This window comes from Ascidia mentula, chromosome 1 (genome assembly GCF_947561715.1).
Source record: "Ascidia mentula chromosome 1, kaAscMent1.1, whole genome shotgun sequence".
Classification (NCBI taxonomy): domain Eukaryota; kingdom Metazoa; phylum Chordata; class Ascidiacea; order Phlebobranchia; family Ascidiidae; genus Ascidia; species Ascidia mentula.
In genome coordinates this window covers 14009361-14081449 of record NC_138566.1, presented here as the reverse complement: position 1 = coordinate 14081449, position 72089 = coordinate 14009361, and positions in this window count along the sequence as shown.

The window sequence follows — 72089 nt, the reverse complement described above, 5'->3', positions numbered from 1 at the left end:
TGTTTCACAATGACCAATAAGCAGGGTTGTCGGTGGCATGCAACCTCAAATATGAACGACTCAAGAATGAGCATGACTTGCTACATTGAGATTTTTTGTGAAGTTGTAACGAACACAACATTATGTATTCACAGAAATTTGAAGGCCTTTGCGGGGTTAAAATCCACAGTCATTAAGTATATGAGACTTACTTTTCCAAGTACAGGCAACGACACGGTTTTCCAAGCCCTGCAAAAGACAATACTTATTCGAGCACGTAACTGCTTGAAATTAAAGGGGCCAACAATTTGCGTATCAACTCAATATGTCATACAAATAAATGTCCCCTATAATATTACAAGCACAGCAATTAAAACATCGGTATGCAAATCTCTCACCTTTTTACTGACAGGCAGAAACCTGTACCGAAGCAAAATAAAGCCATTTCCAGTGATAAAATACTCCGTAAAATTCAAACTTCTTTAGCGATCAACAACAAAAAAGTAGCAAAAATTGCTTGCTAGACTGCCAGCTGCCATGGGATTAATGAGAGCAATGTGACGTCATAGACTTGTCTTTGTTTCTTCTTTCCCTCAGTTTGCATTTATGATTTTTGTGCGTGCACACAGGCAAAGTGTTTGTTTATATCTCGTAATCAAGTTTGCTGCTTGGTTTGACCACTTTCTATTTGGTATCCCAACATGTGGCGCGTAAGCAAGAGAAACATGGAAAAAAATGGCAAAGCTCGACAGTTCTTACTGTGGCAGAGTATAATTAAATGAAAAGAAATATCCAGGGGATTTAATTGATTCAAAAATGAAATCAGTCAGTAATCCCAACTGCTGATAAAAGAAGGCAAATTGACGCAGAATGTGATGCACCCGTTATAGTTTCTTAAAGCGTGTGTTAAAAAAAACGCACAAAGTTACGCTTGATTGCACATGCCAATAAGAGCCTGGAGTCTGCAGTAGCCTACTGCTGTACTGCTGGACGCAAGTACAGTCCCACAACTGTGATTTGAATAGTTCGTAAAGTCATACTCTGTGCCTTAATGGTAAACTTTTGAAAGGAAATTAGATTGAAAATGTTTTAACTCGATGAAATGCAGCCATATTTTGTGTTCAAGTGGTTTTATGGTGTGCCGCAGTGACAATGAAATACTGAGACAACGGTAAGGTAATATCTTTGACAACAGAATGTTTTTGGCAGTAATTGCATTTATCTATACGACGTGTAAGATCTACTAAAAAAAGTGCACTCAATTATAAAAACAGATTGGCTCTAACACTGCGGATTTGAGATTTCAATCTGGAGAAAAACTGATCATCAGCATAAGTCATATAATTTTCAAAATCATGCTGCATTGTTGGTGAATTTCTAGGAAAGATCTTTCTCATCTTATGAAAGGACATTTGCTGCATGATTACCTTCCATGCATTGAATGCTTCGAAACTGTATGTTTTCGATAAACATAGTGCCGATAGTATGTTTGTCCGAAAATTGCTGGCAATGAGATTTATATTAAAAGTAAATGTTTAACTATCACTCTCGTAACAATACAATCAATAAAAAGCCCTACTAAAATGTTTGCAAATGCGGAAGATGACTGCAAACATACAGAATAAATGAGAACACTAGATACAAAACATCCTGTAGGAAATTTTTATAAACATCTATATGTAGAGAAACTATGCAAAGTTTAACAAAAATGGCAAAACATTTTCATTTTCACGGTTTTAGGTGTTTTTTAAAGCAGCAAAGCCATAACGCATATTATGAGACATTGTAATCTGTTTTGGGTGAGTACACAGCCACACATGCCAAATTTCAGTCCAATGTGAAAAGTAGTTTGGGAGTTATCAAACTTTCTCTCAAACTTTCCTTTTTGGTCGAAATTGGGATTTTTAAACCCCTGTATTTTGAAAACTACTGGGTTAATTTTGATAACATTGGTGTTGGTTGAAAAGGAATTGAACACAGATCCTATATCTGTAATTAGTTTTTAACTTTTTGTTTCCTTATTGCAATGACCTATTGATCTTTTTTATGACCCCGAAATACACCTTGTCGGGCGTGGTGCGGGGGTTATCAGATGTTCAATTTTTAGGTCCATCTCATAACTGAAACTTATCAAACAGTTGGAAGGGGTATATTTAATTTCCTTGCAATATCACCTTTAAAAACAAAATTTGGCATGTGTGACTGTGCCACTGTACTTTTTAAGTGTAAGGGTATAGAAGGTCATTTTTTGGTGATTCAACATGGAATGATCCGACTGCTGTGTGCATTGATTATTCCAGTTGTACTAATGTCAATGCTTTGTTGTTGTTTTTCAGGAAACCCAAACTGGCAGGCCTTTTTCATGACAGTGGATGACCATGTAAAGATTGTTTTGGGCCTTTTTGGAAGGTTTTTAGACCTTTCACGTCAAAGTATAGAAGACCCATCACAAAAGTTCCCTGAAAGCTACTTAGTTATCTACGATTTTGAATGACTTTTTCATACACATGTGTTATTTGCTTTGTCATGCATTATTGAAATGGTGTTGCAATAAATGGCGCCGGTCTGTGACCCGAAGGTTGCTTTTTCTGCAAAGTCAAATTTTATGCTTTTTGGTGTCAAAACTTGGACAATCAAACTGGTCCCAACGTCGAAAAATTCAAACATATTCTTGGATGGCCTCGCGTTAGCGTCAGAGTTGTACAGAAACCGAAGTCCACGAGTGAATGGAGTCGGAGTTTAGCAATGTTTGACTGTTTGGATTTGATGCAAAAAAATTCGTCCGAAATACTGGATTCTTTATATCTTTAACTGCAAGAGAAACTTTTAATATTCTTCAGTTGAAGTCGGGTTTTGCAATTATCACCAGGAGGAGTGCAGATTTTAGACATTTACAATAATCTCTAAAATAAAAGTGCACCTATTTCAACATTAAAGTAACCACCTTTCACGCGTGACTCCTAAAACCTTGTTTTTTTTGCGGGGTCGTCCAATACATGTCTATTACACACCTCTCTCCAATTGATTCAACTCCTTTCTACAGTGTATCCCAGCCGGAGAGAGGTAGGATTGAATTTGGATATCGCAATTGCCCTTATAGGTCAGCGGAGATTGACTGTTATAGTGCATCGATTCAAACGACTTTGCAAAATACACACTAATTTATTCACATTGCAAAATCGAGCGAAATTTTTTTTGAACAATTGAATCGACATATAGCTGCTACTGCCTTGGCACTATTAGAAAGGTAAAGCGGAAACGTTCAGTTTCTATTTTCCCGTTTTGAATTCCTAATAGAAGCTTTTCCTTGCAGAAGGTTTTGGAAGAAAACTCTTCTTGCGTTTTGACCAAACCACATTCCCCATCGTGTTAATGCCAAACTGGACATGATAGCCTTGAAGGGAATTAGACTTGCAAGGGCTTACAATTTGTCCTGAAGGCAGCTTGAAACGGACACTTCTTTCAGTGCGACTCTGCGCATCTCCATTACCTTCTAACATCGACTTATTTTCCGGCAACTCCACGATTCTGTTGTTTGAGGAGTGCAGACCTTTTTCTGCCTTGTAATATTCCAACCAATCCTCTTCGGTTGGACCTTGGCCTGGTACGTAATCTTCGTCCGCCTCATTGAGTGACTCGTTTCCGACTCTGTCGATGATTTCAATCAAACTGCGTGGACTGAGGTGTTTAGACGCCATGGTCTTCACGCCATATGTGTAACTGGTTGTAATCGGGGAGCGGCCGAGTTTTCGATTTGGAGACGAAACAACTTGTCCTGTAAAGTATCAAACAGTGGTTAAAACTTTAGGACCTACATGTGTATTAAATTGCAGAAATCCTGTTTACAAGGCCCTGTGCCCTAATGCACCTGACGACTCTTCCGCTTGTTTCCCACCACCAAGTACTACCTGATTAAAATAGCCCAAAACCCCACTAAAACTACCCCAAACACCCTAAAGTTCGCTATGACACAGCACACGCATATGCGCTCATTCAACCGTCAAATTGACCCCCATGCATTGCTGGTTTGCTCTGTGACGTACTCATTCCATTGTGACAGAGGTCTACACGGTTGGGCATTTCCCACCACCGAAACTGATTTTCATAGAAATAGCGATATGCGTCCGTTAGCGAAATTTTTGAGCAAGTGTACATTCCACTTTTATTCCTTATCTCTAATTTCGAACTTACCGTAGGTCGCCGGTGACGTTATATTTTGTTCTTTGCCAACACGGCAGCTAATGGGTCAATTTTATTACCATCGCAAAAACACAAACAATTATCCTCCATGCTTATGGCTTACCGAACGTGACGGAGATATTTGGAGTCTTTCCATTCTCAAGTGTTTTGCCGGTTACGTCGCCATGCTGTTTACGTTTCCCCAATCGAGGTACCTGATAAAATGAACGACTGTTTTGTGACTGTGCATCAACCGATCAGGAAATTCCTTTACTTTTCGACGAAGATTTTGCATGGAGTGAGAACGTTGCGCAGCTTTTTCTGCCTTGTAATACTCCAGCCAATCCGCTTCTGTTGGACCTCCACATGGCACGTAATCTTCGTCCACGCCATTATTCGAGTCGTTTCCAACCCTATTGATGATTTCCATCAAACCACGTGGACTGAGTTGTTTGTACCCTGAAGACTTGGTAGCCTTTACGCTAGATGGGTAACAGGTTGTTGTAATAGGGGAGCGGCCGAGTTTGCTTGGTGATAATTTTGTATGTCGCCCCGAGTCAATGATGTTGTTGTCTTGAAGAGAAACAGCGACTGGTGGGCCGTCACCGGGTTTTAGTGCCCAACAATCAGCTTTTTCAACATCACCACATCGGCCCAGCGACCTAATGATCAACGACAAGATCCCAAAAATTGTCTCGCCGAAAACCTCTGGTGTAATAAACTTGGCCGGGTTTCGGGATACACGTCCGGTCTGCAAGAAAACCACCATCGAGATCTTCAATGGTAAAGGTTGCTTCCAAACCGCCGGGATGTGGAGTGTATTTTCGCATCGTTGCGATACAACCTGGCCTGTAAAACAAAACTCGGTATAAGCACCTGCATGGCAATCAAATCCAAAAATCCTCTGTTTAAACAGTTCCTAGGGCTGGTGACTCATTAATGGGCCTCTAATTTGGTACATTGCAGAGCACACAGCAACAAACAATTATGAAAAACTTTCCTTTGTGACGTCCTCTTTATATTGTGCCGCCAGAGGACTACAAAGTGGGCATTTCCCGCCGGCGAAACGTATTTTAATAGAAACACAGGTATGCGGCCTTCAATTCAGTCAATTTGATTTAACCGATATTTGCTACGTTCCGAGCTTACCACGTGCATTTGAAGTCTTCCGCTTGCATCTGGCTTCCCGATTTCCAAAACTTTTCGTGTTCTCCAACTTAAAATCTATACAACGACGTCATAGTGATTTTACAATGTTCATGCGATATGTTGCACCCGACGCTTACCGATAACACGACATTTGGGAAGACCACTACCAGTCGCGATAGTCGCACCTCCAAACCTGGTTTTCTAAAGATAAACCATTCGAATTAAAAAAATAAAACAGAAACTGATGTTTCACAATGACCAATAAGCAGGGTTGTCGGTGGCATGCAACCTCAAATATGAACGACTCAAGAATGAGCATGACTTGCTACATTGAGATTTTTTGTGAAGTTGTAACGAACACAACATTATGTATTCACAGAAATTTGAAGGCCTTTGCGGGGTTAAAATCCACAGTCATTAAGTATATGAGACTTACTTTTCCAAGTACAGGCAACGACACGGTTTTCCAAGCCCTGCAAAAGACAATACTTATTCGAGCACGTAACTGCTTGAAATTAAAGGGGCCAACAATTTGCGTATCAACTCAATATGTCATACAAATAAATGTCCCCTATAATATTACAAGCACAGCAATTAAAACATCGGTATGCAAATCTCTCACCTTTTTACTGACAGGCAGAAACCTGTACCGAAGCAAAATAAAGCCATTTCCAGTGATAAAATACTCCGTAAAATTCAAACTTCTTTAGCGATCAACAACAAAAAAGTAGCAAAAATTGCTTGCTAGACTGCCAGCTGCCATGGGATTAATGAGAGCAATGTGACGTCATAGACTTGTCTTTGTTTCTTCTTTCCCTCAGTTTGCATTTATGATTTTTGTGCGTGCACACAGGCAAAGTGTTTGTTTATATCTCGTAATCAAGTTTGCTGCTTGGTTTGACCACTTTCTATTTGGTATCCCAACATGTGGCGCGTAAGCAAGAGAAACATGGAAAAAAATGGCAAAGCTCGACAGTTCTTACTGTGGCAGAGTATAATTAAATGAAAAGAAATATCCAGGGGATTTAATTGATTCAAAAATGAAATCAGTCAGTAATCCCAACTGCTGATAAAAGAAGGCAAATTGACGCAGAATGTGATGCACCCGTTATAGTTTCTTAAAGCGTGTGTTAAAAAAAACGCACAAAGTTACGCTTGATTGCACATGCCAATAAGAGCCTGGAGTCTGCAGTAGCCTACTGCTGTACTGCTGGACGCAAGTACAGTCCCACAACTGTGATTTGAATAGTTCGTAAAGTCATACTCTGTGCCTTAATGGTAAACTTTTGAAAGGAAATTAGATTGAAAATGTTTTAACTCGATGAAATGCAGCCATATTTTGTGTTCAAGTGGTTTTATGGTGTGCCGCAGTGACAATGAAATACTGAGACAACGGTAAGGTAATATCTTTGACAACAGAATGTTTTTGGCAGTAATTGCATTTATCTATACGACGTGTAAGATCTACTAAAAAAAGTGCACTCAATTATAAAAACAGATTGGCTCTAACACTGCGGATTTGAGATTTCAATCTGGAGAAAAACTGATCATCAGCATAAGTCATATAATTTTCAAAATCATGCTGCATTGTTGGTGAATTTCTAGGAAAGATCTTTCTCATCTTATGAAAGGACATTTGCTGCATGATTACCTTCCATGCATTGAATGCTTCGAAACTGTATGTTTTCGATAAACATAGTGCCGATAGTATGTTTGTCCGAAAATTGCTGGCAATGAGATTTATATTAAAAGTAAATGTTTAACTATCACTCTCGTAACAATACAATCAATAAAAAGCCCTACTAAAATGTTTGCAAATGCGGAAGATGACTGCAAACATACAGAATAAATGAGAACACTAGATACAAAACATCCTGTAGGAAATTTTTATAAACATCTATATGTAGAGAAACTATGCAAAGTTTAACAAAAATGGCAAAACATTTTCATTTTCACGGTTTTAGGTGTTTTTTAAAGCAGCAAAGCCATAACGCATATTATGAGACATTGTAATCTGTTTTGGGTGAGTACACAGCCACACATGCCAAATTTCAGTCCAATGTGAAAAGTAGTTTGGGAGTTATCAAACTTTCTCTCAAACTTTCCTTTTTGGTCGAAATTGGGATTTTTAAACCCCTGTATTTTGAAAACTACTGGGTTAATTTTGATAACATTGGTGTTGGTTGAAAAGGAATTGAACACAGATCCTATATCTGTAATTAGTTTTTAACTTTTTGTTTCCTTATTGCAATGACCTATTGATCTTTTTTATGACCCCGAAATACACCTTGTCGGGCGTGGTGCGGGGGTTATCAGATGTTCAATTTTTAGGTCCATCTCATAACTGAAACTTATCAAACAGTTGGAAGGGGTATATTTAATTTCCTTGCAATATCACCTTTAAAAACAAAATTTGGCATGTGTGACTGTGCCACTGTACTTTTTAAGTGTAAGGGTATAGAAGGTCATTTTTTGGTGATTCAACATGGAATGATCCGACTGCTGTGTGCATTGATTATTCCAGTTGTACTAATGTCAATGCTTTGTTGTTGTTTTTCAGGAAACCCAAACTGGCAGGCCTTTTTCATGACAGTGGATGACCATGTAAAGATTGTTTTGGGCCTTTTTGGAAGGTTTTTAGACCTTTCACGTCAAAGTATAGAAGACCCATCACAAAAGTTCCCTGAAAGCTACTTAGTTATCTACGATTTTGAATGACTTTTTCATACACATGTGTTATTTGCTTTGTCATGCATTATTGAAATGGTGTTGCAATAAATGGCGCCGGTCTGTGACCCGAAGGTTGCTTTTTCTGCAAAGTCAAATTTTATGCTTTTTGGTGTCAAAACTTGGACAATCAAACTGGTCCCAACGTCGAAAAATTCAAACATATTCTTGGATGGCCTCGCGTTAGCGTCAGAGTTGTACAGAAACCGAAGTCCACGAGTGAATGGAGTCGGAGTTTAGCAATGTTTGACTGTTTGGATTTGATGCAAAAAAATTCGTCCGAAATACTGGATTCTTTATATCTTTAACTGCAAGAGAAACTTTTAATATTCTTCAGTTGAAGTCGGGTTTTGCAATTATCACCAGGAGGAGTGCAGATTTTAGACATTTACAATAATCTCTAAAATAAAAGTGCACCTATTTCAACATTAAAGTAACCACCTTTCACGCGTGACTCCTAAAACCTTGTTTTTTTTGCGGGGTCGTCCAATACATGTCTATTACACACCTCTCTCCAATTGATTCAACTCCTTTCTACAGTGTATCCCAGCCGGAGAGAGGTAGGATTGAATTTGGATATCGCAATTGCCCTTATAGGTCAGCGGAGATTGACTGTTATAGTGCATCGATTCAAACGACTTTGCAAAATACACACTAATTTATTCACATTGCAAAATCGAGCGAAATTTTTTTTGAACAATTGAATCGACATATAGCTGCTACTGCCTTGGCACTATTAGAAAGGTAAAGCGGAAACGTTCAGTTTCTATTTTCCCGTTTTGAATTCCTAATAGAAGCTTTTCCTTGCAGAAGGTTTTGGAAGAAAACTCTTCTTGCGTTTTGACCAAACCACATTCCCCATCGTGTTAATGCCAAACTGGACATGATAGCCTTGAAGGGAATTAGACTTGCAAGGGCTTACAATTTGTCCTGAAGGCAGCTTGAAACGGACACTTCTTTCAGTGCGACTCTGCGCATCTCCATTACCTTCTAACATCGACTTATTTTCCGGCAACTCCACGATTCTGTTGTTTGAGGAGTGCAGACCTTTTTCTGCCTTGTAATATTCCAACCAATCCTCTTCGGTTGGACCTTGGCCTGGTACGTAATCTTCGTCCGCCTCATTGAGTGACTCGTTTCCGACTCTGTCGATGATTTCAATCAAACTGCGTGGACTGAGGTGTTTAGACGCCATGGTCTTCACGCCATATGTGTAACTGGTTGTAATCGGGGAGCGGCCGAGTTTTCGATTTGGAGACGAAACAACTTGTCATGTAAAGTATCAAACAGTGGTTAAAACTTTAGGACCTACATGTGTATTAAATTGCAGAAATCCTGTTTACAAGGCCCTGTGCCCTAATGCACCTGACGACTCTTCCGCTTGTTTCCCACCACCAAGTACTACCTGATTAAAATAGCCCAAAACCCCACTAAAACTACCCCAAACACCCTAAAGTTCGCTATGACACAGCACACGCATATGCGCTCATTCAACCGTCAAATTGACCCCCATGCATTGCTGGTTTGCTCTGTGACGTACTCATTCCATTGTGACAGAGGTCTACACGGTTGGGCATTTCCCACCACCGAAACTGATTTTCATAGAAATAGCGATATGCGTCCGTTAGCGAAATTTTTGAGCAAGTGTACATTCCACTTTTATTCCTTATCTCTAATTTCGAACTTACCGTAGGTCGCCGGTGACGTTATATTTTGTTCTTTGCCAACACGGCAGCTAATGGGTCAATTTTATTACCATCGCAAAAACACAAACAATTATCCTCCATGCTTATGGCTTACCGAACGTGACGGAGATATTTGGAGTCTTTCCATTCTCAAGTGTTTTGCCGGTTACGTCGCCATGCTGTTTACGTTTCCCCAATCGAGGTACCTGATAAAATGAACGACTGTTTTGTGACTGTGTATCAACCGATCAGGAAATTCCTTTACTTTTCGACGAAGATTTTGCATGGAGTGAGAACGTTGCGCAGCTTTTTCTGCCTTGTAATACTCCAGCCAATCCGCTTCTGTTGGACCTCCACATGGCACGTAATCTTCGTCCACGCCATTATTCGAGTCGTTTCCAACCCTATTGATGATTTCCATCAAACCACGTGGACTGAGTTGTTTGTACCCTGAAGACTTGGTAGCCTTTACGCTAGATGGGTAACAGGTTGTTGTAATAGGGGAGCGGCCGAGTTTGCTTGGTGATAATTTTGTATGTCGCCCCGAGTCAATGATGTTGTTGTCTTGAAGAGAAACAGCGACTGGTGGGCCGTCACCGGGTTTTAGTGCCCAACAATCAGCTTTTTCAACATCACCACATCGGCCCAGCGACCTAATGATCAACGACAAGATCCCAAAAATTGTCTCGCCGAAAACCTCTGGTGTAATAAACTTGGCCGGGTTTCGGGATACACGTCCGGTCTGCAAGAAAACCACCATCGAGATCTTCAATGGTAAAGGTTGCTTCCAAACCGCCGGGATGTGGAGTGTATTTTCGCATCGTTGCGATACAACCTGGCCTGTAAAACAAAACTCGGTATAAGCACCTGCATGGCAATCAAATCCAAAAATCCTCTGTTTAAACAGTTCCTAGGGCTGGTGACTCATTAATGGGCCTCTAATTTGGTACATTGCAGAGCACACAGCAACAAACAATTATGAAAAACTTTCCTTTGTGACGTCCTCTTTATATTGTGCCGCCAGAGGACTACAAAGTGGGCATTTCCCGCCGACGAAACGTATTTTAATAGAAACACAGGTATGCGGCCTTCAATTCAGTCAATTTGATTTAACCGATATTTGCTACGTTCCGAGCTTACCACGTGCATTTGAAGTCTTCCGCTTGCATCTGGCTTCCCGATTTCCAAAACTTTTCGTGTTCTCCAACTTAAAATCTATACAACGACGTCATAGTGATTTTACAATGTTCATGCGATATGTTGCACCCGACGCTTACCGATAACACGACATTTGGGAAGACCACTACCAGTCGCGATAGTCGCACCTCCAAACCTGGTTTTCTAAAGATAAACCATTCGAATTAAAAAAATAAAACAGAAACTGATGTTTCACAATGACCAATAAGCAGGGTTGTCGGTGGCATGCAACCTCAAATATGAACGACTCAAGAATGAGCATGACTTGCTACATTGAGATTTTTTGTGAAGTTGTAACGAACACAACATTATGTATTCACAGAAATTTGAAGGCCTTTGCGGGGTTAAAATCCACAGTCATTAAGTATATGAGACTTACTTTTCCAAGTACAGGCAACGACACGGTTTTCCAAGCCCTGCAAAAGACAATACTTATTCGAGCACGTAACTGCTTGAAATTAAAGGGGCCAACAATTTGCGTATCAACTCAATATGTCATACAAATAAATGTCCCCTATAATATTACAAGCACAGCAATTAAAACATCGGTATGCAAATCTCTCACCTTTTTACTGACAGGCAGAAACCTGTACCGAAGCAAAATAAAGCCATTTCCAGTGATAAAATACTCCGTAAAATTCAAACTTCTTTAGCGATCAACAACAAAAAAGTAGCAAAAATTGCTTGCTAGACTGCCAGCTGCCATGGGATTAATGAGAGCAATGTGACGTCATAGACTTGTCTTTGTTTCTTCTTTCCCTCAGTTTGCATTTATGATTTTTGTGCGTGCACACAGGCAAAGTGTTTGTTTATATCTCGTAATCAAGTTTGCTGCTTGGTTTGACCACTTTCTATTTGGTATCCCAACATGTGGCGCGTAAGCAAGAGAAACATGGAAAAAAATGGCAAAGCTCGACAGTTCTTACTGTGGCAGAGTATAATTAAATGAAAAGAAATATCCAGGGGATTTAATTGATTCAAAAATGAAATCAGTCAGTAATCCCAACTGCTGATAAAAGAAGGCAAATTGACGCAGAATGTGATGCACCCGTTATAGTTTCTTAAAGCGTGTGTTAAAAAAAACGCACAAAGTTACGCTTGATTGCACATGCCAATAAGAGCCTGGAGTCTGCAGTAGCCTACTGCTGTACTGCTGGACGCAAGTACAGTCCCACAACTGTGATTTGAATAGTTCGTAAAGTCATACTCTGTGCCTTAATGGTAAACTTTTGAAAGGAAATTAGATTGAAAATGTTTTAACTCGATGAAATGCAGCCATATTTTGTGTTCAAGTGGTTTTATGGTGTGCCGCAGTGACAATGAAATACTGAGACAACGGTAAGGTAATATCTTTGACAACAGAATGTTTTTGGCAGTAATTGCATTTATCTATACGACGTGTAAGATCTACTAAAAAAAGTGCACTCAATTATAAAAACAGATTGGCTCTAACACTGCGGATTTGAGATTTCAATCTGGAGAAAAACTGATCATCAGCATAAGTCATATAATTTTCAAAATCATGCTGCATTGTTGGTGAATTTCTAGGAAAGATCTTTCTCATCTTATGAAAGGACATTTGCTGCATGATTACCTTCCATGCATTGAATGCTTCGAAACTGTATGTTTTCGATAAACATAGTGCCGATAGTATGTTTGTCCGAAAATTGCTGGCAATGAGATTTATATTAAAAGTAAATGTTTAACTATCACTCTCGTAACAATACAATCAATAAAAAGCCCTACTAAAATGTTTGCAAATGCGGAAGATGACTGCAAACATACAGAATAAATGAGAACACTAGATACAAAACATCCTGTAGGAAATTTTTATAAACATCTATATGTAGAGAAACTATGCAAAGTTTAACAAAAATGGCAAAACATTTTCATTTTCACGGTTTTAGGTGTTTTTTAAAGCAGCAAAGCCATAACGCATATTATGAGACATTGTAATCTGTTTTGGGTGAGTACACAGCCACACATGCCAAATTTCAGTCCAATGTGAAAAGTAGTTTGGGAGTTATCAAACTTTCTCTCAAACTTTCCTTTTTGGTCGAAATTGGGATTTTTAAACCCCTGTATTTTGAAAACTACTGGGTTAATTTTGATAACATTGGTGTTGGTTGAAAAGGAATTGAACACAGATCCTATATCTGTAATTAGTTTTTAACTTTTTGTTTCCTTATTGCAATGACCTATTGATCTTTTTTATGACCCCGAAATACACCTTGTCGGGCGTGGTGCGGGGGTTATCAGATGTTCAATTTTTAGGTCCATCTCATAACTGAAACTTATCAAACAGTTGGAAGGGGTATATTTAATTTCCTTGCAATATCACCTTTAAAAACAAAATTTGGCATGTGTGACTGTGCCACTGTACTTTTTAAGTGTAAGGGTATAGAAGGTCATTTTTTGGTGATTCAACATGGAATGATCCGACTGCTGTGTGCATTGATTATTCCAGTTGTACTAATGTCAATGCTTTGTTGTTGTTTTTCAGGAAACCCAAACTGGCAGGCCTTTTTCATGACAGTGGATGACCATGTAAAGATTGTTTTGGGCCTTTTTGGAAGGTTTTTAGACCTTTCACGTCAAAGTATAGAAGACCCATCACAAAAGTTCCCTGAAAGCTACTTAGTTATCTACGATTTTGAATGACTTTTTCATACACATGTGTTATTTGCTTTGTCATGCATTATTGAAATGGTGTTGCAATAAATGGCGCCGGTCTGTGACCCGAAGGTTGCTTTTTCTGCAAAGTCAAATTTTATGCTTTTTGGTGTCAAAACTTGGACAATCAAACTGGTCCCAACGTCGAAAAATTCAAACATATTCTTGGATGGCCTCGCGTTAGCGTCAGAGTTGTACAGAAACCGAAGTCCACGAGTGAATGGAGTCGGAGTTTAGCAATGTTTGACTGTTTGGATTTGATGCAAAAAAATTCGTCCGAAATACTGGATTCTTTATATCTTTAACTGCAAGAGAAACTTTTAATATTCTTCAGTTGAAGTCGGGTTTTGCAATTATCACCAGGAGGAGTGCAGATTTTAGACATTTACAATAATCTCTAAAATAAAAGTGCACCTATTTCAACATTAAAGTAACCACCTTTCACGCGTGACTCCTAAAACCTTGTTTTTTTTGCGGGGTCGTCCAATACATGTCTATTACACACCTCTCTCCAATTGATTCAACTCCTTTCTACAGTGTATCCCAGCCGGAGAGAGGTAGGATTGAATTTGGATATCGCAATTGCCCTTATAGGTCAGCGGAGATTGACTGTTATAGTGCATCGATTCAAACGACTTTGCAAAATACACACTAATTTATTCACATTGCAAAATCGAGCGAAATTTTTTTTGAACAATTGAATCGACATATAGCTGCTACTGCCTTGGCACTATTAGAAAGGTAAAGCGGAAACGTTCAGTTTCTATTTTCCCGTTTTGAATTCCTAATAGAAGCTTTTCCTTGCAGAAGGTTTTGGAAGAAAACTCTTCTTGCGTTTTGACCAAACCACATTCCCCATCGTGTTAATGCCAAACTGGACATGATAGCCTTGAAGGGAATTAGACTTGCAAGGGCTTACAATTTGTCCTGAAGGCAGCTTGAAACGGACACTTCTTTCAGTGCGACTCTGCGCATCTCCATTACCTTCTAACATCGACTTATTTTCCGGCAACTCCACGATTCTGTTGTTTGAGGAGTGCAGACCTTTTTCTGCCTTGTAATATTCCAACCAATCCTCTTCGGTTGGACCTTGGCCTGGTACGTAATCTTCGTCCGCCTCATTGAGTGACTCGTTTCCGACTCTGTCGATGATTTCAATCAAACTGCGTGGACTGAGGTGTTTAGACGCCATGGTCTTCACGCCATATGTGTAACTGGTTGTAATCGGGGAGCGGCCGAGTTTTCGATTTGGAGACGAAACAACTTGTCCTGTAAAGTATCAAATAGTGGTTAAAACTTTAGGACCTACATGTGTATTAAATTGCAGAAATCCTGTTTACAAGGCCCTGTGCCCTAATGCACCTGACGACTCTTCCGCTTGTTTCCCACCACCAAGTACTACCTGATTAAAATAGCCCAAAACCCCACTAAAACTACCCCAAACACCCTAAAGTTCGCTATGACACAGCACACGCATATGCGCTCATTCAACCGTCAAATTGACCCCCATGCATTGCTGGTTTGCTCTGTGACGTACTCATTCCATTGTGACAGAGGTCTACACGGTTGGGCATTTCCCACCACCGAAACTGATTTTCATAGAAATAGCGATATGCGTCCGTTAGCGAAATTTTTGAGCAAGTGTACATTCCACTTTTATTCCTTATCTCTAATTTCGAACTTACCGTAGGTCGCCGGTGACGTTATATTTTGTTCTTTGCCAACACGGCAGCTAATGGGTCAATTTTATTACCATCGCAAAAACACAAACAATTATCCTCCATGCTTATGGCTTACCGAACGTGACGGAGATATTTGGAGTCTTTCCATTCTCAAGTGTTTTGCCGGTTACGTCGCCATGCTGTTTACGTTTCCCCAATCGAGGTACCTGATAAAATGAACGACTGTTTTGTGACTGTGTATCAACCGATCAGGAAATTCCTTTACTTTTCGACGAAGATTTTGCATGGAGTGAGAACGTTGCGCAGCTTTTTCTGCCTTGTAATACTCCAGCCAATCCGCTTCTGTTGGACCTCCACATGGCACGTAATCTTCGTCCACGCCATTATTCGAGTCGTTTCCAACCCTATTGATGATTTCCATCAAACCACGTGGACTGAGTTGTTTGTACCCTGAAGACTTGGTAGCCTTTACGCTAGATGGGTAACAGGTTGTTGTAATAGGGGAGCGGCCGAGTTTGCTTGGTGATAATTTTGTATGTCGCCCCGAGTCAATGATGTTGTTGTCTTGAAGAGAAACAGCGACTGGTGGGCCGTCACCGGGTTTTAGTGCCCAACAATCAGCTTTTTCAACATCACCACATCGGCCCAGCGACCTAATGATCAACGACAAGATCCCAAAAATTGTCTCGCCGAAAACCTCTGGTGTAATAAACTTGGCCGGGTTTCGGGATACACGTCCGGTCTGCAAGAAAACCACCATCGAGATCTTCAATGGTAAAGGTTGCTTCCAAACCGCCGGGATGTGGAGTGTATTTTCGCATCGTTGCGATACAACCTGGCCTGTAAAACAAAACTCGGTATAAGCACCTGCATGGCAATCAAATCCAAAAATCCTCTGTTTAAACAGTTCCTAGGGCTGGTGACTCATTAATGGGCCTCTAATTTGGTACATTGCAGAGCACACAGCAACAAACAATTATGAAAAACTTTCCTTTGTGACGTCCTCTTTATATTGTGCCGCCAGAGGACTACAAAGTGGGCATTTCCCGCCGGCGAAACGTATTTTAATAGAAACACAGGTATGCGGCCTTCAATTCAGTCAATTTGATTTAACCGATATTTGCTACGTTCCGAGCTTACCACGTGCATTTGAAGTCTTCCGCTTGCATCTGGCTTCCCGATTTCCAAAACTTTTCGTGTTCTCCAACTTAAAATCTATACAACGACGTCATAGTGATTTTACAATGTTCATGCGATATGTTGCACCCGACGCTTACCGATAACACGACATTTGGGAAGACCACTACCAGTCGCGATAGTCGCACCTCCAAACCTGGTTTTCTAAAGATAAACCATTCGAATTAAAAAAATAAAACAGAAACTGATGTTTCACAATGACCAATAAGCAGGGTTGTCGGTGGCATGCAACCTCAAATATGAACGACTCAAGAATGAGCATGACTTGCTACATTGAGATTTTTTGTGAAGTTGTAACGAACACAACATTATGTATTCACAGAAATTTGAAGGCCTTTGCGGGGTTAAAATCCACAGTCATTAAGTATATGAGACTTACTTTTCCAAGTACAGGCAACGACACGGTTTTCCAAGCCCTGCAAAAGACAATACTTATTCGAGCACGTAACTGCTTGAAATTAAAGGGGCCAACAATTTGCGTATCAACTCAATATGTCATACAAATAAATGTCCCCTATAATATTACAAGCACAGCAATTAAAACATCGGTATGCAAATCTCTCACCTTTTTACTGACAGGCAGAAACCTGTACCGAAGCAAAATAAAGCCATTTCCAGTGATAAAATACTCCGTAAAATTCAAACTTCTTTAGCGATCAACAACAAAAAAGTAGCAAAAATTGCTTGCTAGACTGCCAGCTGCCATGGGATTAATGAGAGCAATGTGACGTCATAGACTTGTCTTTGTTTCTTCTTTCCCTCAGTTTGCATTTATGATTTTTGTGCGTGCACACAGGCAAAGTGTTTGTTTATATCTCGTAATCAAGTTTGCTGCTTGGTTTGACCACTTTCTATTTGGTATCCCAACATGTGGCGCGTAAGCAAGAGAAACATGGAAAAAAATGGCAAAGCTCGACAGTTCTTACTGTGGCAGAGTATAATTAAATGAAAAGAAATATCCAGGGGATTTAATTGATTCAAAAATGAAATCAGTCAGTAATCCCAACTGCTGATAAAAGAAGGCAAATTGACGCAGAATGTGATGCACCCGTTATAGTTTCTTAAAGCGTGTGTTAAAAAAAACGCACAAAGTTACGCTTGATTGCACATGCCAATAAGAGCCTGGAGTCTGCAGTAGCCTACTGCTGTACTGCTGGACGCAAGTACAGTCCCACAACTGTGATTTGAATAGTTCGTAAAGTCATACTCTGTGCCTTAATGGTAAACTTTTGAAAGGAAATTAGATTGAAAATGTTTTAACTCGATGAAATGCAGCCATATTTTGTGTTCAAGTGGTTTTATGGTGTGCCGCAGTGACAATGAAATACTGAGACAACGGTAAGGTAATATCTTTGACAACAGAATGTTTTTGGCAGTAATTGCATTTATCTATACGACGTGTAAGATCTACTAAAAAAAGTGCACTCAATTATAAAAACAGATTGGCTCTAACACTGCGGATTTGAGATTTCAATCTGGAGAAAAACTGATCATCAGCATAAGTCATATAATTTTCAAAATCATGCTGCATTGTTGGTGAATTTCTAGGAAAGATCTTTCTCATCTTATGAAAGGACATTTGCTGCATGATTACCTTCCATGCATTGAATGCTTCGAAACTGTATGTTTTCGATAAACATAGTGCCGATAGTATGTTTGTCCGAAAATTGCTGGCAATGAGATTTATATTAAAAGTAAATGTTTAACTATCACTCTCGTAACAATACAATCAATAAAAAGCCCTACTAAAATGTTTGCAAATGCGGAAGATGACTGCAAACATACAGAATAAATGAGAACACTAGATACAAAACATCCTGTAGGAAATTTTTATAAACATCTATATGTAGAGAAACTATGCAAAGTTTAACAAAAATGGCAAAACATTTTCATTTTCACGGTTTTAGGTGTTTTTTAAAGCAGCAAAGCCATAACGCATATTATGAGACATTGTAATCTGTTTTGGGTGAGTACACAGCCACACATGCCAAATTTCAGTCCAATGTGAAAAGTAGTTTGGGAGTTATCAAACTTTCTCTCAAACTTTCCTTTTTGGTCGAAATTGGGATTTTTAAACCCCTGTATTTTGAAAACTACTGGGTTAATTTTGATAACATTGGTGTTGGTTGAAAAGGAATTGAACACAGATCCTATATCTGTAATTAGTTTTTAACTTTTTGTTTCCTTATTGCAATGACCTATTGATCTTTTTTATGACCCCGAAATACACCTTGTCGGGCGTGGTGCGGGGGTTATCAGATGTTCAATTTTTAGGTCCATCTCATAACTGAAACTTATCAAACAGTTGGAAGGGGTATATTTAATTTCCTTGCAATATCACCTTTAAAAACAAAATTTGGCATGTGTGACTGTGCCACTGTACTTTTTAAGTGTAAGGGTATAGAAGGTCATTTTTTGGTGATTCAACATGGAATGATCCGACTGCTGTGTGCATTGATTATTCCAGTTGTACTAATGTCAATGCTTTGTTGTTGTTTTTCAGGAAACCCAAACTGGCAGGCCTTTTTCATGACAGTGGATGACCATGTAAAGATTGTTTTGGGCCTTTTTGGAAGGTTTTTAGACCTTTCACGTCAAAGTATAGAAGACCCATCACAAAAGTTCCCTGAAAGCTACTTAGTTATCTACGATTTTGAATGACTTTTTCATACACATGTGTTATTTGCTTTGTCATGCATTATTGAAATGGTGTTGCAATAAATGGCGCCGGTCTGTGACCCGAAGGTTGCTTTTTCTGCAAAGTCAAATTTTATGCTTTTTGGTGTCAAAACTTGGACAATCAAACTGGTCCCAACGTCGAAAAATTCAAACATATTCTTGGATGGCCTCGCGTTAGCGTCAGAGTTGTACAGAAACCGAAGTCCACGAGTGAATGGAGTCGGAGTTTAGCAATGTTTGACTGTTTGGATTTGATGCAAAAAAATTCGTCCGAAATACTGGATTCTTTATATCTTTAACTGCAAGAGAAACTTTTAATATTCTTCAGTTGAAGTCGGGTTTTGCAATTATCACCAGGAGGAGTGCAGATTTTAGACATTTACAATAATCTCTAAAATAAAAGTGCACCTATTTCAACATTAAAGTAACCACCTTTCACGCGTGACTCCTAAAACCTTGTTTTTTTTGCGGGGTCGTCCAATACATGTCTATTACACACCTCTCTCCAATTGATTCAACTCCTTTCTACAGTGTATCCCAGCCGGAGAGAGGTAGGATTGAATTTGGATATCGCAATTGCCCTTATAGGTCAGCGGAGATTGACTGTTATAGTGCATCGATTCAAACGACTTTGCAAAATACACACTAATTTATTCACATTGCAAAATCGAGCGAAATTTTTTTTGAACAATTGAATCGACATATAGCTGCTACTGCCTTGGCACTATTAGAAAGGTAAAGCGGAAACGTTCAGTTTCTATTTTCCCGTTTTGAATTCCTAATAGAAGCTTTTCCTTGCAGAAGGTTTTGGAAGAAAACTCTTCTTGCGTTTTGACCAAACCACATTCCCCATCGTGTTAATGCCAAACTGGACATGATAGCCTTGAAGGGAATTAGACTTGCAAGGGCTTACAATTTGTCCTGAAGGCAGCTTGAAACGGACACTTCTTTCAGTGCGACTCTGCGCATCTCCATTACCTTCTAACATCGACTTATTTTCCGGCAACTCCACGATTCTGTTGTTTGAGGAGTGCAGACCTTTTTCTGCCTTGTAATATTCCAACCAATCCTCTTCGGTTGGACCTTGGCCTGGTACGTAATCTTCGTCCGCCTCATTGAGTGACTCGTTTCCGACTCTGTCGATGATTTCAATCAAACTGCGTGGACTGAGGTGTTTAGACGCCATGGTCTTCACGCCATATGTGTAACTGGTTGTAATCGGGGAGCGGCCGAGTTTTCGATTTGGAGACGAAACAACTTGTCCTGTAAAGTATCAAACAGTGGTTAAAACTTTAGGACCTACATGTGTATTAAATTGCAGAAATCCTGTTTACAAGGCCCTGTGACCTAATGCACCTGACGACTCTTCCGCTTGTTTCCCACCACCAAGTACTACCTGATTGAAATAGCCCAAAACCCCACTAAAACTACCCCAAACACCCTAAAGTTCGCTATGACACAGCACACGCATATGCGCTCATTCAACCGTCAAATTGACCCCCATGCATTGCTGGTTTGCTCTGTGACGTACTCATTCCATTGTGACAGAGGTCTACACGGTTGGGCATTTCCCACCACCGAAACTGATTTTCATAGAAATAGCGATATGCGTCCGTTAGCGAAATTTTTGAGCAAGTGTACATTCCACTTTTATTCCTTATCTCTAATTTCGAACTTACCGTAGGTCGCCGGTGACGTTATATTTTGTTCTTTGCCAACACGGCAGCTAATGGGTCAATTTTATTACCATCGCAAAAACACAAACAATTATCCTCCATGCTTATGGCTTACCGAACGTGACGGAGATATTTGGAGTCTTTCCATTCTCAAGTGTTTTGCCGGTTACGTCGCCATGCTGTTTACGTTTCCCCAATCGAGGTACCTGATAAAATGAACGACTGTTTTGTGACTGTGCATCAACCGATCAGGAAATTCCTTTACTTTTCGACGAAGATTTTGCATGGAGTGAGAACGTTGCGCAGCTTTTTCTGCCTTGTAATACTCCAGCCAATCCGCTTCTGTTGGACCTCCACATGGCACGTAATCTTCGTCCACGCCATTATTCGAGTCGTTTCCAACCCTATTGATGATTTCCATCAAACCACGTGGACTGAGTTGTTTGTACCCTGAAGACTTGGTAGCCTTTACGCTAGATGGGTAACAGGTTGTTGTAATAGGGGAGCGGCCGAGTTTGCTTGGTGATAATTTTGTATGTCGCCCCGAGTCAATGATGTTGTTGTCTTGAAGAGAAACAGCGACTGGTGGGCCGTCACCGGGTTTTAGTGCCCAACAATCAGCTTTTTCAACATCACCACATCGGCCCAGCGACCTAATGATCAACGACAAGATCCCAAAAATTGTCTCGCCGAAAACCTCTGGTGTAATAAACTTGGCCGGGTTTCGGGATACACGTCCGGTCTGCAAGAAAACCACCATCGAGATCTTCAATGGTAAAGGTTGCTTCCAAACCGCCGGGATGTGGAGTGTATTTTCGCATCGTTGCGATACAACCTGGCCTGTAAAACAAAACTCGGTATAAGCACCTGCATGGCAATCAAATCCAAAAATCCTCTGTTTAAACAGTTCCTAGGGCTGGTGACTCATTAATGGGCCTCTAATTTGGTACATTGCAGAGCACACAGCAACAAACAATTATGAAAAACTTTCCTTTGTGACGTCCTCTTTATATTGTGCCGCCAGAGGACTACAAAGTGGGCATTTCCCGCCGGCGAAACGTATTTTAATAGAAACACAGGTATGCGGCCTTCAATTCAGTCAATTTGATTTAACCGATATTTGCTACGTTCCGAGCTTACCACGTGCATTTGAAGTCTTCCGCTTGCATCTGGCTTCCCGATTTCCAAAACTTTTCGTGTTCTCCAACTTAAAATCTATACAACGACGTCATAGTGATTTTACAATGTTCATGCGATATGTTGCACCCGACGCTTACCGATAACACGACATTTGGGAAGACCACTACCAGTCGCGATAGTCGCACCTCCAAACCTGGTTTTCTAAAGATAAACCATTCGAATTAAAAAAATAAAACAGAAACTGATGTTTCACAATGACCAATAAGCAGGGTTGTCGGTTGCATGCAACCTCAAATATGAACGACTCAAGAATGAGCATGACTTGCTACATTGAGATTTTTTGTGAAGTTGTAACGAACACAACATTATGTATTCACAGAAATTTGAAGGCCTTTGCGGGGTTAAAATCCACAGTCATTAAGTATATGAGACTTACTTTTCCAAGTACAGGCAACGACACGGTTTTCCAAGCCCTGCAAAAGACAATACTTATTCGAGCACGTAACTGCTTGAAATTAAAGGGGCCAACAATTTGCGTATCAACTCAATATGTCATACAAATAAATGTCCCCTATAATATTACAAGCACAGCAATTAAAACATCGGTATGCAAATCTCTCACCTTTTTACTGACAGGCAGAAACCTGTACCGAAGCAAAATAAAGCCATTTCCAGTGATAAAATACTCCGTAAAATTCAAACTTCTTTAGCGATCAACAACAAAAAAGTAGCAAAAATTGCTTGCTAGACTGCCAGCTGCCATGGGATTAATGAGAGCAATGTGACGTCATAGACTTGTCTTTGTTTCTTCTTTCCCTCAGTTTGCATTTATGATTTTTGTGCGTGCACACAGGCAAAGTGTTTGTTTATATCTCGTAATCAAGTTTGCTGCTTGGTTTGACCACTTTCTATTTGGTATCCCAACATGTGGCGCGTAAGCAAGAGAAACATGGAAAAAAATGGCAAAGCTCGACAGTTCTTACTGTGGCAGAGTATAATTAAATGAAAAGAAATATCCAGGGGATTTAATTGATTCAAAAATGAAATCAGTCAGTAATCCCAACTGCTGATAAAAGAAGGCAAATTGACGCAGAATGTGATGCACCCGTTATAGTTTCTTAAAGCGTGTGTTAAAAAAAACGCACAAAGTTACGCTTGATTGCACATGCCAATAAGAGCCTGGAGTCTGCAGTAGCCTACTGCTGTACTGCTGGACGCAAGTACAGTCCCACAACTGTGATTTGAATAGTTCGTAAAGTCATACTCTGTGCCTTAATGGTAAACTTTTGAAAGGAAATTAGATTGAAAATGTTTTAACTCGATGAAATGCAGCCATATTTTGTGTTCAAGTGGTTTTATGGTGTGCCGCAGTGACAATGAAATACTGAGACAACGGTAAGGTAATATCTTTGACAACAGAATGTTTTTGGCAGTAATTGCATTTATCTATACGACGTGTAAGATCTACTAAAAAAAGTGCACTCAATTATAAAAACAGATTGGCTCTAACACTGCGGATTTGAGATTTCAATCTGGAGAAAAACTGATCATCAGCATAAGTCATATAATTTTCAAAATCATGCTGCATTGTTGGTGAATTTCTAGGAAAGATCTTACTCATCTTATGAAAGGACATTTGCTGCATGATTACCTTCCATGCATTGAATGCTTCGAAACTGTATGTTTTCGATAAACATAGTGCCGATAGTATGTTTGTCCGAAAATTGCTGGCAATGAGATTTATATTAAAAGTAAATGTTTAACTATCACTCTCGTAACAATACAATCAATAAAAAGCCCTACTAAAATGTTTGCAAATGCGGAAGATGACTGCAAACATACAGAATAAATGAGAACACTAGATACAAAACATCCTGAAGGAAATGTTTATAAACATCTATATGTAGAGAAACTATGCAAAGTTTAACAAAATATGGCAAAACATTTTCATTTTTACGGTTTTAGGTGTTTTTTAAAGCAGCAAAGCCACAACGCATATTATGAGACATTGTAATCTGTTTTGGGTGAGTACACAGCCACACATGCCAAATTTCAGTCCAATGTGAAAAGTAGTTGGGAGTTATCAAACTTTCTCTCAAACTTTCCTTTTTGGTCGAAATTGGGATTTTTAAACCCCTGTATTTTGAAAACTACTGGGTTAATTTTGATAACATTGGTGTTGGTTGAAAAGGAATTGAACACAGATCCTATATCTGTAATTAGTTTTTAACTTTTTGTTTCCTTATTGCAATGACCTATTGATCTTTTTTATGACCCCGAAATATACCTTGTCGGGCGTGGTGCGGGGGTTATCAGATGTTCAATTTTTAGGTCCATCTCATAACTGAAACTTATCAAACAGTTGGAGGGGGTATATTTAATTTCCTTGCAATATCACCTTTAAAAACAAAATTTGGCATGTGTGACTGTGCCACTGTACTTTTTAAGTGTAAGGGTATAGAAGGTCATTTTTTGGTGATTCAACATGGAATGATCCGACTGCTGTGTGCATTGATTATTCCAGTTGTACTAATGTCAATGCTTTGTTGTTGTTTTTCAGGAAACCCAAACTGGCAGGCCTTTTTCATGACAGTGGATGACCATGTAAAGATTGTTTTGGGCCTTTTTGGAAGGTTTTTAGACCTTTCACGTCAAAGTATAGAAGACCCATCACAAAAGTTCCCTGAAAGCTACTTAGTTACCTACGATTTTGAATGACTTTTTCATACACATGTGTTATTTGCTTTGTCATGCATTATTGAAATGGTGTTGCAATAAATGGCGCCGGTCTGTGACCCGAAGGTTGCTTTTTCTGCAAAGTCAAATTTTATGCTTTTTGGTGTCAAAACTTGGACAATCAAACTGGTCCCAACGTCGAAAAATTCAAACATATTCTTGGATGGCCTCGCGTTAGCGTCAGAGTTGTACAGAAACCGAAGTCCACGAGTGAATGGAGTCGGAGTTTAGCAATGTTTGACTGTTTGGATTAGATGCAAAAAAAATCGTCCGAAATACTGGATTCTTTATATCTTTAACTGCAAGAGAAACTTTTAATATTCTTCAGTTGAAGTCGGGTTTTGCAATTATCACCAGGAGGAGTGCAGATTTTAGACATTTACAATAATCTCTAAAATAAAAGTGCACCTATTTCAACATTAAAGTAACCACCTTTCACGCGTGACTCCTAAAACCTTGTTTTTTTTTGCGGGGTCGTCCAATACATGTCTATTACACACCTCTCTCCAATTGATTCAACTCCTTTCTACAGTGTATCCCAGCCGGAGAGAGGTAGGATTGAATTTGGATATCGCAATTGCCCTTATAGGTCAGCGGAGATTGACTGTTATAGTGCATCGATTCAAACGACTTTGCAAAATACACACTAATTTATTCACATTGCAAAATCGAGAAATTTTTTTTGAACAATTGAATCGACATATAGCTGCTACTGCCTTGGCACTATTAGAAAGGTAAAGCAGAAACGTTCAGTTTCTATTTTCCGGTTTTGAATTCCTAATAGAAGCTTTTCCTTGCAGAAGGTTTTGGAAGAAAACTCTTCTTGCGTTTTGACCCAACCACATTCCCCATCGTGTTAATGCCAAACTGGACATGATAGCCGAGAAGGGAATTAGACTTGCAAGGGCTTACAATTTGTCCTGAAGGCAGCTTGAAACGGACACTTCTTTCAGTGCGACTCTGCGCATCTCCATTACCTTCTAACATCGACTTATTTTCCGGCAACTCCACGATTCTGTTGTTTGAGGAGTGCAGACCTTTTTCTGCCTTGTAATATTCCAACTAATCCTCTTCGGTTGGACCTTGGCCTGGTACGTAATCTTCGTCCGCCTCATTGAGTGACTCGTTTCCGACTCTGTCGATGATTTCAATCAAACTGCGTGGACTGAGGTGTTTAGACGCCGTGGTCTTCACGCCATATGTGTAACTGGTTGTAATCGGGGAGCGGCCGAGTTTTCGATTTGGAGACGAAACAACTTGTCCTGTAAAGTATCAAACAGTGGTTAAAACTTTAGGACCTACATGTGTATTAAATTGCAGAAATCCTGTTTACAAGGCCCTGTGACCTAATGCACCTGACGACTCTTCCGCTTGTTTCCCACCACCAAGTACTACCTGATTGAAATAGCCCAAAACCCCACTGAAACTACCCCAAACACCCTAAAGTTCGCTATGACACAGCACACGCATATGCGCTCATTCAACCGTCAAATTAACCCCCATGCATTGCTGGTTTGCTCTGTGACGTACTCATTCCATTGTGACAGAGGTCTACACGGTTGGGCATTTCCCACCACCGAAACTGATTTTCATAGAAATAGCGATATGCGTCCGTTAGCGAAATTTTTGAGCAAGTGTACATTCCACTTTTATTCCTTATCTCTAATTTCGAACTTACCGTAGGTCGCCGGTGACGTTATATTTTGTTCTTTGCCAACACGGCGGCTAATGGGTCAATTTTATTACCATCGCAAAAACACAAACAATTATCCTCCATGCTTATGGCTTACCGAACGTGACGGAGATATTTGGAGTCTTTCCATTCTCAAGTGTTTTGCCGGTTACGTCGCCATGCTGTTTACGTTTCCCCAATCGAGGTACCTGATAAAATGAACGACTGTTTTGTGACTGTGTATCAACCGATCAGGAAATTCCTTTACTTTTCGACGAAGATTTTGCATGGAGTGAGAACGTTGCGCAGCTTTTTCTGCCTTGTAATACTCCAGCCAATCCGCTTCTGTTGGACCTCCACATGGCACGTAATCTTCGTCCACGCCATTATTCGAGTCGTTTCCAACCCTATTGATGATTTCCATCAAACCACGTGGACTGAGTTGTTTGTACCCTGAAGACTTGGTAGCCTTTACGCTAGATGGGTAACAGGTTGTTGTAATAGGGGAGCGGCCGAGTTTGCTTGGTGATAATTTTGTATGTCGCCCCGAGTCAATGATGTTGTTGTCTTGAAGAGAAACAGCGACTGGTGGGCCGTCACCGGGTTTTAGTGCCCAACAATCAGCTTTTTCAACATCACCACATCGGCCCAGCGACCTAATGATCAACGACAAGATCCCAAAAATTGTCTCGCCGAAAACCTCTGGTGTAATAAACTTGGCCGGGTTTCGGGATACACGTCCGGTCTGCAAGAAAACCACCATCGAGATCTTCAATGGTAAAGGTTGCTTCCAAACCGCCGGGATGTGGAGTGTATTTTCGCATCGTTGCGATACAACCTGGCCTGTAAAACAAAACTCGGTATAAGCACCTGCATGGCAATCAAATCCAAAAATCCTCTGTTTAAACAGTTCCTAGGGCTGGTGACTCATTAATGGGCCTCTAATTTGGTACATTGCAGAGCACACAGCAACAAACAATTATGAAAAACTTTCCTTTGTGACGTCCTCTTTATATTGTGCCGCCAGAGGACTACAAAGTGGGCATTTCCCGCCGGCGAAACGTATTTTAATAGAAACACAGGTATGCGGCCTTCAATTCAGTCAATTTGATTTAACCGATATTTGCTACGTTCCGAGCTTACCACGTGCATTTGAAGTCTTCCGCTTGCATCTGGCTTCCCGATTTCCAAAACTTTTCGTGTTCTCCAACTTAAAATCTATACAACGACGTCATAGTGATTTTACAATGTTCATGCGATATGTTGCACCCGACGCTTACCGATAACACGACATTTGGGAAGACCACTACCAGTCGCGATAGTCGCACCTCCAAACCTGGTTTTCTAAAGATAAACCATTCGAATTAAAAAAATAAAACAGAAACTGATGTTTCACAATGACCAATAAGCAGGGTTGTCGGTGGCATGCAACCTCAAATATGAACGACTCAAGAATGAGCATGACTTGCTACATTGAGATTTTTTGTGAAGTTGTAACGAACACAACATTATGTATTCACAGAAATTTGAAGGCCTTTGCGGGGTTAAAATCCACAGTCATTAAGTATATGAGACTTACTTTTCCAAGTACAGGCAACGACACGGTTTTCCAAGCCCTGCAAAAGACAATACTTATTCGAGCACGTAACTGCTTGAAATTAAAGGGGCCAACAATTTGCGTATCAACTCAATATGTCATACAAATAAATGTCCCCTATAATATTACAAGCACAGCAATTAAAACATCGGTATGCAAATCTCTCACCTTTTTACTGACAGGCAGAAACCTGTACCGAAGCAAAATAAAGCCATTTCCAGTGATAAAATACTCCGTAAAATTCAAACTTCTTTAGCGATCAACAACAAAAAAGTAGCAAAAATTGCTTGCTAGACTGCCAGCTGCCATGGGATTAATGAGAGCAATGTGACGTCATAGACTTGTCTTTGTTTCTTCTTTCCCTCAGTTTGCATTTATGATTTTTGTGCGTGCACACAGGCAAAGTGTTTGTTTATATCTCGTAATCAAGTTTGCTGCTTGGTTTGACCACTTTCTATTTGGTATCCCAACATGTGGCGCGTAAGCAAGAGAAACATGGAAAAAAATGGCAAAGCTCGACAGTTCTTACTGTGGCAGAGTATAATTAAATGAAAAGAAATATCCAGGGGATTTAATTGATTCAAAAATGAAATCAGTCAGTAATCCCAACTGCTGATAAAAGAAGGCAAATTGACGCAGAATGTGATGCACCCGTTATAGTTTCTTAAAGCGTGTGTTAAAAAAAACGCACAAAGTTACGCTTGATTGCACATGCCAATAAGAGCCTGGAGTCTGCAGTAGCCTACTGCTGTACTGCTGGACGCAAGTACAGTCCCACAACTGTGATTTGAATAGTTCGTAAAGTCATACTCTGTGCCTTAATGGTAAACTTTTGAAAGGAAATTAGATTGAAAATGTTTTAACTCGATGAAATGCAGCCATATTTTGTGTTCAAGTGGTTTTATGGTGTGCCGCAGTGACAATGAAATACTGAGACAACGGTAAGGTAATATCTTTGACAACAGAATGTTTTTGGCAGTAATTGCATTTATCTATACGACGTGTAAGATCTACTAAAAAAAGTGCACTCAATTATAAAAACAGATTGGCTCTAACACTGCGGATTTGAGATTTCAATCTGGAGAAAAACTGATCATCAGCATAAGTCATATAATTTTCAAAATCATGCTGCATTGTTGGTGAATTTCTAGGAAAGATCTTTCTCATCTTATGAAAGGACATTTGCTGCATGATTACCTTCCATGCATTGAATGCTTCGAAACTGTATGTTTTCGATAAACATAGTGCCGATAGTATGTTTGTCCGAAAATTGCTGGCAATGAGATTTATATTAAAAGTAAATGTTTAACTATCACTCTCGTAACAATACAATCAATAAAAAGCCCTACTAAAATGTTTGCAAATGCGGAAGATGACTGCAAACATACAGAATAAATGAGAACACTAGATACAAAACATCCTGTAGGAAATTTTTATAAACATCTATATGTAGAGAAACTATGCAAAGTTTAACAAAAATGGCAAAACATTTTCATTTTCACGGTTTTAGGTGTTTTTTAAAGCAGCAAAGCCATAACGCATATTATGAGACATTGTAATCTGTTTTGGGTGAGTACACAGCCACACATGCCAAATTTCAGTCCAATGTGAAAAGTAGTTTGGGAGTTATCAAACTTTCTCTCAAACTTTCCTTTTTGGTCGAAATTGGGATTTTTAAACCCCTGTATTTTGAAAACTACTGGGTTAATTTTGATAACATTGGTGTTGGTTGAAAAGGAATTGAACACAGATCCTATATCTGTAATTAGTTTTTAACTTTTTGTTTCCTTATTGCAATGACCTATTGATCTTTTTTATGACCCCGAAATACACCTTGTCGGGCGTGGTGCGGGGGTTATCAGATGTTCAATTTTTAGGTCCATCTCATAACTGAAACTTATCAAACAGTTGGAAGGGGTATATTTAATTTCCTTGCAATATCACCTTTAAAAACAAAATTTGGCATGTGTGACTGTGCCACTGTACTTTTTAAGTGTAAGGGTATAGAAGGTCATTTTTTGGTGATTCAACATGGAATGATCCGACTGCTGTGTGCATTGATTATTCCAGTTGTACTAATGTCAATGCTTTGTTGTTGTTTTTCAGGAAACCCAAACTGGCAGGCCTTTTTCATGACAGTGGATGACCATGTAAAGATTGTTTTGGGCCTTTTTGGAAGGTTTTTAGACCTTTCACGTCAAAGTATAGAAGACCCATCACAAAAGTTCCCTGAAAGCTACTTAGTTATCTACGATTTTGAATGACTTTTTCATACACATGTGTTATTTGCTTTGTCATGCATTATTGAAATGGTGTTGCAATAAATGGCGCCGGTCTGTGACCCGAAGGTTGCTTTTTCTGCAAAGTCAAATTTTATGCTTTTTGGTGTCAAAACTTGGACAATCAAACTGGTCCCAACGTCGAAAAATTCAAACATATTCTTGGATGGCCTCGCGTTAGCGTCAGAGTTGTACAGAAACCGAAGTCCACGAGTGAATGGAGTCGGAGTTTAGCAATGTTTGACTGTTTGGATTTGATGCAAAAAAATTCGTCCGAAATACTGGATTCTTTATATCTTTAACTGCAAGAGAAACTTTTAATATTCTTCAGTTGAAGTCGGGTTTTGCAATTATCACCAGGAGGAGTGCAGATTTTAGACATTTACAATAATCTCTAAAATAAAAGTGCACCTATTTCAACATTAAAGTAACCACCTTTCACGCGTGACTCCTAAAACCTTGTTTTTTTTGCGGGGTCGTCCAATACATGTCTATTACACACCTCTCTCCAATTGATTCAACTCCTTTCTACAGTGTATCCCAGCCGGAGAGAGGTAGGATTGAATTTGGATATCGCAATTGCCCTTATAGGTCAGCGGAGATTGACTGTTATAGTGCATCGATTCAAACGACTTTGCAAAATACACACTAATTTATTCACATTGCAAAATCGAGCGAAATTTTTTTTGAACAATTGAATCGACATATAGCTGCTACTGCCTTGGCACTATTAGAAAGGTAAAGCGGAAACGTTCAGTTTCTATTTTCCCGTTTTGAATTCCTAATAGAAGCTTTTCCTTGCAGAAGGTTTTGGAAGAAAACTCTTCTTGCGTTTTGACCAAACCACATTCCCCATCGTGTTAATGCCAAACTGGACATGATAGCCTTGAAGGGAATTAGACTTGCAAGGGCTTACAATTTGTCCTGAAGGCAGCTTGAAACGGACACTTCTTTCAGTGCGACTCTGCGCATCTCCATTACCTTCTAACATCGACTTATTTTCCGGCAACTCCACGATTCTGTTGTTTGAGGAGTGCAGACCTTTTTCTGCCTTGTAATATTCCAACCAATCCTCTTCGGTTGGACCTTGGCCTGGTACGTAATCTTCGTCCGCCTCATTGAGTGACTCGTTTCCGACTCTGTCGATGATTTCAATCAAACTGCGTGGACTGAGGTGTTTAGACGCCATGGTCTTCACGCCATATGTGTAACTGGTTGTAATCGGGGAGCGGCCGAGTTTTCGATTTGGAGACGAAACAACTTGTCCTGTAAAGTATCAAACAGTGGTTAAAACTTTAGGACCTACATGTGTATTAAATTGCAGAAATCCTGTTTACAAGGCCCTGTGACCTAATGCACCTGACGACTCTTCCGCTTGTTTCCCACCACCAAGTACTACCTGATTGAAATAGCCCAAAACCCCACTAAAACTACCCCAAACACCCTAAAGTTCGCTATGACACAGCACACGCATATGCGCTCATTCAACCGTCAAATTGACCCCCATGCATTGCTGGTTTGCTCTGTGACGTACTCATTCCATTGTGACAGAGGTCTACACGGTTGGGCATTTCCCACCACCGAAACTGATTTTCATAGAAATAGCGATATGCGTCCGTTAGCGAAATTTTTGAGCAAGTGTACATTCCACTTTTATTCCTTATCTCTAATTTCGAACTTACCGTAGGTCGCCGGTGACGTTATATTTTGTTCTTTGCCAACACGGCAGCTAATGGGTCAATTTTATTACCATCGCAAAAACACAAACAATTATCCTCCATGCTTATGGCTTACCGAACGTGACGGAGATATTTGGAGTCTTTCCATTCTCAAGTGTTTTGCCGGTTACGTCGCCATGCTGTTTACGTTTCCCCAATCGAGGTACCTGATAAAATGAACGACTGTTTTGTGACTGTGCATCAACCGATCAGGAAATTCCTTTACTTTTCGACGAAGATTTTGCATGGAGTGAGAACGTTGCGCAGCTTTTTCTGCCTTGTAATACTCCAGCCAATCCGCTTCTGTTGGACCTCCACATGGCACGTAATCTTCGTCCACGCCATTATTCGAGTCGTTTCCAACCCTATTGATGATTTCCATCAAACCACGTGGACTGAGTTGTTTGTACCCTGAAGACTTGGTAGCCTTTACGCTAGATGGGTAACAGGTTGTTGTAATAGGGGAGCGGCCGAGTTTGCTTGGTGATAATTTTGTATGTCGCCCCGAGTCAATGATGTTGTTGTCTTGAAGAGAAACAGCGACTGGTGGGCCGTCACCGGGTTTTAGTGCCCAACAATCAGCTTTTTCAACATCACCACATCGGCCCAGCGACCTAATGATCAACGACAAGATCCCAAAAATTGTCTCGCCGAAAACCTCTGGTGTAATAAACTTGGCCGGGTTTCGGGATACACGTCCGGTCTGCAAGAAAACCACCATCGAGATCTTCAATGGTAAAGGTTGCTTCCAAACCGCCGGGATGTGGAGTGTATTTTCGCATCGTTGCGATACAACCTGGCCTGTAAAACAAAACTCGGTATAAGCACCTGCATGGCAATCAAATCCAAAAATCCTCTGTTTAAACAGTTCCTAGGGCTGGTGACTCATTAATGGGCCTCTAATTTGGTACATTGCAGAGCACACAGCAACAAACAATTATGAAAAACTTTCCTTTGTGACGTCCTCTTTATATTGTGCCGCCAGAGGACTACAAAGTGGGCATTTCCCGCCGGCGAAACGTATTTTAATAGAAACACAGGTATGCGGCCTTCAATTCAGTCAATTTGATTTAACCGATATTTGCTACGTTCCGAGCTTACCACGTGCATTTGAAGTCTTCCGCTTGCATCTGGCTTCCCGATTTCCAAAACTTTTCGTGTTCTCCAACTTAAAATCTATACAACGACGTCATAGTGATTTTACAATGTTCATGCGATATGTTGCACCCGACGCTTACCGATAACACGACATTTGGGAAGACCACTACCAGTCGCGATAGTCGCACCTCCAAACCTGGTTTTCTAAAGATAAACCATTCGAATTAAAAAAATAAAACAGAAACTGATGTTTCACAATGACCAATAAGCAGGGTTGTCGGTGGCATGCAACCTCAAATATGAACGACTCAAGAATGAGCATGACTTGCTACATTGAGATTTTTTGTGAAGTTGTAACGAACACAACATTATGTATTCACAGAAATTTGAAGGCCTTTGCGGGGTTAAAATCCACAGTCATTAAGTATATGAGACTTACTTTTCCAAGTACAGGCGACGACACGGTTTTCCAAGCCCTGCAAAAGACAATACTTATTCGAGCACGTAACTGCTTGAAATTAAAGGGGCCAACAATTTGCGTATCAACTCAATATGTCATACAAATAAATGTCCCCTATAATATTACAAGCACAGCAATTAAAACATCGGTATGCAAATCTCTCACCTTTTTACTGACAGGCAGAAACCTGTACCGAAGCAAAATAAAGCCATTTCCAGTGATAAAATACTCCGTAAAATTCAAACTTCTTTAGCGATCAACAACAAAAAAGTAGCAAAAATTGCTTGCTAGACTGCCAGCTGCCATGGGATTAATGAGAGCAATGTGACGTCATAGACTTGTCTTTGTTTCTTCTTTCCCTCAGTTTGCATTTATGATTTTTGTGCGTGCACACAGGCAAAGTGTTTGTTTATATCTCGTAATCAAGTTTGCTGCTTGGTTTGACCACTTTCTATTTGGTATCCCAACATGTGGCGCGTAAGCAAGAGAAACATGGAAAAAAATGGCAAAGCTCGACAGTTCTTACTGTGGCAGAGTATAATTAAATGAAAAGAAATATCCAGGGGATTTAATTGATTCAAAAATGAAATCAGTCAGTAATCCCAACTGCTGATAAAAGAAGGCAAATTGACGCAGAATGTGATGCACCCGTTATAGTTTCTTAAAGCGTGTGTTAAAAAAAACGCACAAAGTTACGCTTGATTGCACAGGCCAATAAGAGCCTGGAGTCTGCAGTAGCCTACTGCTGTACTGCTGGACGCAAGTACAGTCCCACAACTGTGATTTGAATAGTTCGTAAAGTCATACTCTGTGCCTTAATGGTAAACTTTTGAAAGGAAATTAGATTGAAAATGTTTTAACTCGATGAAATGCAGCCATATTTTGTGTTCAAGTGGTTTTATGGTGTGCCGCAGTGACAATGAAATACTGAGACAACGGTAAGGTAATATCTTTGACAACAGAATGTTTTTGGCAGTAATTGCATTTATCTATACGACGTGTAAGATCTACTAAAAAAAGTGCACTCAATTATAAAAACAGATTGGCTCTAACACTGCGGATTTGAGATTTCAATCTGGAGAAAAACTGATCATCAGCATAAGTCATATAATTTTCAAAATCATGCTGCATTGTTGGTGAATTTCTAGGAAAGATCTTTCTCATCTTATGAAAGGACATTTGCTGCATGATTACCTTCCATGCATTGAATGCTTCGAAACTGTATGTTTTCGATAAACATAGTGCCGAAAGTATGTTTGTCCGAAAATTGCTGGCAATGAGATTTATATTAAAAGTAAATGTTTAACTATCACTCTCGTAACAATACAATCAATAAAAAGCCCTACTAAAATGTTTGCAAATGCGGAAGATGACTGCAAACATACAGAATAAATGAGAACACTAGATACAAAACATCCTGTAGGAAATTTTTATAAACATCTATATGTAGAGAAACTATGCAAAGTTTAACAAAAATGGCAAAACATTTTCATTTTCACGGTTTTAGGTGTTTTTTAAAGCAGCAAAGCCATAACGCATATTATGAGACATTGTAATCTGTTTTGGGTGAGTACACAGCCACACATGCCAAATTTCAGTCCAATGTGAAAAGTAGTTTGGGAGTTATCAAACTTTCTCTCAAACTTTCCTTTTTGGTCGAAATTGGGATTTTTAAACCCCTGTATTTTGAAAACTACTGGGTTAATTTTGATAACATTGGTGTTGGTTGAAAAGGAATTGAACACAGATCCTATATCTGTAATTAGTTTTTAACTTTTTGTTTCCTTATTGCAATGACCTATTGATCTTTTTTATGACCCCGAAATACACCTTGTCGGGAGTGGTGCGGGGGTTATCAGATGTTCAATTTTTAGGTCCATCTCATAACTGAAACTTATCAAACAGTTGGAAGGGGTATATTTAATTTCCTTGCAATATCACCTTTAAAAACAAAATTTGGCATGTGTGACTGTGCCACTGTACTTTTTAAGTGTAAGGGTATAGAAGGTCATTTTTTGGTGATTCAACATGGAATGATCCGACTGCTGTGTGCATTGATTATTCCAGTTGTACTAATGTCAATGCTTTGTTGTTGTTTTTCAGGAAACCCAAACTGGCAGGCCTTTTTCATGACAGTGGATGACCATGTAAAGATTGTTTTGGGCCTTTTTGGAAGGTTTTTAGACCTTTCACGTCAAAGTATAGAAGACCCATCACAAAAGTTCCCTGAAAGCTACTTAGTTATCTACGATTTTGAATGACTTTTTCATACACATGTGTTATTTGCTTTGTCATGCATTATTGAAATGGTGTTGCAATAAATGGCGCCGGTCTGTGACCCGAAGGTTGCTTTTTCTGCAAAGTCAAATTTTATGCTTTTTGGTGTCAAAACTTGGACAATCAAACTGGTCCCAACGTCGAAAAATTCAAACATATTCTTGGATGGCCTCGCGTTAGCGTCAGAGTTGTACAGAAACCGAAGTCCACGAGTGAATGGAGTCGGAGTTTAGCAATGTTTGACTGTTTGGATTTGATGCAAAAAAATTCGTCCGAAATACTGGATTCTTTATATCTTTAACTGCAAGAGAAACTTTTAATATTCTTCAGTTGAAGTCGGGTTTTGCAATTATCACCAGGAGGAGTGCAGATTTTAGACATTTACAATAATCTCTAAAATAAAAGTGCACCTATTTCAACATTAAAGTAACCACCTTTCACGCGTGACTCCTAAAACCTTGTTTTTTTTGCGGGGTCGTCCAATACATGTCTATTACACACCTCTCTCCAATTGATTCAACTCCTTTCTACAGTGTATCCCAGCCGGAGAGAGGTAGGATTGAATTTGGATATCGCAATTGCCCTTATAGGTCAGCGGAGATTGACTGTTATAGTGCATCGATTCAAACGACTTTGCAAAATACACACTAATTTATTCACATTGCAAAATCGAGCGAAATTTTTTTTGAACAATTGAATCGACATATAGCTGCTACTGCCTTGGCACTATTAGAAAGGTAAAGCGGAAACGTTCAGTTTCTATTTTCCCGTTTTGAATTCCTAATAGAAGCTTTTCCTTGCAGAAGGTTTTGGAAGAAAACTCTTCTTGCGTTTTGACCAAACCACATTCCCCATCGTGTTAATGCCAAACTGGACATGATAGCCTTGAAGGGAATTAGACTTGCAAGGGCTTACAATTTGTCCTGAAGGCAGCTTGAAACGGACACTTCTTTCAGTGCGACTCTGCGCATCTCCATTACCTTCTAACATCGACTTATTTTCCGGCAACTCCACGATTCTGTTGTTTGAGGAGTGCAGACCTTTTTCTGCCTTGTAATATTCCAACCAATCCTCTTCGGTTGGACCTTGGCCTGGTACGTAATCTTCGTCCGCCTCATTGAGTGACTCGTTTCCGACTCTGTCGATGATTTCAATCAAACTGCGTGGACTGAGGTGTTTAGACGCCCTGGTCTTCACGCCATATGTGTAACTGGTTGTAATCGGGGAGCGGCCGAGTTTTCGATTTGGAGACGAAACAACTTGTCCTGTAAAGTATCAAACAGTGGTTAAAACTTTAGGACCTACATGTGTATTAAATTGCAGAAATCCTGTTTACAAGGCCCTGTGCCCTAATGCACCTGACGACTCTTCCGCTTGTTTCCCACCACCAAGTACTACCTGATTGAAATAGCCCAAAACCCCACTAAAACTACCCCAAACACCCTAAAGTTCGCTATGACACAGCACACGCATATGCGCTCATTCAACCGTCAAATTGACCCCCATGCATTGCTGGTTTGCTCTGTGACGTACTCATTCCATTGTGACAGAGGTCTACACGGTTGGGCATTTCCCACCACCGAAACTGATTTTCATAGAAATAGCGATATGCGTCCGTTAGCGAAATTTTTGAGCAAGTGTACATTCCACTTTTATTCCTTATCTCTAATTTCGAACTTACCGTAGGTCGCCGGTGACGTTATATTTTGTTCTTTGCCAACACGGCAGCTAATGGGTCAATTTTATTACCATCGCAAAAACACAAACAATTATCCTCCATGCTTATGGCTTACCGAACGTGACGGAGATATTTGGAGTCTTTCCATTCTCAAGTGTTTTGCCGGTTACGTCGCCATGCTGTTTACGTTTCCCCAATCGAGGTACCTGATAAAATGAACGACTGTTTTGTGACTGTGCATCAACCGATCAGGAAATTCCTTTACTTTTCGACGAAGATTTTGCATGGAGTGAGAACGTTGCGCAGCTTTTTCTGCCTTGTAATACTCCAGCCAATCCGCTTCTGTTGGACCTCCACATGGCACGTAATCTTCGTCCACGCCATTATTCGAGTCGTTTCCAACCCTATTGATGATTTCCATCAAACCACGTGGACTGAGTTGTTTGTACCCTGAAGACTTGGTAGCCTTTACGCTAGATGGGTAACAGGTTGTTGTAATAGGGGAGCGGCCGAGTTTGCTTGGTGATAATTTTGTATGTCGCCCCGAGTCAATGATGTTGTTGTCTTGAAGAGAAACAGCGACTGGTGGGCCGTCACCGGGTTTTAGTGCCCAACAATCAGCTTTTTCAACATCACCACATCGGCCCAGCGACCTAATGATCAACGACAAGATCCCAAAAATTGTCTCGCCGAAAACCTCTGGTGTAATAAACTTGGCCGGGTTTCGGGATACACGTCCGGTCTGCAAGAAAACCACCATCGAGATCTTCAATGGTAAAGGTTGCTTCCAAACCGCCGGGATGTGGAGTGTATTTTCGCATCGTTGCGATACAACCTGGCCTGTAAAACAAAACTCGGTATAAGCACCTGCATGGCAATCAAATCCAAAAATCCTCTGTTTAAACAGTTCCTAGGGCTGGTGACTCATTAATGGGCCTCTAATTTGGTACATTGCAGAGCACACAGCAACAAACAATTATGAAAAACTTTCCTTTGTGACGTCCTCTTTATATTGTGCCGCCAGAGGACTACAAAGTGGGCATTTCCCGCCGGCGAAACGTATTTTAATAGAAACACAGGTATGCGGCCTTCAATTCAGTCAATTTGATTTAACCGATATTTGCTACGTTCCGAGCTTACCACGTGCATTTGAAGTCTTCCGCTTGCATCTGGCTTCCCGATTTCCAAAACTTTTCGTGTTCTCCAACTTAAAATCTATACAACGACGTCATAGTGATTTTACAATGTTCATGCGATATGTTGCACCCGACGCTTACCGATAACACGACATTTGGGAAGACCACTACCAGTCGCGATAGTCGCACCTCCAAACCTGGTTTTCTAAAGATAAACCATTCGAATTAAAAAAATAAAACAGAAACTGATGTTTCACAATGACCAATAAGCAGGGTTGTCGGTGGCATGCAACCTCAAATATGAACGACTCAAGAATGAGCATGACTTGCTACATTGAGATTTTTTGTGAAGTTGTAACGAACACAACATTATGTATTCACAGAAATTTGAAGGCCTTTGCGGGGTTAAAATCCACAGTCATTAAGTATATGAGACTTACTTTTCCAAGTACAGGCAACGACACGGTTTTCCAAGCCCTGCAAAAGACAATACTTATTCGAGCACGTAACTGCTTGAAATTAAAGGGGCCAACAATTTGCGTATCAACTCAATATGTCATACAAATAAATGTCCCCTATAATATTACAAGCACAGCAATTAAAACATCGGTATGCAAATCTCTCACCTTTTTACTGACAGGCAGAAACCTGTACCGAAGCAAAATAAAGCCATTTCCAGTGATAAAATACTCCGTAAAATTCAAACTTCTTTAGCGATCAACAACAAAAAAGTAGCAAAAATTGCTTGCTAGACTGCCAGCTGCCATGGGATTAATGAGAGCAATGTGACGTCATAGACTTGTCTTTGTTTCTTCTTTCCCTCAGTTTGCATTTATGATTTTTGTGCGTGCACACAGGCAAAGTGTTTGTTTATATCTCGTAATCAAGTTTGCTGCTTGGTTTGACCACTTTCTATTTGGTATCCCAACATGTGGCGCGTAAGCAAGAGAAACATGGAAAAAAATGGCAAAGCTCGACAGTTCTTACTGTGGCAGAGTATAATTAAATGAAAAGAAATATCCAGGGGATTTAATTGATTCAAAAATGAAATCAGTCAGTAATCCCAACTGCTGATAAAAGAAGGCAAATTGACGCAGAATGTGATGCACCCGTTATAGTTTCTTAAAGCGTGTGTTAAAAAAAACGCACAAAGTTACGCTTGATTGCACATGCCAATAAGAGCCTGGAGTCTGCAGTAGCCTACTGCTGTACTGCTGGACGCAAGTACAGTCCCACAACTGTGATTTGAATAGTTCGTAAAGTCATACTCTGTGCCTTAATGGTAAACTTTTGAAAGGAAATTAGATTGAAAATGTTTTAACTCGATGAAATGCAGCCATATTTTGTGTTCAAGTGGTTTTATGGTGTGCCGCAGTGACAATGAAATACTGAGACAACGGTAAGGTAATATCTTTGACAACAGAATGTTTTTGGCAGTAATTGCATTTATCTATACGACGTGTAAGATCTACTAAAAAAAGTGCACTCAATTATAAAAACAGATTGGCTCTAACACTGCGGATTTGAGATTTCAATCTGGAGAAAAACTGATCATCAGCATAAGTCATATAATTTTCAAAATCATGCTGCATTGTTGGTGAATTTCTAGGAAAGATCTTTCTCATCTTATGAAAGGACATTTGCTGCATGATTACCTTCCATGCATTGAATGCTTCGAAACTGTATGTTTTCGATAAACATAGTGCCGATAGTATGTTTGTCCGAAAATTGCTGGCAATGAGATTTATATTAAAAGTAAATGTTTAACTATCACTCTCGTAACAATACAATCAATAAAAAGCCCTACTAAAATGTTTGCAAATGCGGAAGATGACTGCAAACATACAGAATAAATGAGAACACTAGATACAAAAAATCCTGTAGGAAATATTTTATAAACATCTATATGTAGAGAAACTATGCAAAGTTTAACAAAAATGGCAAAACATTTTCATTTTCACGGTTTTAGGTGTTTTTTAAAGCAGCAAAGCCATAACGCATATTATGAGACATTGTAATCTGTTTTGGGTGAGTACACAGCCACACATGCCAAATTTCAGTCCAATGTGAAAAGTAGTTTGGGAGTTATCAAACTTTCTCTCAAACTTTCCTTTTTGGTCGAAATTGGGATTTTTAAACCCCTGTATTTTGAAAACTACTGGGTTAATTTTGATAACATTGGTGTTGGTTGAAAAGGAATTGAACACAGATCCTATATCTGTAATTAGTTTTTAACTTTTTGTTTCCTTATTGCAATGACCTATTGATCTTTTTTATGACCCCGAAATACACCTTGTCGGGCGTGGTGCGGGGGTTATCAGATGTTCAATTTTTAGGTCCATCTCATAACTGAAACTTATCAAACAGTTGGAAGGGGTATATTTAATTTCCTTGCAATATCACCTTTAAAAACAAAATTTGGCATGTGTGACTGTGCCACTGTACTTTTTAAGTGTAAGGGTATAGAAGGTCATTTTTTGGTGATTCAACATGGAATGATCCGACTGCTGTGTGCATTGATTATTCCAGTTGTACTAATGTCAATGCTTTGTTGTTGTTTTTCAGGAAACCCAAACTGGCAGGCCTTTTTCATGACAGTGGATGACCATGTAAAGATTGTTTTGGGCCTTTTTGGAAGGTTTTTAGACCTTTCACGTCAAAGTATAGAAGACCCATCACAAAAGTTCCCTGAAAGCTACTTAGTTATCTACGATTTTGAATGACTTTTTCATACACATGTGTTATTTGCTTTGTCATGCATTATTGAAATGGTGTTGCAATAAATGGCGCCGGTCTGTGACCCGAAGGTTGCTTTTTCTGCAAAGTCAAATTTTATGCTTTTTGGTGTCAAAACTTGGACAATCAAACTGGTCCCAACGTCGAAAAATTCAAACATATTCTTGGATGGCCTCGCGTTAGCGTCAGAGTTGTACAGAAACCGAAGTCCACGAGTGAATGGAGTCGGAGTTTAGCAATGTTTGACTGTTTGGATTTGATGCAAAAAAATTCGTCCGAAATACTGGATTCTTTATATCTTTAACTGCAAGAGAAACTTTTAATATTCTTCAGTTGAAGTCGGGTTTTGCAATTATCACCAGGAGGAGTGCAGATTTTAGACATTTACAATAATCTCTAAAATAAAAGTGCACCTATTTCAACATTAAAGTAACCACCTTTCACGCGTGACTCCTAAAACCTTGTTTTTTTTGCGGGGTCGTCCAATACATGTCTATTACACACCTCTCTCCAATTGATTCAACTCCTTTCTACAGTGTATCCCAGCCGGAGAGAGGTAGGATTGAATTTGGATATCGCAATTGCCCTTATAGGTCAGCGGAGATTGACTGTTATAGTGCATCGATTCAAACGACTTTGCAAAATACACACTAATTTATTCACATTGCAAAATCGAGCGAAATTTTTTTTGAACAATTGAATCGACATATAGCTGCTACTGCCTTGGCACTATTAGAAAGGTAAAGCGGAAACGTTCAGTTTCTATTTTCCCGTTTTGAATTCCTAATAGAAGCTTTTCCTTGCAGAAGGTTTTGGAAGAAAACTCTTCTTGCGTTTTGACCAAACCACATTCCCCATCGTGTTAATGCCAAACTGGACATGATAGCCTTGAAGGGAATTAGACTTGCAAGGGCTTACAATTTGTCCTGAAGGCAGCTTGAAACGGACACTTCTTTCAGTGCGACTCTGCGCATCTCCATTACCTTCTAACATCGACTTATTTTCCGGCAACTCCACGATTCTGTTGTTTGAGGAGTGCAGACCTTTTTCTGCCTTGTAATATTCCAACCAATCCTCTTCGGTTGGACCTTGGCCTGGTACGTAATCTTCGTCCGCCTCATTGAGTGACTCGTTTCCGACTCTGTCGATGATTTCAATCAAACTGCGTGGACTGAGGTGTTTAGACGCCCTGGTCTTCACGCCATATGTGTAACTGGTTGTAATCGGGGAGCGGCCGAGTTTTCGATTTGGAGACGAAACAACTTGTCCTGTAAAGTATCAAACAGTGGTTAAAACTTTAGGACCTACATGTGTATTAAATTGCAGAAATCCTGTTTACAAGGCCCTGTGCCCTAATGCACCTGACGACTCTTCCGCTTGTTTCCCACCACCAAGTACTACCTGATTGAAATAGCCCAAAACCCCACTAAAACTACCCCAAACACCCTAAAGTTCGCTATGACACAGCACACGCATATGCGCTCATTCAACCGTCAAATTGACCCCCATGCATTGCTGGTTTGCTCTGTGACGTACTCATTCCATTGTGACAGAGGTCTACACGGTTGGGCATTTCCCACCACCGAAACTGATTTTCATAGAAATAGCGATATGCGTCCGTTAGCGAAATTTTTGAGCAAGTGTACATTCCACTTTTATTCCTTATCTCTAATTTCGAACTTACCGTAGGTCGCCGGTGACGTTATATTTTGTTCTTTGCCAACACGGCAGCTAATGGGTCAATTTTATTACCATCGCAAAAACACAAACAATTATCCTCCATGCTTATGGCTTACCGAACGTGACGGAGATATTTGGAGTCTTTCCATTCTCAAGTGTTTTGCCGGTTACGTCGCCATGCTGTTTACGTTTCCCCAATCGAGGTACCTGATAAAATGAACGACTGTTTTGTGACTGTGCATCAACCGATCAGGAAATTCCTTTACTTTTCGACGAAGATTTTGCATGGAGTGAGAACGTTGCGCAGCTTTTTCTGCCTTGTAATACTCCAGCCAATCCGCTTCTGTTGGACCTCCACATGGCACGTAATCTTCGTCCACGCCATTATTCGAGTCGTTTCCAACCCTATTGATGATTTCCATCAAACCACGTGGACTGAGTTGTTTGTACCCTGAAGACTTGGTAGCCTTTACGCTAGATGGGTAACAGGTTGTTGTAATAGGGGAGCGGCCGAGTTTGCTTGGTGATAATTTTGTATGTCGCCCCGAGTCAATGATGTTGTTGTCTTGAAGAGAAACAGCGACTGGTGGGCCGTCACCGGGTTTTAGTGCCCAACAATCAGCTTTTTCAACATCACCACATCGGCCCAGCGACCTAATGATCAACGACAAGATCCCAAAAATTGTCTCGCCGAAAACCTCTGGTGTAATAAACTTGGCCGGGTTTCGGGATACACGTCCGGTCTGCAAGAAAACCACCATCGAGATCTTCAATGGTAAAGGTTGCTTCCAAACCGCCGGGATGTGGAGTGTATTTTCGCATCGTTGCGATACAACCTGGCCTGTAAAACAAAACTCGGTATAAGCACCTGCATGGCAATCAAATCCAAAAATCCTCTGTTTAAACAGTTCCTAGGGCTGGTGACTCATTAATGGGCCTCTAATTTGGTACATTGCAGAGCACACAGCAACAAACAATTATGAAAAACTTTCCTTTGTGACGTCCTCTTTATATTGTGCCGCCAGAGGACTACAAAGTGGGCATTTCCCGCCGGCGAAACGTATTTTAATAGAAACACAGGTATGCGGCCTTCAATTCAGTCAATTTGATTTAACCGATATTTGCTACGTTCCGAGCTTACCACGTGCATTTGAAGTCTTCCGCTTGCATCTGGCTTCCCGATTTCCAAAACTTTTCGTGTTCTCCAACTTAAAATCTATACAACGACGTCATAGTGATTTTACAATGTTCATGCGATATGTTGCACCCGACGCTTACCGATAACACGACATTTGGGAAGACCACTACCAGTCGCGATAGTCGCACCTCCAAACCTGGTTTTCTAAAGATAAACCATTCGAATTAAAAAAATAAAACAGAAACTGATGTTTCACAATGACCAATAAGCAGGGTTGTCGGTGGCATGCAACCTCAAATATGAACGACTCAAGAATGAGCATGACTTGCTACATTGAGATTTTTTGTGAAGTTGTAACGAACACAACATTATGTATTCACAGAAATTTGAAGGCCTTTGCGGGGTTAAAATCCACAGTCATTAAGTATATGAGACTTACTTTTCCAAGTACAGGCGACGACACGGTTTTCCAAGCCCTGCAAAAGACAATACTTATTCGAGCACGTAACTGCTTGAAATTAAAGGGGCCAACAATTTGCGTATCAACTCAATATGTCATACAAATAAATGTCCCCTATAATATTACAAGCACAGCAATTAAAACATCGGTATGCAAATCTCTCACCTTTTTACTGACAGGCAGAAACCTGTACCGAAGCAAAATAAAGCCATTTCCAGTGATAAAATACTCCGTAAAATTCAAACTTCTTTAGCGATCAACAACAAAAAAGTAGCAAAAATTGCTTGCTAGACTGCCAGCTGCCATGGGATTAATGAGAGCAATGTGACGTCATAGACTTGTCTTTGTTTCTTCTTTCCCTCAGTTTGCATTTATGATTTTTGTGCGTGCACACAGGCAAAGTGTTTGTTTATATCTCGTAATCAAGTTTGCTGCTTGGTTTGACCACTTTCTATTTGGTATCCCAACATGTGGCGCGTAAGCAAGAGAAACATGGAAAAAAATGGCAAAGCTCGACAGTTCTTACTGTGGCAGAGTATAATTAAATGAAAAGAAATATCCAGGGGATTTAATTGATTCAAAAATGAAATCAGTCAGTAATCCCAACTGCTGATAAAAGAAGGCAAATTGACGCAGAATGTGATGCACCCGTTATAGTTTCTTAAAGCGTGTGTTAAAAAAAACGCACAAAGTTACGCTTGATTGCACATGCCAATAAGAGCCTGGAGTCTGCAGTAGCCTACTGCTGTACTGCTGGACGCAAGTACAGTCCCACAACTGTGATTTGAATAGTTCGTAAAGTCATACTCTGTGCCTTAATGGTAAACTTTTGAAAGGAAATTAGATTGAAAATGTTTTAACTCGATGAAATGCAGCCATATTTTGTGTTCAAGTGGTTTTATGGTGTGCCGCAGTGACAATGAAATACTGAGACAACGGTAAGGTAATATCTTTGACAACAGAATGTTTTTGGCAGTAATTGCATTTATCTATACGACGTGTAAGATCTACTAAAAAAAGTGCACTCAATTATAAAAACAGATTGGCTCTAACACTGCGGATTTGAGATTTCAATCTGGAGAAAAACTGATCATCAGCATAAGTCATATAATTTTCAAAATCATGCTGCATTGTTGGTGAATTTCTAGGAAAGATCTTTCTCATCTTATGAAAGGACATTTGCTGCATGATTACCTTCCATGCATTGAATGCTTCGAAACTGTATGTTTTCGATAAACATAGTGCCGATAGTATGTTTGTCCGAAAATTGCTGGCAATGAGATTTATATTAAAAGTAAATGTTTAACTATCACTCTCGTAACAATACAATCAATAAAAAGCCCTACTAAAATGTTTGCAAATGCGGAAGATGACTGCAAACATACAGAATAAATGAGAACACTAGATACAAAACATCCTGTAGGAAATTTTTATAAACATCTATATGTAGAGAAACTATGCAAAGTTTAACAAAAATGGCAAAACATTTTCATTTTCACGGTTTTAGGTGTTTTTTAAAGCAGCAAAGCCATAACGCATATTATGAGACATTGTAATCTGTTTTGGGTGAGTACACAGCCACACATGCCAAATTTCAGTCCAATGTGAAAAGTAGTTTGGGAGTTATCAAACTTTCTCTCAAACTTTCCTTTTTGGTCGAAATTGGGATTTTTAAACCCCTGTATTTTGAAAACTACTGGGTTAATTTTGATAACATTGGTGTTGGTTGAAAAGGAATTGAACACAGATCCTATATCTGTAATTAGTTTTTAACTTTTTGTTTCCTTATTGCAATGACCTATTGATCTTTTTTATGACCCCGAAATACACCTTGTCGGGAGTGGTGCGGGGGTTATCAGATGTTCAATTTTTAGGTCCATCTCATAACTGAAACTTATCAAACAGTTGGAAGGGGTATATTTAATTTCCTTGCAATATCACCTTTAAAAACAAAATTTGGCATGTGTGACTGTGCCACTGTACTTTTTAAGTGTAAGGGTATAGAAGGTCATTTTTTGGTGATTCAACATGGAATGATCCGACTGCTGTGTGCATTGATTATTCCAGTTGTACTAATGTCAATGCTTTGTTGTTGTTTTTCAGGAAACCCAAACTGGCAGGCCTTTTTCATGACAGTGGATGACCATGTAAAGATTGTTTTGGGCCTTTTTGGAAGGTTTTTAGACCTTTCACGTCAAAGTATAGAAGACCCATCACAAAAGTTCCCTGAAAGCTACTTAGTTATCTACGATTTTGAATGACTTTTTCATACACATGTGTTATTTGCTTTGTCATGCATTATTGAAATGGTGTTGCAATAAATGGCGCCGGTCTGTGACCCGAAGGTTGCTTTTTCTGCAAAGTCAAATTTTATGCTTTTTGGTGTCAAAACTTGGACAATCAAACTGGTCCCAACGTCGAAAAATTCAAACATATTCTTGGATGGCCTCGCGTTAGCGTCAGAGTTGTACAGAAACCGAAGTCCACGAGTGAATGGAGTCGGAGTTTAGCAATGTTTGACTGTTTGGATTTGATGCAAAAAAATTCGTCCGAAATACTGGATTCTTTATATCTTTAACTGCAAGAGAAACTTTTAATATTCTTCAGTTGAAGTCGGGTTTTGCAATTATCACCAGGAGGAGTGCAGATTTTAGACATTTACAATAATCTCTAAAATAAAAGTGCACCTATTTCAACATTAAAGTAACCACCTTTCACGCGTGACTCCTAAAACCTTGTTTTTTTTGCGGGGTCGTCCAATACATGTCTATTACACACCTCTCTCCAATTGATTCAACTCCTTTCTACAGTGTATCCCAGCCGGAGAGAGGTAGGATTGAATTTGGATATCGCAATTGCCCTTATAGGTCAGCGGAGATTGACTGTTATAGTGCATCGATTCAAACGACTTTGCAAAATACACACTAATTTATTCACATTGCAAAATCGAGCGAAATTTTTTTTGAACAATTGAATCGACATATAGCTGCTACTGCCTTGGCACTATTAGAAAGGTAAAGCGGAAACGTTCAGTTTCTATTTTCCCGTTTTGAATTCCTAATAGAAGCTTTTCCTTGCAGAAGGTTTTGGAAGAAAACTCTTCTTGCGTTTTGACCAAACCACATTCCCCATCGTGTTAATGCCAAACTGGACATGATAGCCTTGAAGGGAATTAGACTTGCAAGGGCTTACAATTTGTCCTGAAGGCAGCTTGAAACGGACACTTCTTTCAGTGCGACTCTGCGCATCTCCATTACCTTCTAACATCGACTTATTTTCCGGCAACTCCACGATTCTGTTGTTTGAGGAGTGCAGACCTTTTTCTGCCTTGTAATATTCCAACCAATCCTCTTCGGTTGGACCTTGGCCTGGTACGTAATCTTCGTCCGCCTCATTGAGTGACTCGTTTCCGACTCTGTCGATGATTTCAATCAAACTGCGTGGACTGAGGTGTTTAGACGCCATGGTCTTCACGCCATATGTGTAACTGGTTGTAATCGGGGAGCGGCCGAGTTTTCGATTTGGAGACGAAACAACTTGTCCTGTAAAGTATCAAATAGTGGTTAAAACTTTAGGACCTACATGTGTATTAAATTGCAGAAATCCTGTTTACAAGGCCCTGTGCCCTAATGCACCTGACGACTCTTCCGCTTGTTTCCCACCACCAAGTACTACCTGATTAAAATAGCCCAAAACCCCACTAAAACTACCCCAAACACCCTAAAGTTCGCTATGACACAGCACACGCATATGCGCTCATTCAACCGTCAAATTGACCCCCATGCATTGCTGGTTTGCTCTGTGACGTACTCATTCCATTGTGACAGAGGTCTACACGGTTGGGCATTTCCCACCACCGAAACTGATTTTCATAGAAATAGCGATATGCGTCCGTTAGCGAAATTTTTGAGCAAGTGTACATTCCACTTTTATTCCTTATCTCTAATTTCGAACTTACCGTAGGTCGCCGGTGACGTTATATTTTGTTCTTTGCCAACACGGCAGCTAATGGGTCAATTTTATTACCATCGCAAAAACACAAACAATTATCCTCCATGCTTATGGCTTACCGAACGTGACGGAGATATTTGGAGTCTTTCCATTCTCAAGTGTTTTGCCGGTTACGTCGCCATGCTGTTTACGTTTCCCCAATCGAGGTACCTGATAAAATGAACGACTGTTTTGTGACTGTGTATCAACCGATCAGGAAATTCCTTTACTTTTCGACGAAGATTTTGCATGGAGTGAGAACGTTGCGCAGCTTTTTCTGCCTTGTAATACTCCAGCCAATCCGCTTCTGTTGGACCTCCACATGGCACGTAATCTTCGTCCACGCCATTATTCGAGTCGTTTCCAACCCTATTGATGATTTCCATCAAACCACGTGGACTGAGTTGTTTGTACCCTGAAGACTTGGTAGCCTTTACGCTAGATGGGTAACAGGTTGTTGTAATAGGGGAGCGGCCGAGTTTGCTTGGTGATAATTTTGTATGTCGCCCCGAGTCAATGATGTTGTTGTCTTGAAGAGAAACAGCGACTGGTGGGCCGTCACCGGGTTTTAGTGCCCAACAATCAGCTTTTTCAACATCACCACATCGGCCCAGCGACCTAATGATCAACGACAAGATCCCAAAAATTGTCTCGCCGAAAACCTCTGGTGTAATAAACTTGGCCGGGTTTCGGGATACACGTCCGGTCTGCAAGAAAACCACCATCGAGATCTTCAATGGTAAAGGTTGCTTCCAAACCGCCGGGATGTGGAGTGTATTTTCGCATCGTTGCGATACAACCTGGCCTGTAAAACAAAACTCGGTATAAGCACCTGCATGGCAATCAAATCCAAAAATCCTCTGTTTAAACAGTTCCTAGGGCTGGTGACTCATTAATGGGCCTCTAATTTGGTACATTGCAGAGCACACAGCAACAAACAATTATGAAAAACTTTCCTTTGTGACGTCCTCTTTATATTGTGCCGCCAGAGGACTACAAAGTGGGCATTTCCCGCCGGCGAAACGTATTTTAATAGAAACACAGGTATGCGGCCTTCAATTCAGTCAATTTGATTTAACCGATATTTGCTACGTTCCGAGCTTACCACGTGCATTTGAAGTCTTCCGCTTGCATCTGGCTTCCCGATTTCCAAAACTTTTCGTGTTCTCCAACTTAAAATCTATACAACGACGTCATAGTGATTTTACAATGTTCATGCGATATGTTGCACCCGACGCTTACCGATAACACGACATTTGGGAAGACCACTACCAGTCGCGATAGTCGCACCTCCAAACCTGGTTTTCTAAAGATAAACCATTCGAATTAAAAAAATAAAACAGAAACTGATGTTTCACAATGACCAATAAGCAGGGTTGTCGGTGGCATGCAACCTCAAATATGAACGACTCAAGAATGAGCATGACTTGCTACATTGAGATTTTTTGTGAAGTTGTAACGAACACAACATTATGTATTCACAGAAATTTGAAGGCCTTTGCGGGGTTAAAATCCACAGTCATTAAGTATATGAGACTTACTTTTCCAAGTACAGGCAACGACACGGTTTTCCAAGCCCTGCAAAAGACAATACTTATTCGAGCACGTAACTGCTTGAAATTAAAGGGGCCAACAATTTGCGTATCAACTCAATATGTCATACAAATAAATGTCCCCTATAATATTACAAGCACAGCAATTAAAACATCGGTATGCAAATCTCTCACCTTTTTACTGACAGGCAGAAACCTGTACCGAAGCAAAATAAAGCCATTTCCAGTGATAAAATACTCCGTAAAATTCAAACTTCTTTAGCGATCAACAACAAAAAAGTAGCAAAAATTGCTTGCTAGACTGCCAGCTGCCATGGGATTAATGAGAGCAATGTGACGTCATAGACTTGTCTTTGTTTCTTCTTTCCCTCAGTTTGCATTTATGATTTTTGTGCGTGCACACAGGCAAAGTGTTTGTTTATATCTCGTAATCAAGTTTGCTGCTTGGTTTGACCACTTTCTATTTGGTATCCCAACATGTGGCGCGTAAGCAAGAGAAACATGGAAAAAAATGGCAAAGCTCGACAGTTCTTACTGTGGCAGAGTATAATTAAATGAAAAGAAATATCCAGGGGATTTAATTGATTCAAAAATGAAATCAGTCAGTAATCCCAACTGCTGATAAAAGAAGGCAAATTGACGCAGAATGTGATGCACCCGTTATAGTTTCTTAAAGCGTGTGTTAAAAAAAACGCACAAAGTTACGCTTGATTGCACATGCCAATAAGAGCCTGGAGTCTGCAGTAGCCTACTGCTGTACTGCTGGACGCAAGTACAGTCCCACAACTGTGATTTGAATAGTTCGTAAAGTCATACTCTGTGCCTTAATGGTAAACTTTTGAAAGGAAATTAGATTGAAAATGTTTTAACTCGATGAAATGCAGCCATATTTTGTGTTCAAGTGGTTTTATGGTGTGCCGCAGTGACAATGAAATACTGAGACAACGGTAAGGTAATATCTTTGACAACAGAATGTTTTTGGCAGTAATTGCATTTATCTATACGACGTGTAAGATCTACTAAAAAAAGTGCACTCAATTATAAAAACAGATTGGCTCTAACACTGCGGATTTGAGATTTCAATCTGGAGAAAAACTGATCATCAGCATAAGTCATATAATTTTCAAAATCATGCTGCATTGTTGGTGAATTTCTAGGAAAGATCTTTCTCATCTTATGAAAGGACATTTGCTGCATGATTACCTTCCATGCATTGAATGCTTCGAAACTGTATGTTTTCGATAAACATAGTGCCGATAGTATGTTTGTCCGAAAATTGCTGGCAATGAGATTTATATTAAAAGTAAATGTTTAACTATCACTCTCGTAACAATACAATCAATAAAAAGCCCTACTAAAATGTTTGCAAATGCGGAAGATGACTGCAAACATACAGAATAAATGAGAACACTAGATACAAAAAATCCTGTAGGAAATATTTTATAAACATCTATATGTAGAGAAACTATGCAAAGTTTAACAAAAATGGCAAAACATTTTCATTTTCACGGTTTTAGGTGTTTTTTAAAGCAGCAAAGCCATAACGCATATTATGAGACATTGTAATCTGTTTTGGGTGAGTACACAGCCACACATGCCAAATTTCAGTCCAATGTGAAAAGTAGTTTGGGAGTTATCAAACTTTCTCTCAAACTTTCCTTTTTGGTCGAAATTGGGATTTTTAAACCCCTGTATTTTGAAAACTACTGGGTTAATTTTGATAACATTGGTGTTGGTTGAAAAGGAATTGAACACAGATCCTATATCTGTAATTAGTTTTTAACTTTTTGTTTCCTTATTGCAATGACCTATTGATCTTTTTTATGACCCCGAAATACACCTTGTCGGGCGTGGTGCGGGGGTTATCAGATGTTCAATTTTTAGGTCCATCTCATAACTGAAACTTATCAAACAGTTGGAAGGGGTATATTTAATTTCCTTGCAATATCACCTTTAAAAACAAAATTTGGCATGTGTGACTGTGCCACTGTACTTTTTAAGTGTAAGGGTATAGAAGGTCATTTTTTGGTGATTCAACATGGAATGATCCGACTGCTGTGTGCATTGATTATTCCAGTTGTACTAATGTCAATGCTTTGTTGTTGTTTTTCAGGAAACCCAAACTGGCAGGCCTTTTTCATGACAGTGGATGACCATGTAAAGATTGTTTTGGGCCTTTTTGGAAGGTTTTTAGACCTTTCACGTCAAAGTATAGAAGACCCATCACAAAAGTTCCCTGAAAGCTACTTAGTTATCTACGATTTTGAATGACTTTTTCATACACATGTGTTATTTGCTTTGTCATGCATTATTGAAATGGTGTTGCAATAAATGGCGCCGGTCTGTGACCCGAAGGTTGCTTTTTCTGCAAAGTCAAATTTTATGCTTTTTGGTGTCAAAACTTGGACAATCAAACTGGTCCCAACGTCGAAAAATTCAAACATATTCTTGGATGGCCTCGCGTTAGCGTCAGAGTTGTACAGAAACCGAAGTCCACGAGTGAATGGAGTCGGAGTTTAGCAATGTTTGACTGTTTGGATTTGATGCAAAAAAATTCGTCCGAAATACTGGATTCTTTATATCTTTAACTGCAAGAGAAACTTTTAATATTCTTCAGTTGAAGTCGGGTTTTGCAATTATCACCAGGAGGAGTGCAGATTTTAGACATTTACAATAATCTCTAAAATAAAAGTGCACCTATTTCAACATTAAAGTAACCACCTTTCACGCGTGACTCCTAAAACCTTGTTTTTTTTGCGGGGTCGTCCAATACATGTCTATTACACACCTCTCTCCAATTGATTCAACTCCTTTCTACAGTGTATCCCAGCCGGAGAGAGGTAGGATTGAATTTGGATATCGCAATTGCCCTTATAGGTCAGCGGAGATTGACTGTTATAGTGCATCGATTCAAACGACTTTGCAAAATACACACTAATTTATTCACATTGCAAAATCGAGCGAAATTTTTTTTGAACAATTGAATCGACATATAGCTGCTACTGCCTTGGCACTATTAGAAAGGTAAAGCGGAAACGTTCAGTTTCTATTTTCCCGTTTTGAATTCCTAATAGAAGCTTTTCCTTGCAGAAGGTTTTGGAAGAAAACTCTTCTTGCGTTTTGACCAAACCACATTCCCCATCGTGTTAATGCCAAACTGGACATGATAGCCTTGAAGGGAATTAGACTTGCAAGGGCTTACAATTTGTCCTGAAGGCAGCTTGAAACGGACACTTCTTTCAGTGCGACTCTGCGCATCTCCATTACCTTCTAACATCGACTTATTTTCCGGCAACTCCACGATTCTGTTGTTTGAGGAGTGCAGACCTTTTTCTGCCTTGTAATATTCCAACCAATCCTCTTCGGTTGGACCTTGGCCTGGTACGTAATCTTCGTCCGCCTCATTGAGTGACTCGTTTCCGACTCTGTCGATGATTTCAATCAAACTGCGTGGACTGAGGTGTTTAGACGCCATGGTCTTCACGCCATATGTGTAACTGGTTGTAATCGGGGAGCGGCCGAGTTTTCGATTTGGAGACGAAACAACTTGTCCTGTAAAGTATCAAACAGTGGTTAAAACTTTAGGACCTACATGTGTATTAAATTGCAGAAATCCTGTTTACAAGGCCCTGTGACCTAATGCACCTGACGACTCTTCCGCTTGTTTCCCACCACCAAGTACTACCTGATTGAAATAGCCCAAAACCCCACTAAAACTACCCCAAACACCCTAAAGTTCGCTATGACACAGCACACGCATATGCGCTCATTCAACCGTCAAATTGACCCCCATGCATTGCTGGTTTGCTCTGTGACGTACTCATTCCATTGTGACAGAGGTCTACACGGTTGGGCATTTCCCACCACCGAAACTGATTTTCATAGAAATAGCGATATGCGTCCGTTAGCGAAATTTTTGAGCAAGTGTACATTCCACTTTTATTCCTTATCTCTAATTTCGAACTTACCGTAGGTCGCCGGTGACGTTATATTTTGTTCTTTGCCAACACGGCAGCTAATGGGTCAATTTTATTACCATCGCAAAAACACAAACAATTATCCTCCATGCTTATGGCTTACCGAACGTGACGGAGATATTTGGAGTCTTTCCATTCTCAAGTGTTTTGCCGGTTACGTCGCCATGCTGTTTACGTTTCCCCAATCGAGGTACCTGATAAAATGAACGACTGTTTTGTGACTGTGCATCAACCGATCAGGAAATTCCTTTACTTTTCGACGAAGATTTTGCATGGAGTGAGAACGTTGCGCAGCTTTTTCTGCCTTGTAATACTCCAGCCAATCCGCTTCTGTTGGACCTCCACATGGCACGTAATCTTCGTCCACGCCATTATTCGAGTCGTTTCCAACCCTATTGATGATTTCCATCAAACCACGTGGACTGAGTTGTTTGTACCCTGAAGACTTGGTAGCCTTTACGCTAGATGGGTAACAGGTTGTTGTAATAGGGGAGCGGCCGAGTTTGCTTGGTGATAATTTTGTATGTCGCCCCGAGTCAATGATGTTGTTGTCTTGAAGAGAAACAGCGACTGGTGGGCCGTCACCGGGTTTTAGTGCCCAACAATCAGCTTTTTCAACATCACCACATCGGCCCAGCGACCTAATGATCAACGACAAGATCCCAAAAATTGTCTCGCCGAAAACCTCTGGTGTAATAAACTTGGCCGGGTTTCGGGATACACGTCCGGTCTGCAAGAAAACCACCATCGAGATCTTCAATGGTAAAGGTTGCTTCCAAACCGCCGGGATGTGGAGTGTATTTTCGCATCGTTGCGATACAACCTGGCCTGTAAAACAAAACTCGGTATAAGCACCTGCATGGCAATCAAATCCAAAAATCCTCTGTTTAAACAGTTCCTAGGGCTGGTGACTCATTAATGGGCCTCTAATTTGGTACATTGCAGAGCACACAGCAACAAACAATTATGAAAAACTTTCCTTTGTGACGTCCTCTTTATATTGTGCCGCCAGAGGACTACAAAGTGGGCATTTCCCGCCGGCGAAACGTATTTTAATAGAAACACAGGTATGCGGCCTTCAATTCAGTCAATTTGATTTAACCGATATTTGCTACGTTCCGAGCTTACCACGTGCATTTGAAGTCTTCCGCTTGCATCTGGCTTCCCGATTTCCAAAACTTTTCGTGTTCTCCAACTTAAAATCTATACAACGACGTCATAGTGATTTTACAATGTTCATGCGATATGTTGCACCCGACGCTTACCGATAACACGACATTTGGGAAGACCACTACCAGTCGCGATAGTCGCACCTCCAAACCTGGTTTTCTAAAGATAAACCATTCGAATTAAAAAAATAAAACAGAAACTGATGTTTCACAATGACCAATAAGCAGGGTTGTCGGTGGCATGCAACCTCAAATATGAACGACTCAAGAATGAGCATGACTTGCTACATTGAGATTTTTTGTGAAGTTGTAACGAACACAACATTATGTATTCACAGAAATTTGAAGGCCTTTGCGGGGTTAAAATCCACAGTCATTAAGTATATGAGACTTACTTTTCCAAGTACAGGCGACGACACGGTTTTCCAAGCCCTGCAAAAGACAATACTTATTCGAGCACGTAACTGCTTGAAATTAAAGGGGCCAACAATTTGCGTATCAACTCAATATGTCATACAAATAAATGTCCCCTATAATATTACAAGCACAGCAATTAAAACATCGGTATGCAAATCTCTCACCTTTTTACTGACAGGCAGAAACCTGTACCGAAGCAAAATAAAGCCATTTCCAGTGATAAAATACTCCGTAAAATTCAAACTTCTTTAGCGATCAACAACAAAAAAGTAGCAAAAATTGCTTGCTAGACTGCCAGCTGCCATGGGATTAATGAGAGCAATGTGACGTCATAGACTTGTCTTTGTTTCTTCTTTCCCTCAGTTTGCATTTATGATTTTTGTGCGTGCACACAGGCAAAGTGTTTGTTTATATCTCGTAATCAAGTTTGCTGCTTGGTTTGACCACTTTCTATTTGGTATCCCAACATGTGGCGCGTAAGCAAGAGAAACATGGAAAAAAATGGCAAAGCTCGACAGTTCTTACTGTGGCAGAGTATAATTAAATGAAAAGAAATATCCAGGGGATTTAATTGATTCAAAAATGAAATCAGTCAGTAATCCCAACTGCTGATAAAAGAAGGCAAATTGACGCAGAATGTGATGCACCCGTTATAGTTTCTTAAAGCGTGTGTTAAAAAAAACGCACAAAGTTACGCTTGATTGCACATGCCAATAAGAGCCTGGAGTCTGCAGTAGCCTACTGCTGTACTGCTGGACGCAAGTACAGTCCCACAACTGTGATTTGAATAGTTCGTAAAGTCATACTCTGTGCCTTAATGGTAAACTTTTGAAAGGAAATTAGATTGAAAATGTTTTAACTCGATGAAATGCAGCCATATTTTGTGTTCAAGTGGTTTTATGGTGTGCCGCAGTGACAATGAAATACTGAGACAACGGTAAGGTAATATCTTTGACAACAGAATGTTTTTGGCAGTAATTGCATTTATCTATACGACGTGTAAGATCTACTAAAAAAAGTGCACTCAATTATAAAAACAGATTGGCTCTAACACTGCGGATTTGAGATTTCAATCTGGAGAAAAACTGATCATCAGCATAAGTCATATAATTTTCAAAATCATGCTGCATTGTTGGTGAATTTCTAGGAAAGATCTTTCTCATCTTATGAAAGGACATTTGCTGCATGATTACCTTCCATGCATTGAATGCTTCGAAACTGTATGTTTTCGATAAACATAGTGCCGATAGTATGTTTGTCCGAAAATTGCTGGCAATGAGATTTATATTAAAAGTAAATGTTTAACTATCACTCTCGTAACAATACAATCAATAAAAAGCCCTACTAAAATGTTTGCAAATGCGGAAGATGACTGCAAACATACAGAATAAATGAGAACACTAGATACAAAACATCCTGTAGGAAATTTTTATAAACATCTATATGTAGAGAAACTATGCAAAGTTTAACAAAAATGGCAAAACATTTTCATTTTCACGGTTTTAGGTGTTTTTTAAAGCAGCAAAGCCATAACGCATATTATGAGACATTGTAATCTGTTTTGGGTGAGTACACAGCCACACATGCCAAATTTCAGTCCAATGTGAAAAGTAGTTTGGGAGTTATCAAACTTTCTCTCAAACTTTCCTTTTTGGTCGAAATTGGGATTTTTAAACCCCTGTATTTTGAAAACTACTGGGTTAATTTTGATAACATTGGTGTTGGTTGAAAAGGAATTGAACACAGATCCTATATCTGTAATTAGTTTTTAACTTTTTGTTTCCTTATTGCAATGACCTATTGATCTTTTTTATGACCCCGAAATACACCTTGTCGGGCGTGGTGCGGGGGTTATCAGATGTTCAATTTTTAGGTCCATCTCATAACTGAAACTTATCAAACAGTTGGAAGGGGTATATTTAATTTCCTTGCAATATCACCTTTAAAAACAAAATTTGGCATGTGTGACTGTGCCACTGTACTTTTTAAGTGTAAGGGTATAGAAGGTCATTTTTTGGTGATTCAACATGGAATGATCCGACTGCTGTGTGCATTGATTATTCCAGTTGTACTAATGTCAATGCTTTGTTGTTGTTTTTCAGGAAACCCAAACTGGCAGGCCTTTTTCATGACAGTGGATGACCATGTAAAGATTGTTTTGGGCCTTTTTGGAAGGTTTTTAGACCTTTCACGTCAAAGTATAGAAGACCCATCACAAAAGTTCCCTGAAAGCTACTTAGTTATCTACGATTTTGAATGACTTTTTCATACACATGTGTTATTTGCTTTGTCATGCATTATTGAAATGGTGTTGCAATAAATGGCGCCGGTCTGTGACCCGAAGGTTGCTTTTTCTGCAAAGTCAAATTTTATGCTTTTTGGTGTCAAAACTTGGACAATCAAACTGGTCCCAACGTCGAAAAATTCAAACATATTCTTGGATGGCCTCGCGTTAGCGTCAGAGTTGTACAGAAACCGAAGTCCATGAGTGAATGGAGTCGGAGTTTAGCAATGTTTGACTGTTTGGATTTGATGCAAAAAAATTCGTCCGAAATACTGGATTCTTTATATCTTTAACTGCAAGAGAAACTTTTAATATTCTTCAGTTGAAGTCGGGTTTTGCAATTATCACCAGGAGGAGTGCAGATTTTAGACATTTACAATAATCTCTAAAATAAAAGTGCACCTATTTCAACATTAAAGTAACCACCTTTCACGCGTGACTCCTAAAACCTTGTTTTTTTTGCGGGGTCGTCCAATACATGTCTATTACACACCTCTCTCCAATTGATTCAACTCCTTTCTACAGTGTATCCCAGCCGGAGAGAGGTAGGATTGAATTTGGATATCGCAATTGCCCTTATAGGTCAGCGGAGATTGACTGTTATAGTGCATCGATTCAAACGACTTTGCAAAATACACACTAATTTATTCACATTGCAAAATCGAGCGAAATTTTTTTTGAACAATTGAATCGACATATAGCTGCTACTGCCTTGGCACTATTAGAAAGGTAAAGCGGAAACGTTCAGTTTCTATTTTCCCGTTTTGAATTCCTAATAGAAGCTTTTCCTTGCAGAAGGTTTTGGAAGAAAACTCTTCTTGCGTTTTGACCAAACCACATTCCCCATCGTGTTAATGCCAAACTGGACATGATAGCCTTGAAGGGAATTAGACTTGCAAGGGCTTACAATTTGTCCTGAAGGCAGCTTGAAACGGACACTTCTTTCAGTGCGACTCTGCGCATCTCCATTACCTTCTAACATCGACTTATTTTCCGGCAACTCCACGATTCTGTTGTTTGAGGAGTGCAGACCTTTTTCTGCCTTGTAATATTCCAACCAATCCTCTTCGGTTGGACCTTGGCCTGGTACGTAATCTTCGTCCGCCTCATTGAGTGACTCGTTTCCGACTCTGTCGATGATTTCAATCAAACTGCGTGGACTGAGGTGTTTAGACGCCCTGGTCTTCACGCCATATGTGTAACTGGTTGTAATCGGGGAGCGGCCGAGTTTTCGATTTGGAGACGAAACAACTTGTCCTGTAAAGTATCAAACAGTGGTTAAAACTTTAGGACCTACATGTGTATTAAATTGCAGAAATCCTGTTTACAAGGCCCTGTGCCCTAATGCACCTGACGACTCTTCCGCTTGTTTCCCACCACCAAGTACTACCTGATTGAAATAGCCCAAAACCCCACTAAAACTACCCCAAACACCCTAAAGTTCGCTATGACACAGCACACGCATATGCGCTCATTCAACCGTCAAATTGACCCCCATGCATTGCTGGTTTGCTCTGTGACGTACTCATTCCATTGTGACAGAGGTCTACACGGTTGGGCATTTCCCACCACCGAAACTGATTTTCATAGAAATAGCGATATGCGTCCGTTAGCGAAATTTTTGAGCAAGTGTACATTCCACTTTTATTCCTTATCTCTAATTTCGAACTTACCGTAGGTCGCCGGTGACGTTATATTTTGTTCTTTGCCAACACGGCAGCTAATGGGTCAATTTTATTACCATCGCAAAAACACAAACAATTATCCTCCATGCTTATGGCTTACCGAACGTGACGGAGATATTTGGAGTCTTTCCATTCTCAAGTGTTTTGCCGGTTACGTCGCCATGCTGTTTACGTTTCCCCAATCGAGGTACCTGATAAAATGAACGACTGTTTTGTGACTGTGCATCAACCGATCAGGAAATTCCTTTACTTTTCGACGAAGATTTTGCATGGAGTGAGAACGTTGCGCAGCTTTTTCTGCCTTGTAATACTCCAGCCAATCCGCTTCTGTTGGACCTCCACATGGCACGTAATCTTCGTCCACGCCATTATTCGAGTCGTTTCCAACCCTATTGATGATTTCCATCAAACCACGTGGACTGAGTTGTTTGTACCCTGAAGACTTGGTAGCCTTTACGCTAGATGGGTAACAGGTTGTTGTAATAGGGGAGCGGCCGAGTTTGCTTGGTGATAATTTTGTATGTCGCCCCGAGTCAATGATGTTGTTGTCTTGAAGAGAAACAGCGACTGGTGGGCCGTCACCGGGTTTTAGTGCCCAACAATCAGCTTTTTCAACATCACCACATCGGCCCAGCGACCTAATGATCAACGACAAGATCCCAAAAATTGTCTCGCCGAAAACCTCTGGTGTAATAAACTTGGCCGGGTTTCGGGATACACGTCCGGTCTGCAAGAAAACCACCATCGAGATCTTCAATGGTAAAGGTTGCTTCCAAACCGCCGGGATGTGGAGTGTATTTTCGCATCGTTGCGATACAACCTGGCCTGTAAAACAAAACTCGGTATAAGCACCTGCATGGCAATCAAATCCAAAAATCCTCTGTTTAAACAGTTCCTAGGGCTGGTGACTCATTAATGGGCCTCTAATTTGGTACATTGCAGAGCACACAGCAACAAACAATTATGAAAAACTTTCCTTTGTGACGTCCTCTTTATATTGTGCCGCCAGAGGACTACAAAGTGGGCATTTCCCGCCGGCGAAACGTATTTTAATAGAAACACAGGTATGCGGCCTTCAATTCAGTCAATTTGATTTAACCGATATTTGCTACGTTCCGAGCTTACCACGTGCATTTGAAGTCTTCCGCTTGCATCTGGCTTCCCGATTTCCAAAACTTTTCGTGTTCTCCAACTTAAAATCTATACAACGACGTCATAGTGATTTTACAATGTTCATGCGATATGTTGCACCCGACGCTTACCGATAACACGACATTTGGGAAGACCACTACCAGTCGCGATAGTCGCACCTCCAAACCTGGTTTTCTAAAGATAAACCATTCGAATTAAAAAAATAAAACAGAAACTGATGTTTCACAATGACCAATAAGCAGGGTTGTCGGTGGCATGCAACCTCAAATATGAACGACTCAAGAATGAGCATGACTTGCTACATTGAGATTTTTTGTGAAGTTGTAACGAACACAACATTATGTATTCACAGAAATTTGAAGGCCTTTGCGGGGTTAAAATCCACAGTCATTAAGTATATGAGACTTACTTTTCCAAGTACAGGCGACGACACGGTTTTCCAAGCCCTGCAAAAGACAATACTTATTCGAGCACGTAACTGCTTGAAATTAAAGGGGCCAACAATTTGCGTATCAACTCAATATGTCATACAAATAAATGTCCCCTATAATATTACAAGCACAGCAATTAAAACATCGGTATGCAAATCTCTCACCTTTTTACTGACAGGCAGAAACCTGTACCGAAGCAAAATAAAGCCATTTCCAGTGATAAAATACTCCGTAAAATTCAAACTTCTTTAGCGATCAACAACAAAAAAGTAGCAAAAATTGCTTGCTAGACTGCCAGCTGCCATGGGATTAATGAGAGCAATGTGACGTCATAGACTTGTCTTTGTTTCTTCTTTCCCTCAGTTTGCATTTATGATTTTTGTGCGTGCACACAGGCAAAGTGTTTGTTTATATCTCGTAATCAAGTTTGCTGCTTGGTTTGACCACTTTCTATTTGGTATCCCAACATGTGGCGCGTAAGCAAGAGAAACATGGAAAAAAATGGCAAAGCTCGACAGTTCTTACTGTGGCAGAGTATAATTAAATGAAAAGAAATATCCAGGGGATTTAATTGATTCAAAAATGAAATCAGTCAGTAATCCCAACTGCTGATAAAAGAAGGCAAATTGACGCAGAATGTGATGCACCCGTTATAGTTTCTTAAAGCGTGTGTTAAAAAAAACGCACAAAGTTACGCTTGATTGCACATGCCAATAAGAGCCTGGAGTCTGCAGTAGCCTACTGCTGTACTGCTGGACGCAAGTACAGTCCCACAACTGTGATTTGAATAGTTCGTAAAGTCATACTCTGTGCCTTAATGGTAAACTTTTGAAAGGAAATTAGATTGAAAATGTTTTAACTCGATGAAATGCAGCCATATTTTGTGTTCAAGTGGTTTTATGGTGTGCCGCAGTGACAATGAAATACTGAGACAACGGTAAGGTAATATCTTTGACAACAGAATGTTTTTGGCAGTAATTGCATTTATCTATACGACGTGTAAGATCTACTAAAAAAAGTGCACTCAATTATAAAAACAGATTGGCTCTAACACTGCGGATTTGAGATTTCAATCTGGAGAAAAACTGATCATCAGCATAAGTCATATAATTTTCAAAATCATGCTGCATTGTTGGTGAATTTCTAGGAAAGATCTTTCTCATCTTATGAAAGGACATTTGCTGCATGATTACCTTCCATGCATTGAATGCTTCGAAACTGTATGTTTTCGATAAACATAGTGCCGATAGTATGTTTGTCCGAAAATTGCTGGCAATGAGATTTATATTAAAAGTAAATGTTTAACTATCACTCTCGTAACAATACAATCAATAAAAAGCCCTACTAAAATGTTTGCAAATGCGGAAGATGACTGCAAACATACAGAATAAATGAGAACACTAGATACAAAACATCCTGTAGGAAATGTTTATAAACATCTATATGTAGAGAAACTATGCAAAGTTTAACAAAAATGGCAAAACATTTTCATTTTCACGGTTTTAGGTGTTTTTTAAAGCAGCAAAGCCATAACGCATATTATGAGACATTGTAATCTGTTTTGGGTGAGTACACAGCCACACATGCCAAATTTCAGTCCAATGTGAAAAGTAGTTTGGGAGTTATCAAACTTTCTCTCAAACTTTCCTTTTTGGTCGAAATTGGGATTTTTAAACCCCTGTATTTTGAAAACTACTGGGTTAATTTTGATAACATTGGTGTTGGTTGAAAAGGAATTGAACACAGATCCTATATCTGTAATTAGTTTTTAACTTTTTGTTTCCTTATTGCAATGACCTATTGATCTTTTTTATGACCCCGAAATACACCTTGTCGGGCGTGGTGCGGGGGTTATCAGATGTTCAATTTTTAGGTCCATCTCATAACTGAAACTTATCAAACAGTTGGAGGGGGTATATTTAATTTCCTTGCAATATCACCTTTAAAAACAAAATTTGGCATGTGTGACTGTGCCACTGTACTTTTTAAGTGTAAGGGTATAGAAGGTCATTTTTTGGTGATTCAACATGGAATGATCCGACTGCTGTGTGCATTGATTATTCCAGTTGTACTAATGTCAATGCTTTGTTGTTGTTTTTCAGGAAACCCAAACTGGCAGGCCTTTTTCATGACAGTGGATGACCATGTAAAGATTGTTTTGGGCCTTTTTGGAAGGTTTTTAGACCTTTCACGTCAAAGTATAGAAGACCCATCACAAAAGTTCCCTGAAAGCTACTTAGTTATCTACGATTTTGAATGACTTTTTCATACACATGTGTTATTTGCTTTGTCATGCATTATTGAAATGGTGTTGCAATAAATGGCGCCGGTCTGTGACCCGAAGGTTGCTTTTTCTGCAAAGTCAAATTTTATGCTTTTTGGTGTCAAAACTTGGACAATCAAACTGGTCCCAACGTCGAAAAATTCAAACATATTCTTGGATGGCCTCGCGTTAGCGTCAGAGTTGTACAGAAACCGAAGTCCACGAGTGAATGGAGTCGGAGTTTAGCAATGTTTGACTGTTTGGATTTGATGCAAAAAAATTCGTCCGAAATACTGGATTCTTTATATCTTTAACTGCAAGAGAAACTTTTAATATTCTTCAGTTGAAGTCGGGTTTTGCAATTATCACCAGGAGGAGTGCAGATTTTAGACATTTACAATAATCTCTAAAATAAAAGTGCACCTATTTCAACATTAAAGTAACCACCTTTCACGCGTGACTCCTAAAACCTTGTTTTTTTTGCGGGGTCGTCCAATACATGTCTATTACACACCTCTCTCCAATTGATTCAACTCCTTTCTACAGTGTATCCCAGCCGGAGAGAGGTAGGATTGAATTTGGATATCGCAATTGCCCTTATAGGTCAGCGGAGATTGACTGTTATAGTGCATCGATTCAAACGACTTTGCAAAATACACACTAATTTATTCACATTGCAAAATCGAGCGAAATTTTTTTTGAACAATTGAATCGACATATAGCTGCTACTGCCTTGGCACTATTAGAAAGGTAAAGCGGAAACGTTCAGTTTCTATTTTCCCGTTTTGAATTCCTAATAGAAGCTTTTCCTTGCAGAAGGTTTTGGAAGAAAACTCTTCTTGCGTTTTGACCAAACCACATTCCCCATCGTGTTAATGCCAAACTGGACATGATAGCCTTGAAGGGAATTAGACTTGCAAGGGCTTACAATTTGTCCTGAAGGCAGCTTGAAACGGACACTTCTTTCAGTGCGACTCTGCGCATCTCCATTACCTTCTAACATCGACTTATTTTCCGGCAACTCCACGATTCTGTTGTTTGAGGAGTGCAGACCTTTTTCTGCCTTGTAATATTCCAACCAATCCTCTTCGGTTGGACCTTGGCCTGGTACGTAATCTTCGTCCGCCTCATTGAGTGACTCGTTTCCGACTCTGTCGATGATTTCAATCAAACTGCGTGGACTGAGGTGTTTAGACGCCCTGGTCTTCACGCCATATGTGTAACTGGTTGTAATCGGGGAGCGGCCGAGTTTTCGATTTGGAGACGAAACAACTTGTCCTGTAAAGTATCAAACAGTGGTTAAAACTTTAGGACCTACATGTGTATTAAATTGCAGAAATCCTGTTTACAAGGCCCTGTGCCCTAATGCACCTGACGACTCTTCCGCTTGTTTCCCACCACCAAGTACTACCTGATTGAAATAGCCCAAAACCCCACTAAAACTACCCCAAACACCCTAAAGTTCGCTATGACACAGCACACGCATATGCGCTCATTCAACCGTCAAATTGACCCCCATGCATTGCTGGTTTGCTCTGTGACGTACTCATTCCATTGTGACAGAGGTCTACACGGTTGGGCATTTCCCACCACCGAAACTGATTTTCATAGAAATAGCGATATGCGTCCGTTAGCGAAATTTTTGAGCAAGTGTACATTCCACTTTTATTCCTTATCTCTAATTTCGAACTTACCGTAGGTCGCCGGTGACGTTATATTTTGTTCTTTGCCAACACGGCAGCTAATGGGTCAATTTTATTACCATCGCAAAAACACAAACAATTATCCTCCATGCTTATGGCTTACCGAACGTGACGGAGATATTTGGAGTCTTTCCATTCTCAAGTGTTTTGCCGGTTACGTCGCCATGCTGTTTACGTTTCCCCAATCGAGGTACCTGATAAAATGAACGACTGTTTTGTGACTGTGCATCAACCGATCAGGAAATTCCTTTACTTTTCGACGAAGATTTTGCATGGAGTGAGAACGTTGCGCAGCTTTTTCTGCCTTGTAATACTCCAGCCAATCCGCTTCTGTTGGACCTCCACATGGCACGTAATCTTCGTCCACGCCATTATTCGAGTCGTTTCCAACCCTATTGATGATTTCCATCAAACCACGTGGACTGAGTTGTTTGTACCCTGAAGACTTGGTAGCCTTTACGCTAGATGGGTAACAGGTTGTTGTAATAGGGGAGCGGCCGAGTTTGCTTGGTGATAATTTTGTATGTCGCCCCGAGTCAATGATGTTGTTGTCTTGAAGAGAAACAGCGACTGGTGGGCCGTCACCGGGTTTTAGTGCCCAACAATCAGCTTTTTCAACATCACCACATCGGCCCAGCGACCTAATGATCAACGACAAGATCCCAAAAATTGTCTCGCCGAAAACCTCTGGTGTAATAAACTTGGCCGGGTTTCGGGATACACGTCCGGTCTGCAAGAAAACCACCATCGAGATCTTCAATGGTAAAGGTTGCTTCCAAACCGCCGGGATGTGGAGTGTATTTTCGCATCGTTGCGATACAACCTGGCCTGTAAAACAAAACTCGGTATAAGCACCTGCATGGCAATCAAATCCAAAAATCCTCTGTTTAAACAGTTCCTAGGGCTGGTGACTCATTAATGGGCCTCTAATTTGGTACATTGCAGAGCACACAGCAACAAACAATTATGAAAAACTTTCCTTTGTGACGTCCTCTTTATATTGTGCCGCCAGAGGACTACAAAGTGGGCATTTCCCGCCGGCGAAACGTATTTTAATAGAAACACAGGTATGCGGCCTTCAATTCAGTCAATTTGATTTAACCGATATTTGCTACGTTCCGAGCTTACCACGTGCATTTGAAGTCTTCCGCTTGCATCTGGCTTCCCGATTTCCAAAACTTTTCGTGTTCTCCAACTTAAAATCTATACAACGACGTCATAGTGATTTTACAATGTTCATGCGATATGTTGCACCCGACGCTTACCGATAACACGACATTTGGGAAGACCACTACCAGTCGCGATAGTCGCACCTCCAAACCTGGTTTTCTAAAGATAAACCATTCGAATTAAAAAAATAAAACAGAAACTGATGTTTCACAATGACCAATAAGCAGGGTTGTCGGTGGCATGCAACCTCAAATATGAACGACTCAAGAATGAGCATGACTTGCTACATTGAGATTTTTTGTGAAGTTGTAACGAACACAACATTATGTATTCACAGAAATTTGAAGGCCTTTGCGGGGTTAAAATCCACAGTCATTAAGTATATGAGACTTACTTTTCCAAGTACAGGCAACGACACGGTTTTCCAAGCCCTGCAAAAGACAATACTTATTCGAGCACGTAACTGCTTGAAATTAAAGGGGCCAACAATTTGCGTATCAACTCAATATGTCATACAAATAAATGTCCCCTATAATATTACAAGCACAGCAATTAAAACATCGGTATGCAAATCTCTCACCTTTTTACTGACAGGCAGAAACCTGTACCGAAGCAAAATAAAGCCATTTCCAGTGATAAAATACTCCGTAAAATTCAAACTTCTTTAGCGATCAACAACAAAAAAGTAGCAAAAATTGCTTGCTAGACTGCCAGCTGCCATGGGATTAATGAGAGCAATGTGACGTCATAGACTTGTCTTTGTTTCTTCTTTCCCTCAGTTTGCATTTATGATTTTTGTGCGTGCACACAGGCAAAGTGTTTGTTTATATCTCGTAATCAAGTTTGCTGCTTGGTTTGACCACTTTCTATTTGGTATCCCAACATGTGGCGCGTAAGCAAGAGAAACATGGAAAAAAATGGCAAAGCTCGACAGTTCTTACTGTGGCAGAGTATAATTAAATGAAAAGAAATATCCAGGGGATTTAATTGATTCAAAAATGAAATCAGTCAGTAATCCCAACTGCTGATAAAAGAAGGCAAATTGACGCAGAATGTGATGCACCCGTTATAGTTTCTTAAAGCGTGTGTTAAAAAAAACGCACAAAGTTACGCTTGATTGCACATGCCAATAAGAGCCTGGAGTCTGCAGTAGCCTACTGCTGTACTGCTGGACGCAAGTACAGTCCCACAACTGTGATTTGAATAGTTCGTAAAGTCATACTCTGTGCCTTAATGGTAAACTTTTGAAAGGAAATTAGATTGAAAATGTTTTAACTCGATGAAATGCAGCCATATTTTGTGTTCAAGTGGTTTTATGGTGTGCCGCAGTGACAATGAAATACTGAGACAACGGTAAGGTAATATCTTTGACAACAGAATGTTTTTGGCAGTAATTGCATTTATCTATACGACGTGTAAGATCTACTAAAAAAAGTGCACTCAATTATAAAAACAGATTGGCTCTAACACTGCGGATTTGAGATTTCAATCTGGAGAAAAACTGATCATCAGCATAAGTCATATAATTTTCAAAATCATGCTGCATTGTTGGTGAATTTCTAGGAAAGATCTTTCTCATCTTATGAAAGGACATTTGCTGCATGATTACCTTCCATGCATTGAATGCTTCGAAACTGTATGTTTTCGATAAACATAGTGCCGATAGTATGTTTGTCCGAAAATTGCTGGCAATGAGATTTATATTAAAAGTAAATGTTTAACTATCACTCTCGTAACAATACAATCAATAAAAAGCCCTACTAAAATGTTTGCAAATGCGGAAGATGACTGCAAACATACAGAATAAATGAGAACACTAGATACAAAACATCCTGTAGGAAATTTTTATAAACATCTATATGTAGAGAAACTATGCAAAGTTTAACAAAAATGGCAAAACATTTTCATTTTCACGGTTTTAGGTGTTTTTTAAAGCAGCAAAGCCATAACGCATATTATGAGACATTGTAATCTGTTTTGGGTGAGTACACAGCCACACATGCCAAATTTCAGTCCAATGTGAAAAGTAGTTTGGGAGTTATCAAACTTTCTCTCAAACTTTCCTTTTTGGTCGAAATTGGGATTTTTAAACCCCTGTATTTTGAAAACTACTGGGTTAATTTTGATAACATTGGTGTTGGTTGAAAAGGAATTGAACACAGATCCTATATCTGTAATTAGTTTTTAACTTTTTGTTTCCTTATTGCAATGACCTATTGATCTTTTTTATGACCCCGAAATACACCTTGTCGGGCGTGGTGCGGGGGTTATCAGATGTTCAATTTTTAGGTCCATCTCATAACTGAAACTTATCAAACAGTTGGAGGGGGTATATTTAATTTCCTTGCAATATCACCTTTAAAAACAAAATTTGGCATGTGTGACTGTGCCACTGTACTTTTTAAGTGTAAGGGTATAGAAGGTCATTTTTTGGTGATTCAACATGGAATGATCCGACTGCTGTGTGCATTGATTATTCCAGTTGTACTAATGTCAATGCTTTGTTGTTGTTTTTCAGGAAACCCAAACTGGCAGGCCTTTTTCATGACAGTGGATGACCATGTAAAGATTGTTTTGGGCCTTTTTGGAAGGTTTTTAGACCTTTCACGTCAAAGTATAGAAGACCCATCACAAAAGTTCCCTGAAAGCTACTTAGTTATCTACGATTTTGAATGACTTTTTCATACACATGCGTTATTTGCTTTGTCATGCATTATTGAAATGGTGTTGCAATAAATGGCGCCGGTCTGTGACCCGAAGGTTGCTTTTTCTGCAAAGTCAAATTTTATGCTTTTTGGTGTCAAAACTTGGACAATCAAACTGGTCCCAACGTCGAAAAATTCAAACATATTCTTGGATGGCATCGCGTTAGCGTCAGAGTTGTACAGAAACCGAAGTCCACGAGTGAATGGAGTCGGAGTTTAGCAATGTTTGACTGTTTGGATTTGATGCAAAAAAATTCGTCCGAAATACTGGATTCTTTATATCTTTAACTGCAAGAGAAACTTTTAATATTCTTCAGTTGAAGTCGGGTTTTGCAATTATCACCAGGAGGAGTGCAGATTTTAGACATTTACAATAATCTCTAAAATAAAAGTGCACCTATTTCAACATTAAAGTAACCACCTTTCACGCGTGACTCCTAAAACCTTGTTTTTTTTGCGGGGTCGTCCAATACATGTCTATTACACACCTCTCTCCAATTGATTCAACTCCTTTCTACAGTGTATCCCAGCCGGAGAGAGGTAGGATTGAATTTGGATATCGCAATTGCCCTTATAGGTCAGCGGAGATTGACTGTTATAGTGCATCGATTCAAACGACTTTGCAAAATACACACTAATTTATTCACATTGCAAAATCGAGCGAAATTTTTTTTGAACAATTGAATCGACATATAGCTGCTACTGCCTTGGCACTATTAGAAAGGTAAAGCGGAAACGTTCAGTTTCTATTTTCCCGTTTTGAATTCCTAATAGAAGCTTTTCCTTGCAGAAGGTTTTGGAAGAAAACTCTTCTTGCGTTTTGACCAAACCACATTCCCCATCGTGTTAATGCCAAACTGGACATGATAGCCTTGAAGGGAATTAGACTTGCAAGGGCTTACAATTTGTCCTGAAGGCAGCTTGAAACGGACACTTCTTTCAGTGCGACTCTGCGCATCTCCATTACCTTCTAACATCGACTTATTTTCCGGCAACTCCACGATTCTGTTGTTTGAGGAGTGCAGACCTTTTTCTGCCTTGTAATATTCCAACCAATCCTCTTCGGTTGGACCTTGGCCTGGTACGTAATCTTCGTCCGCCTCATTGAGTGACTCGTTTCCGACTCTGTCGATGATTTCAATCAAACTGCGTGGACTGAGGTGTTTAGACGCCGTGGTCTTCACGCCATATGTGTAACTGGTTGTAATCGGGGAGCGGCCGAGTTTTCGATTTGGAGACGAAACAACTTGTCCTGTAAAGTATCAAACAGTGGTTAAAACTTTAGGACCTGCATGTGTATTAAATTGCAGAAATCCTGTTTACAAGGCCCTGTGACCTAATGCACCTGACGACTCTTCCGCTTGTTTCCCACCACCAAGTACTACCTGATTGAAATAGCCCAAAACCCCACTGAAACTACCCCAAACACCCTAAAGTTCGCTATGACACAGCACACGCATATGCGCTCATTCAACCGTCAAATTGACCCCCATGCATTGCTGGTTTGCTCTGTGACGTACTCATTCCATTGTGACAGAGGTCTACACGGTTGGGCATTTCCCACCACCGAAACTGATTTTCATAGAAATAGCGATATGCGTCCGTTAGCGAAATTTTTGAGCAAGTGTACATTCCACTTTTATTCCTTATCTCTAATTTCGAACTTACCGTAGGTCGCCGGTGACGTTATATTTTGTTCTTTGCCAACACGGCGGCTAATGGGTCAATTTTATTACCATCGCAAAAACACAAACAATTATCCTCCATGCTTATGGCTTTCCGAACGTGACGGAGATATTTGTCTTTCCATTCTCAAGTGTTTTGCCGGTTACGTCGCCATGCTGTTTACGTTTCCCCAATCGAGGTACCTGATAAAATGAACGACTGTTTTGTGACTGTGCATCAACCGATCAGGAAATTCCTTTACTTTTTGACGAAGATTTTGCATGGAGTGAGAACGTTGCGCAGCTTTTTCTGCCTTGTAATACTCCAGCCAATCCGCTTCTGTTGGACCTCCACATGGCACGTAATCTTCGTCCACGCCATTATTCGAGTCGTTTCCAACCCTATTGATGATTTCCATCAAACCACGTGGACTGAGTTGTTTGTACCCTGAAGACTTGGTAGCCTTTACGCTAGATGGGTAACAGGTTGTTGTAATAGGGGAGCGGCCGAGTTTGCTTGGTGATAATTTTGTATGTCGCTCCGAGTCAATGATGTTGTTGTCTTGAAGAGAAACAGCGACTGGTGGGCCGTCACCGGGTTTTAGTGCCCAACAATCAGCTTTTTCAACATCACCACATCGGCCCAGCGACCTAATGATCAACGACAAGATCCCAAAAATTGTCTCGCCGAAAACCTCTGGTGTAATAAACTTGGCCGGGTTTCGGGATACACGTCCGGTCTGCAAGAAAACCACCATCGAGATCTTCAATGGTAAAGGTTGCTTCCAAACCGCCGGGATGTGGAGTGTATTTTCGCATCGTTGCGATACAACCTGGCCTGTAAAACAAAACTCGGTATAAGTACCTGCATGGCAATCAAATCCAAATATCCTCTGTTTAAACAGTTCCTAGGGCTGGTGACTCATTAATGGGCCTCTAATTTGTCAACAGGAGGAAAAAGTAATTGCAGGTACATTGCAGAGCACACAGCAACAAACAACTATGAAAAACTTTCCTTTGTGACGTCCTCTTTATATTGTGCCGCCAGAGGACTACAAAGTGGGCATTTCCCTCCGGCGAAACGTATTTTAATAGAAACACAGGGATGCGGCCTTCAATTCAGTCAATTTGATTTAACCGATATTTGCTACGTTCCGAGCTTACCACGTGCATTTGAAGTCTTCCGCTTGCATCTGGCTTCCCGATTTCCAAAACTTTCCGTGTTCTCCAACTTAAAATCTATACAACGACGTCATAGTGATTTTACAATGTTCATGCGATATGTTGCACCCGACGCT